The 71314-nt window shown below is 33.8% G+C and overlaps 7 protein-coding genes and 2 long non-coding RNA genes across 9 annotated transcripts in view; 4 read left to right on the top strand and 5 right to left on the bottom strand.

Moving 5' to 3' along the window:
* The window catches only part of LOC146932935 (DNA-directed RNA polymerases IV and V subunit 2-like), a 7974-nt gene extending 3601 nt beyond the window's left edge, over positions 1-4373 (bottom strand). Inside the window, exons 1-4 of the mRNA XM_085704657.1 lie at positions 3829-4373; positions 3107-3319; positions 1701-2581; positions 752-1043 (exon numbers count right to left, since the gene is read on the bottom strand). Of these exons, the coding sequence (XP_085560783.1) occupies positions 752-1043; positions 1701-2581; positions 3107-3319; positions 3829-4287 (1845 nt within the window). The 5' untranslated portion in view covers positions 4288-4373. The remainder of the gene's footprint in view (positions 1-751; positions 1044-1700; positions 2582-3106; positions 3320-3828) is intronic.
* Positions 4374-12566: 8193 nt separating this feature from the next.
* Positions 12567-15675, bottom strand: LOC146932934 (uncharacterized). The gene is made up of 3 exons (XR_015007291.1): positions 15607-15675; positions 14482-15484; positions 12567-13183 (listed from the first exon to the last, which is right to left on the bottom strand). It is a non-coding gene; the product is annotated as an uncharacterized LOC146932934 (long non-coding RNA).
* Positions 15676-16925: 1250 nt separating this feature from the next.
* LOC146932933 (uncharacterized) lies at positions 16926-21016 on the top strand. Its single transcript, XM_085704650.1, has 7 exons — positions 16926-18001; positions 18289-18527; positions 18697-19302; positions 19495-19948; positions 20047-20191; positions 20317-20404; positions 20497-21016. The coding sequence occupies exons 1-7, from the start codon at positions 17078-17080 to the stop codon at positions 20639-20641; spliced, it is 2601 nt and encodes an 866-aa protein (XP_085560776.1). The 5' UTR covers positions 16926-17077; the 3' UTR covers positions 20642-21016.
* A 1334-nt stretch (positions 21017-22350) lies between these two features.
* On the top strand, positions 22351-25363 carry LOC146932932 (excitatory amino acid transporter). Its single transcript, XM_085704649.1, has 3 exons — positions 22351-22465; positions 22563-22700; positions 25109-25363. The coding sequence occupies exons 1-3, from the start codon at positions 22375-22377 to the stop codon at positions 25123-25125; spliced, it is 246 nt and encodes an 81-aa protein (XP_085560775.1). The 5' UTR covers positions 22351-22374; the 3' UTR covers positions 25126-25363.
* Positions 25364-25717: 354 nt separating this feature from the next.
* GSO1 (Leucine-rich repeat transmembrane protein kinase) lies at positions 25718-30136 on the bottom strand. Its single transcript, XM_085704648.1, has 2 exons — positions 26369-30136; positions 25718-26271 (listed from the first exon to the last, which is right to left on the bottom strand). The coding sequence occupies exons 1-2, from the start codon at positions 29802-29804 to the stop codon at positions 25901-25903; spliced, it is 3807 nt and encodes a 1268-aa protein (XP_085560774.1). The 5' UTR covers positions 29805-30136; the 3' UTR covers positions 25718-25900.
* Positions 30137-38095: 7959 nt separating this feature from the next.
* On the bottom strand, positions 38096-40583 carry FKBP13 (FK506-binding protein 13). The gene is made up of 5 exons (XM_085704639.1): positions 40226-40583; positions 39921-40013; positions 39477-39537; positions 39318-39386; positions 38096-38384 (listed from the first exon to the last, which is right to left on the bottom strand). The coding sequence occupies exons 1-5, from the start codon at positions 40556-40558 to the stop codon at positions 38320-38322; spliced, it is 621 nt and encodes a 206-aa protein (XP_085560765.1). The 5' UTR covers positions 40559-40583; the 3' UTR covers positions 38096-38319.
* A 931-nt stretch (positions 40584-41514) lies between these two features.
* On the top strand, positions 41515-44560 carry LOC146932929 (uncharacterized). Its single transcript, XM_085704647.1, has 4 exons — positions 41515-41638; positions 41730-41956; positions 43100-43266; positions 44324-44560. Exons 2-3 carry the CDS (start codon positions 41755-41757, stop codon positions 43243-43245), a joined length of 348 nt encoding a protein of 115 aa, XP_085560773.1. The 5' UTR covers positions 41515-41638; positions 41730-41754; the 3' UTR covers positions 43246-43266; positions 44324-44560.
* A 7058-nt stretch (positions 44561-51618) lies between these two features.
* On the top strand, positions 51619-53964 carry LOC146932928 (isoflavone 2'-hydroxylase-like). Its single transcript, XM_085704645.1, has 2 exons — positions 51619-52524; positions 53122-53964. Exons 1-2 carry the CDS (start codon positions 51631-51633, stop codon positions 53725-53727), a joined length of 1500 nt encoding a protein of 499 aa, XP_085560771.1. The 5' UTR covers positions 51619-51630; the 3' UTR covers positions 53728-53964.
* A 640-nt stretch (positions 53965-54604) lies between these two features.
* Positions 54605-56630, bottom strand: LOC146932927 (uncharacterized). The gene is made up of 4 exons (XR_015007286.1): positions 56491-56630; positions 56229-56401; positions 55349-55936; positions 54605-55044 (listed from the first exon to the last, which is right to left on the bottom strand). It is a non-coding gene; the product is annotated as an uncharacterized LOC146932927 (long non-coding RNA).
* Positions 56631-71314: the final 14684 nt, after the last annotated feature.

Genomic DNA, 71314 nt, shown 5'->3' with positions numbered 1-71314 from the left:
TTGCTACGGCATATTTTTTATATACTGAACCAGGAAAAAAAATAGGGAAACAATAATACAACCGAAAGCTTACAAAGTCAACATAATTGAAAACATAACGTAGGAGGAAGAAATGTGAAAAAAGCAGTATTGGAAGCTTCTCACAAGGGGAAAGTGGGGGATGTGCATGCTCAGCATTGAGATTCTTTAATTTAGTATTTTGAGCAATTGTTTCACTTTAAGTTGTTCTCTATTTCTATAAAAGGTGCTATCAGCCTATCACAATCTTATCAAAACAATAAAGTTTCAAAACTGAAATAATGGCAAGCTATTGACAAATGAGTAAATTGAAAGATAACTGAGAACATAATATATATAAATCAATCTTTGACAGAGGAGAGGGACACATAAATGACAGTGTTTTGCAGAGGTAGTGTATATAGAGACATGGTCTCGCTCACACAGAAAGCAAATTTCAAACAAATAATATTATCATGCTACCATTTAATCATATGTTGGACATAAACTAAGCTGCAAAGTTATTATATTCAATAAAGGCCAAGTTTCCAGATACTTAATACATAACTATGTTATTTGTTAATTAATGTATCATCTGCTATGCAAGTTGAAATGCTTTAGGTGAAGCTATTTAATATCAAATTAACAGCAATACAACAACCTTTTTCCACCATATGGGTTCTCTCCATGACTCATATGTAAAGTAAGTGCTTTAAAATATATAAAATATGACAAAGGTAGATTAAAAGCGAACCTGATGAGGCAACTCATTTCTCCGTCTTCTATTTCGTAGCTCTGCTACAAATGATGTGGAATCTGAACAAACTCCAACCCAGTCCCCATTTAGGAAGACTTTGTCTTTTTTCCCCAGAACGGTCATAGTATCATCAATAAGTTCTTCCATCCCACAATCAAACAGCTGAGGAAGTACGGATTCAGTTACATTGGTACTTACTACTCCTGTGACAGCCAAATTTTTTACCAGTCCACAATTTTCACCATCTGGGGTAGAAAGGAAACAAACCTTACCCCAGTGAGAAGGATGCCTGCAACCATAAGCTTCCATTAAAATAAATGAAAGCATTTAAATTTTTATCATAAAGCAATAGTTCAAACATACAAGACAGCAGCTTTGAACTTTAAACTTAAAAGACAAATCAAGTAATCATTGCACTACACACATCTGAAGCTACTAAGACAATGCCAGAGACTAGATCAATCCATGTAAAGGTTGGGAAGTTGATACTTATAAAGTTATACTCATGCTAGCGATGACTAAAGAAGAGATTAATTTACAGGTTTCAACATGATTTATTACCCAACCATTTCATTTAGAACGTACTGTTTTACATTTACGTCCCCTCAATGAAAGCACATTACAGAAGCTGATACTGAACTTGAAATGGAAGAAACAGAGATAGCCACCATAAAAACTCAGCATCTAGTCTACACAGGCAGCACTATAAAGAATTGAATGGATGAACTGTGAGTTTTAATGACCAGGTAATTTTATTTAGTTTTAGTTTTCCTGTTGATTGGTAGCAATATTACAAGGGGCCTTCACATGTTTAAGTAGTTTAGGATTATTAGTGATAAGATTTAGTATGATGTTCATATTTAACTTCCATTCGGTCAGCTAGGATAAAACAATTCTATTGACACAAACTACAGAAAGAATAAAATAGAAGTTAAAAGTAACTTACGGGTATCTAGCATCCCCGACCTTTCCTGTGTACTGAACTTGTTGCCTTGTTCTTCTTAATTCAGCCATGGTTTGTAATGGATTGGTTCGCCCAAGAGTTGCAACTACACCAGATATCCTTTCCATCCTTTTGAAAGGATGTGTCCATGCTCCAGTAGAAAACGCTCTTTGGAGACCATTTGTAATAATGGAAGCGTCAAGATAGTGCTCAATTTGACGAACATCTCGATCTCCATAAAGGTCTCTCTGCAGAGCCTTTCCCATTCGCTTCCGAGCATGCGCAAAGTGCACTTTAATCTCGCGCTCCAGCAGCTCACCAGCCAACTCAAGCCTCTTATTTCGAAAATCATCCCTGTTATCAGTTTTTCGGCGGCCAGTATACGCTAGTAGAAGAACCTTCACCATGTAAGCTAGGTACCTAGCCTTTCTTTTTAATCCTTTAATGTTCGGAAAGACATACATGTTAAAGCACTCGTCCATAGATTCTGCGGGTGGAAACTGCACGCCTTTTACACGTTCCTCTAAGAAAAGAAGAGCGTTCTTTCCCCTACGAAATGCTTCGCATTTATCGTCTGCCTCACGGATGGATGCAAAGAGAATGTTTTCAATTCTTCCATCTGCCTCTCCATAATCGATGAGATCCACAATCTCTTTATCAGAAGTGACACCAAGAGCAAAAAACAGTATCCATACAGGTATCTCGACAGACAAAAAATATACTGTGAGCAGCTTCTCTCCGTTTGTAATTCCCTCCGTGGAACCTTCCACCAATTTAACAACCATCCTATTTCTCTTCATCTGTGACTTGAAAGCAACAGCCCAATACGGAATATTTGAAACCCAGAGCCTCTTCAGAAATACCTGCTCTTGTGCAATAAATATCTGCAACAAAAGCAATTTACAATCAGCGGCAAAGAGATGATTGCAAAGATATAATATAGACATACAAAACTAAGACACAATAATATAAGTACAACATAAATGCACTGCATTAAAATGTAGGCTAAATGTGTTCTTAATCCCAATCAAAATGCAATTTTTTTTAGTTTAGTCTCTAGATAAATTTTAGTCCCTGTTTTGAAAACATTTTACAAAAGCAGTATTGTCTATGGCATACTGTGGCGGAGACCCAAATATCTGCAATATCGACCGCCATTCACCACATCGGCGAGGTCAAAATCCACCACCAATAAGCGCCATAACTTCCATTGGATAACATTGTACAAAAACAAGTGATTTTAGCCCCTAAAGCAAAGTAGGGGCTAAAATTTAACAAAGTTCATGCAGGGACTAACCATAAACAATTGTGAATTTTATAGGACTAAAAACATATGTAACCCTAAAACGTACAAAATCAGTAACAAACAAGACAGAAACACGAGTAAATAAATCATAATTATAGCTAACCTTCTCAGCACCCTTGATCAGGAAGTAGCCTCCATGGTCAAATTCACAGTCACCTTTTTCAGCTTCACTCATCCAGCAAAGATCAGACTTGACCATAACAGGCAATCTACCAATAGTTATTTCCCTTGTTACATCCAACTTTATCTCTCTATCAATATACTCTTCTTTCCCAGTCTTAAACTTATCACTCCGAACCTTCTTCGGAACATATACCTGAAATTAACACACACAGAACGTCAAAATCCAAACACTCACGTGTTTATTTCTATCTCTCTTACTTTTCATCTTGTACAACTCACCCACATTTCAAAAATACACACAAAAACCAAAGGACACCGTGGTGATTTTAATGTCAAAAATCATTTCTTGTTAACATATAAGCATTAAACAGAACCACAAATTTCAAATCATACTAACCCACTTTTCAAAATGAACATCAAAATACACCAGTGATTAACACACATACACTTGTGTTATTTGAACATCAAAATACAAACACAACCTATGTGTTTATTTCCAGCTCTACTACTATCTACACAACAACAACAACTACCACCAAACCTTTTCCCACTATTTACACACAAAAACCAAAAGACACCCAAGTAATTTTCAAGTAAAAAAAAAATCATTTCTCATAACACAAAAACATGAAATAATAACAAAAAATTCCAAATGAAGATAACCCACATTTCAAAATGAAAACTTTAAAAAAAATGACTAACCTGAAGTTGAACATCAACTTTCATTTTGGAAGCATAAGTCATCCTCTGCAACCTAGCGTGTCTAGGAAGCATCTTCATCTCTTGAGCATTCCCTTCACCACACCAAAACATAGGTCGATCAAGCGTCACATTCCCAAACTTAACCGTGGCATATTGGTAAGGTTCATCAACACCTTTCTTAGAAGGATCAAACCCTGGCGTAACAGTGAGATCACCGAAGGAATCAAAAGCGGATTGAAGACCAGAAGTGATGAATTGATTATAGGAGTTGATTTGGTGACTGATTAAACCGTATTGATCAAAGAACATGACGGAAGCTTTTTTGCAAAAGTATTTGACCATATCTTCGCCGAGTTCGTTGAGGATTTCGGATGGATCTTCTTCTTCATCGTTGAGGTCGATGTCCATTTCTGTGTAGATGCTGTTAGCGTCTTTGCTTGAACCTATGTGATCCTCCATTGTTGTACGGAGATGGAAAATTAGGGTTTATGGAGAAAGGGTTTTGGTACAATTTACTCCATTAGTGTACTGTGGAGTGTGACTGTGAGTTTTTGCGGTACTACTCTTGTTGTTCAATAATCACCATTTTTTTTTGGGCAAAAGCAACTTTCCACGGTTGGGAAATTTTTTGTAAGTACTTTCCCACCTTAAAGAACCACATTACTAATTTAAGCAAAAAAAATAGTAATTTATGCTCAAATAAAGGTTTAAATTTTAATCTCTTTATTTTTGCAAAATTGAAATCTCTTTATAGTATAATAACAAGTCTCAGTTTTGTTAAAGGTAGTGCTAACATGCAGTAATTGTTCAATTTTTTAAAAATAAATTGACATAAATTTTAATATATAATTCTATATTTAATATTTTTAACATATGTCCTTAGACATGTGTTAGAATTTTTCTTGTTAAAAAGTGGAGCTCTATTTAATTTAAGGTCATGTTAATTAGCGTTTTTGGGACACTAGTTGAAAAGGTTAAAAATTAGAAAACTTCTATTAGATCCAATATTAAGAATGACACCTCAAATTAAGCGTAAATGGTATTAAGTGGAAAAAAAAAACTATGAGATGTCAATAAAATAGTTTAAGGGTCTTGTTTACTTAATAAAGTAAAATATTAATGAGTGTTCGGTGACATTTTTAAGAACTTTAAATGATACTTCCTCCGTTTCAAAATACATGTCGCTCTCAATCACTTCACACACCGTTAATATCTTTAATTATCTAAAGCAAAAAACTATAAAAAATTAATATTTTAAAAAAATTTGTCGAGACAAATCAAAAAACATATTACATGCCAACATTTGTATTTATATATTAATTAGAAAGTAGGGTCAAAGTAAGTCATACGAATAGTGCACGTTGTAAAAATGTGACATGTATTTTGAAACGGAGAAAGTAATTTTTTATGAAAATTTGTGTAATTAGTGCATTGGAAATTATCGAACAATAGTGTCTTATTTTCGAATATTTAAAGAGTGTTACTTGGGCACTCGTTAGCAAGTAAATATAGATTGCATCACTAGGAAACAAATGTTAATTAGAAAAACATGATATTATTGAACAATATCATCAATTAAATGAAGTGTCATGCTAATAAGTGTCATGAAGGCATTGCTTAAAGAATACTTAAAAGAAAATTTTATCCTAAAAATATAAGTCAAACACAAGTCAAAATTATAATTACATCTTTTTTTTATGCAAAAGTTGCTTTTTTTAGATCCTTAAACAATGCCCTTAAGACATTTGTAAGCATTTTCTTTAAATGAAATTCTCATTCATAGAAGTAAGTTAGTCAAGGGTATAGTAAATTATTAAAGGGTATATGCATGGTCAAATGAAGTCATTTGTTAAATTTTTGTTGCTTAAATATACGTCATTCGAGTTTTCGTCTCTTAACTTACCAATCCTTCCAAATAGCCACCGTAAACATTAATTATTTCCCTTCTAGTCTTGATCTTGTTTGATTACTGATTTGGCATGGATTACTAACATGGCAATGACATGACACTATCTAACCGTGAAATCACTCCGATGACTCAGTAAAGAGAAATGCGAAAAGCCAAAATTACCCCTACTTCCTTCTTCACCAAGTCTAAATTTTGGTGAGTCATATAAGACAAATGTGAAATGCATCATCTTACTATTGACGCCTCTTGAAATTTGAAAGACAACTAGAATCAATCACTCACTTTGTACAACTAGTTTGTGTAACTAAGCATTTTTAAATTTAAATCCAAAAAAAGAAACCGAAATTAACTGTTTTTACATTTTTCCAAGAAAGACTATATGATTCATCAGAGAACTTTGAAAAATACCAAGCTGAAAAGAAGTGTACAAAGACCAAGCATGATAAAGTGATACATTTTCATATTAATGAATCTTTAAAATACTTTTCAAAGGTTTACTGCAAAGATTCCACAATCAGGAAATACCAAAATCGGACAGTTTGAAGTTTAAACAAAAAAATTACTACAACATCTGCATTAACAAAAGACCTGAAAAGTTTATCATAAGTGCATTTTCACTTCCCATTCTTTTTCCTTCCCTGTTTTTTCTTGGATTTGTTTTTCTTCGTCTTGTTACTTTCCTTGGCCTTCCCATGTCTAGAATTAACTGCACCTTGAGAATTATTGGACATGTTTTCTTTTGATTCCTTCAAAACATTTTGCCCGTAGTCATCATTGCCAACTGCTGTGTTGGCTTGTGATGGATCAGACTGAACATTGGTATTCCTCTTGCAAGACAAATTCAGCTGATTCAAGATGTGTGCTACTTTTGATGGCATTGAAGAAATTTTCTTTGAGAGTTCATTTGCAGTGCACTTCTCAATCACCGAATCATTGGATAAGAGGCTGAGAATAAAATAAATAGTTTTTGTCAAGTTTTGGCTAAAAATAAAGATCTTGATAGCGAAAAAAAAAACCCTAATGAATTTTAAATTATTTCTTTTGCCAAATTATTGATTAGAAGATTTAGCTTGTATAAACCACTATTAGTTTGATACCCATAATGGAAGCCTTTTAGGTATATTAAGGATACATATGTATCCTCAATTGAAAATTTAATCGATAATCTACATTTATCATAATATCTCTTTTTAACATATATGATATCGGATATGTGAACATATATATAAATTAAAATTTAACAGCAAAGCAAAACGAAACATATTGCAAAGTCTTAAAGTTCTGAACCAAAAAAGTTGAATAAGATTATTTGTGGCAAGTTACATATATAACTTACCTCAATGAGACTTTAAGTTGCTTCATTTCATCAAGCAAACTCACCAACTCTCCCATTTCATCTTTGTTTTCCAGATTAACAGGATTTTGTACCAACGAAGTCAAAAGTTGAATGCAAGGATCAAAAAAATCCTGAAGAGATAATGAAAAAAGGTGAAAAAACAATATACTTGTCATAAAAGAATATAAATATTTCGATAGAGGCTTACATTTGCATTTTATTTAAACAAAGGGAAAAAAATGGGCTCACCTGTATTATTGTAAGACATGAAACATCGGTTGCGGACTGAAATTTTTCCAACAAATCCCAGAAGCAGTCAACATTCATAGACATGTCAATTCCATCTTGAATTTGTCCATCCGATGCCTGATCTAAAACAGAAATAGAGGGTTCTGTTATTACTGCTGCAGTTTCCACGGCCATACTGTCGACTCTGCTGGGAAATAATGTTTGTAATACGAGTTCTCGTGTTTGGCACGTCCCTAAATCCACAAACACAGCATCTGAACACACGATTTCGGAAGAACTGTTCTGAAACCTGACAATGACCAACGGGTTTCCAATTACTTTAAATGCCTCTGCAATGACTTCCAAACCCATGTGTTTATTTCCTTTCCAAAGAACATTGCAAAATGCCAAAGGCAATTGAGCGGTTACATCGCTTTTCTTCAACAAATCGTGAAGTAAACATACACACCCCCCAAAGCTGAGATGAAGCAAACACACTGAAGCAACCAATCTAATGAGAAGCGATGTAAAAGCATTCTTCACATCCAAGTTTGATTTTTTAATCCAGGTTTTGGTACCATTTTGATCACGAAGTAACTCATGCAGGATATTTGCAATGAAATCAAGGACAGGTATTATGTCTGACTGTTCAACAGGCGCAAAGCTCAACTTTGAAAGAGAATTTTCATCCTGGCAAATTAGCCATTCAGTGAAAGATGACTTTGTTGCGTAAATGAAACCATTCTGGTAGCCGTTCAAATGTGATACATACAGCAGTAGCCGCTCAATAAGATACATAAAGTAGCCGGGAGACATATAGTCAACTTCCTTCATCCAATTCACATTACAAGTATAATCCAATGCTTTGAAAAGCCTATTTGTGCGATCAACCTCAAAAGTCACTTCATTTGTAGAATTTGACTGTAGGCTTTCAATGAATTCTTTCCAGGGTGTATTGTTATCTTCAAATCTCTTCAGAATTTGCAACAACAGTTCATCTTTTACATTAGCTGTACCAAGAACCATAACTACCACCCTTCCAATTTGACCATAGGTCAATCTTCCTTTCTGTTTAGTGTTTTCATAGATCACCTCTTTCATAATATTCTGACAAGTTTCAGTTTCCCTTAGATAAAACATTTCTTATGTCAGTGTTTTCTTGCAGTCAAGGGGGACTAGAAGGTGGAATAAACACTCGATTGGCATTCTGTAAAATGTTTCCAATGTTTTCAAGTTACCGTGTCCATGGCTAAAACATTTGGACTTGAGAAGAAATTTTGAGAACTCATAGATATGCAATAAGGACTGTACCTGACAGAATTCAGAAAAAGCCTTATTAACTGAAAACTTGTAGAGTGCGTCGAGGTTGCGCAAAACATCCATGCCGACTCTGAACTCCAATAATTTTCAACAGCTGAAACTAAAGGTTGAACATCAACAGAGACTAGCCTACCATTCTTCTTTAGCAACCTATCTCCCAATTTCTTCACCCAGTTTGCGTCAGGGATGAGCAAAAGGTAAATGTCATTGAGATTATAAATCTGCTTCTGAACACCCAAATAATTGAATGCAAACTTTACATAACTGCAATGCTGATGAGGCTCTTGAGGTTTGAAATTTGAAAGGGATTCTAGCATATGAACAATGTTATCCTTCAAACATGTCCAACAATAAAACAATGTCTCCACAGAAAATTGATTTTTCAAAATCATGCCTTCGACAGAAACATCTAACATATTGTCTTGGCATACATACTTAGAGGTGTTCATACGAAAATGAGAATCCAGCAGTTTCCTCAAACATAATATTTCCCCTCGGATACTCCTATGGATGCGAAAAGATTTCAACTGATTCATTATTTCAAAAATGTTATCATGCTCATTTGATAGTATTTCAGCTTCTGTAGATGCAAGCTCATAAAAGCTGTTTGACACTTCCTTTGCAAATGCCAACGCTCTTCCCAAAAGCTTGGCCTTCTGCGTAAACTGCTTCATGGGCCATGCTATGCTTCTCTTATACCAAAGAGAATTTGCAAGTACATAGAAAAGCACAAGTTCATATGCTTCCAAGAATTCACCAACTTTTCCTAGTAGATCAGCCTCACGAAGAATATCACCCACATCATCTTAGCAATGTTTACAGCCTCCATAAAGTTGCCTGATTCCTCTTCTAATTCAAGAAGCTCATCAAGTAAGCTTAATGATTGTGAGAACTCACGCTTCAAATCCATCGAATGAAAAGCTTTAACAAACTTCACCATAGATTTGATATCTTTGTTGCCAAAATATTTTCGGGCACATTTTTCCAGAAATTTCTGTTCAATTGCGTACAGATTATGACTATTAGCCCTACCAGGATCCACACTTTCATTTTGTTTCCAGTTCTGAATGTAATGTAAGCCAATGTCAACCAATCCACCTTTTGCATAAACATTCAAACAATCTAAGAAGAAACTTCCTCTAGCATACACTTGAGCTGCCATTTTGTGACAACCAGCTAAATAAAATAAGGTGGATGATAGAAAATACTGGGACTAGCATGTAATATAGACGCTCTAGCAAGACTATGAGCGACTCTATTAACTTGTCTCCTAATAAAAGCTAAAGTATAACTAGCATTAGATGATAGTAGAGTCCTACAACTAGACAGTAAACTTCCAAGTTCATTCACATATAAATTGTTGTTGAGGACAACATTCGCAACTACCTGACAATCGGTTTCGAAAGCAACTCGATCAAGGCCTTTGTCAAGAGCAATTTGAATGGCTTGTTGTAGAGCGGTAGCTTCACATTCGGCTGTTGTTGCAACATATGGAAAAGTCATGGAGTGAGCTTGGAGAAGGCGTCCAAGGTTATCACGGAAACAAATACACCAAATTGACCTTCAACTTCAAAAAGAGCACAATCCACGTTGCATTTGATCCATTCTGTCGGCAGTTTAGCCCAAGTTCGATCAACAGTTTGCGCATTAGCATTAAGACGGTTGCACCACATATAGTCTCGAACTGTATCTAAAGCTAAAACACAAGATGCTTTAGCATTAACATATTTTTGTTCCCATAAGCATGCATTACGGCACGCCAAATACTCCACAGAATAGCCATAAATCGTGAACGGTCTTCCACATCAAGAGTTGCAAGAATGGTAAACATAATAGATGCAAAACTACCACTTGATGTCATGAGTTGCATCTCATCTTCCAAATCATTATTACAGGCAACACAAGTTGACGGACATTGAACTCCACGACTTTGCAAGTTGATCTGTGTAGGTAGACAATAGCGCAACGTCCTCCAACAAAAGTGCTTGATTTTAGGTGGTAAACACAACAACCATATCAACTTCCAGTCACCAGTAACATGGTAGTGTATTAGGATCATGAGACTCGGTGGAGAGGTATGTGTAAGTTAATTTGATTGAAAAATCAGTATTACCGGTCCACGACCAACTAGGGACATCGTCAACACTTGCAGGTGGAGGTTTAATGTTGTCAAACGAAGCACAAACATCCGAATGTAGGAGGGAATCAAGTTTGTTCCAATTATAATCACCTCCAATGACATGAGAAACAACATAGAAGTTAGATTCCCCCAATATATATGAGGTAACTCTATCCTTAAAGAGGTCATGGTCGAGCACCCACAAGTCAAGCCAAAATCTAGTAGTTTTGACCATTATTGACAATCCAAGAAATATTGACCTCATGTTTTTTTGTCAAATAGTGGCTAAAAATTAACACCCTCCGATCACTATTACAAGTAGAAATTTACATTTTAGATTCATTCAATTAACTTACATCGTCTTTATTATATACCACATACATAAATTAATGAATAAATCTAAAATGTTGACTTTTGCTTATCATAGTGACCCGATGATATATTCTTAAGGTGAATATAAGTGGAATCCCGACCACTTCTATTTTCTTAATCTATCTTTATTATACCATTAATGAATAACATTTTTGAAAGTGACTCACAATTTTTCTTCTTCATACAACATTAATCACATTTATTATGTGAAATTATTAAAGTGACATATAATTTGAAATGGAGGAATAGTTAATCACAAAGATTAAGAAAAAGCAGTAGACCCCAAGAGCATAAGCTGTAAACTTGATGTGAGTTGCAAAAATAGTCCACTAGAATATACTCCAAGCTATTATTTAATTTTGTATAAAAACTTGTTTCGTTGAAAGACATTTTAATGATGATGATGACAATAGAGTGACGTCGGTTAGATTTTGTTAATGTTTTTTCCTCTAAATATAAATTGTTTTAAAAACAAAACAAAAAAGTAAGTTTTTCTATATGCTTATATAAGTAAGTTTTTCTATATGCTTATATTTGAGTTCAGAATAATACTACCTTAACTTGCTGACTCGACAAGTTTCCAAATCTTATCCAACACAAGCGTTAACTCTCCTAATAGGAATGGGTAAGACTCAACCCAACAAACCAACACTAAATGTCATGTGGTCTCTACTATTAAACCAACAAAAGATCATCTGTTCACATCTAGTCAGGTGCAAATCTTGTCCAACACAAGCGTTAACTCTCCTAAAATGACACATTAAGAATTTAGGATTTTGTTAGGAACAAGTATAACTAATCCCTAACCCATCCTTGAGCTGACAAGCCTTATTTCTCTAGCCTGTTGGCAACTTCAAAATCGTTCCGCACATTGTCTGCTGCTGATAACCGATGAACAATACGTAACATGTGAATATTTCTCTTCCCCTAACCAATGATTGGTTTATTACTTACTAGAATTAAGCATTCATAACAGCTTTAATAGAAAAACTTCCATACAGAATATCATTAATAATTAGATACTAAGTTACACAACCTTGATTTAACTAAAGTATTGTGATCTTAAACCACAAAATAATTAAGGATGAACAAACTAGTGCATTTTACATAAAAACAATGACCAAATGATCCCACAGCCAAAACTTAGCAACCAAATCTCTGACCGACATACATCCAAAAGTTGATGACAAACGCAGATCAACAAAACTATCGACTGTGACAACAGTATCTGGCTCTTACGAGGCATGGATACATGTTTATGCAACTGAGCCTTAATGGCTGACTTTGCATAACAATGATTATTACAGAAGCTGCCTTCATGTCAGTTAATGTGATGATATTCTTTGTACAAAATGCATACTAATTAAGATAAGTCTCACAGAAATTCTAGTCCGCTGCAGAATATATCATTAAAAAATTGAGATAAAAGACAATCGCATGTAACAAGAAGAAAATAGGAAAACACAATTAATTGATCATGAAGAAGAGTGTCAATAATTAATATTTATTGAGTTTCACTAAGGCTTGGAAAAAGATAGGATAGTCGGTCAATGTGGAGTGGAAGAATATTTTGTCTCGTTTCTATATGAAGAATGATCACAAACAGTAAGGTACCAGATAACATCTAGGGACTTCAGGCATCATGTAAGAACCATTTGTTAGAGCTTCCACTAAAAGAGAGTTGTCCCAGAATGACAACTTGAATAGGGATTCTAGAAAGCTGGCATGTACTAGATTCTCCAAACAAACACAATAGTGTCTCTCGTAGGGTATATCCAATTAAAACTCACAATGTTACAGACCTAATCCATAAACAGCAATCCAGCCTTTTTTCCCTTGGAAGCTGAAAGCAATTTCAAAGGACTTCAGTAGTGGTCAGGCTTGACTGTCTAAATTCCATTCTGTATGCAATGATCTGAACATAGTTTACAAGTTGAAAGCTTCGAACAATGACTCGAAACCATGAATGATCAACGGAACACTGAGAAAGAATAAATGCCACTAACTAATATTGGTTACATGATTCCAGAGCGGTGTAAAGGTGACAATTCAGCAAAAATCTTGCTTGCTTCTGAAAATGAAAAAAGTGAAGGATTCCTGTTAGATTACACGTCAGTATATAATAATATAATGTTAATTAAAAAATGAATAAATTTAGGCATCATTACACTGCAAACTAAGTTCTAGTTGATAGCAAATGAACTGCTAATACAAAACCTATTCATAACATTAAAAAGATTACAAGCCAATACAGAGCAAACCACCAATTGAAAACCCAGATGTTATGCCTCATAGAAGGATAATGGAGACCATTTTAATATTTCCAATCCTAGAAACAAGTTTTGAAGAAAAAAATCATACTAAAATACCTTACTTTCTTTCAATTATTATAATAAGGCTTGCAATGGCAGAAATACAGTCAGAAATATAGCCAACACATCAAACTTAAGATTCACTGGCAAGATGAACCATCTAGTATCAAACCTTTTAGATTTACCAAAAGAAACTATATCTTCCGTGTTTTAATTATAGACAACAAAGGTTTCACGTGATTGTTCCAATCTTGCGAAGGAAAGACTAAGAATGAAAGAAACTCAACTACAAAAGAATTACTTATTTCTGTCTAAAAAGTAGTACTTAATGTACATTGTAACTCCATCCAGAGTCCCATTCGTTCATTAAGAGCACTAATCAAAGCATTTTGCACTCTACAATTGCAAGCGCAAACTCGAACCTTTATAGTCTATATATCAAGTACGAGTACATTATCCGGACACACTATATTAAATGGATTTTTTGAGCTAATAGCAACCAAATCATAGCTAGTTGTAATCCCAGGATAATCAATCTCAAGATCATCTCCAAACAACATTTGTCAAGTCAAGGACAGTAACCTGGGACTTTTAACACAAAAACCTGGAAAATGAAAAAAAAATCACTACATTGACATTTACTAACGCTGGCAAATATACCAGCTATAATTGAAGGGGTACTAGGCAGATACTTGATCTGGCAAAAGATTAATGGTTCATTTGTATATCAAGTTTACTGACATGCTACATCCGTCAAAACACATCAAATTGTGTGCATACAGTTCCCGGATCAAATTTGACCCGCGATGCTAAAAAATGTCTTGAACGATGATACCATAGGCAAAAAAATTCTTTAACTCTATTTAACCATAGTCAATTTTGTCACTCTTGTTGGACATGTGATTCACCAACTCAAAGGTTATATAACTTGATTACCCCTCGTTGTTAGATTCATTCATTGTAAGATTTGTTTTAACGTCAAAACCATCAAAAGAATTATACTGGAAAAATGAAATGCAAAAGTAATAGGAGAAACGAACAGAAGGCAAGAAGTTACCAAATTCCACCACCTCTGCTTCTTCAACGACAATTGATAGAAGATTTTCTGTCAAAGCTCTAATTGGATGCAATTTTCAAGACATACAATAATCTGATGAAGCTGATATAATAACCATGTCTCTCACAATGTGCTAATTAGCACTTGGCTAAGAGCTAGAATTTGTTCCTCGGCATGCACTTAACTCTAGAAACTGACATTTCAAAAATCATATGCCAAATCTAGAATAACAAAGACTTTTGTTGTTTCAATGTTTTGCTTGGATGAGCTTGGTTGGCTTTGAAGGTTCATACCCGCGCTTTATAGTTGGTTTGTACAATCATGGTTTGCACAATATCAATTGTTTTTACGAAACAAATCGTAGAGTCCTTATCATCCATTGAAATTTCCTTACAAGATAACTCTAGATAAAATTGCAAATATTTTAGTTCGACTACTATGCAGACTCTAAAAAAAATTAGATACCATATGATAATGACTATACAAGCATTACGAGAATAGGTGAGATTTTAATATTGGTGAAAATGTGAAATCCAATGTGAATATGGAAAATTTCACAATGTAACAATTAGTACATTGAGCATCAAAGAGACATTTTCTAAAAATTAATTAAAGAATGCAAGTAAAAGATGTATATGAAAATTTCATGATTTTTGTATAATCATTACCATGTGATGTAGTTTTATTTGAGTGTTACCGTGTAAGTAAATTTCAATAGAGGATAAGAACTCCGTAGTCTATCTCGTAAAAACACATCATGCAAGTTGATGTACTGTAAAAGGGCAAGAACATTCAAAGCCAACCAAGCTAATACAAGCAAAAGATTGAAACAAAAAAACTCTTTGTTATGCTTTTTGATTTGTATACTTTTAGTGAAATGTTAACTTCCAAGGTTAAGTCCATGTCGAAGAAAATACTATTCATGATTAATAACCTCAGTGGATTAATCAACTATACTCAATCAAAAGTTATTACTTTATCACGGTAGATGCTCCTCTCCAAGCTTCACATTAACAAAAGCAAGGTGATCAAGGGAGAAAGAATACGAGAAGGAAAAAAAATAAAAAAATAAACTGCAAATATCAATGTATGAACTCAATAACGAAGAGGTTTTCAACAACTCACCTTAACAAACGAAAGAGTATTAGATTTTTGGTTGCCATACATAGCTATCTATTTGCATTAGGGTTTCTTCCACGGTTAAGGCGGTGCTTCTTCTTTTAAATGACTTCTTTTCGCTTCGGGTTTCCGCAACCGGACCGGTGTTCAGGGCCCACTGAGAATTAGACCGGGCTTTTTTTCTTTCCAGAAGCCCATAAAAATTACACAAGCCGCTTTTTATGGAGATGCTATCAATAGCCCCTAATATTCTACCCACATCCCCCTTTTCCCCTAAAATTACACAAAAAGTATAAAGTTAACACCAAACTATAGTGATTTGATTTAAATAAAATAAAATATTGGTAACGTGAGTATATGGTTGCCACATCCATAAGTATTGGTCACATGAGTTAATTACGACTTTTAATTTTTTTTTTTTTTTATAGAATTTACAGGGTGTAAATAAAACTATTGCAAGGATAAAAATTAAAATGATTCTTATTTGCAGGGATCAAAATCATATTTTAGGCTAAATTAAATTTTGTAACCATTTTTTTAAATTTTTTTATAATGTGTTAAAAATGTGAATTTTGTTATTTCCAAAAAAAGTTAATTTTGTTTACTTTTTTTACACAGTTAACACATGCAAAATTAAACTCTATTACAAAAAAAAAATAGCCTTAACATCTAATCTTAGTTTATTTCTTTGGCTAACACCATATAATTATTCCTCCAATTTTAGCTATAGTGCGCAAATGAGATAAGTTTTGCAGTTTTTTTTTTTTGGTGGTGTCCGGGTTAGCTATAGTGCGCAAATGAGATAAGTTTTGCAGTTTTTTTTTTTTTTTTGGTGGTGTCCGGGGTTCGAACCCCGGACCTTGCATATATTATGCATTGTCCTTACCAGCTTAGCTAAGCTCACGGGACATAAGTTTTGCAGTTTATTTTTATCACTAAATCAATAAATCTTATTATTAAAGTGAACATGAGATATGATGAAATTTATCTAATGGTAGAAACTATATGGTGCAAAATTATTTTAGTTGTGCCTTGAAAATGTTTCAATCTTCCTTATTCTTTCTCTCTCTTAAGAGCTCTAACTTTAGGCAATGAAAACAAGAATTATGACTTAAATACATTTTGTTAACGATAAATCAGCCTTAAAGAACTCTTTTGTTTGTCTGTAATATAACTAACCTCTCATTCTATGCCACCTTTTGCTCTTCTGTTTTCATTGCGTTTTTTTCTGAGTCATTCTTTGTGGTCTACAAATTTTTGAGAAAAAAACAAGTTTAACCTCTAGGGAAAGAAATTTCAACGTCGTTGGAATTTTTATTCTAGCCACCCTTTATTTTGAAATGGGTAATTACTCTTCCTTTTTTGTTTCCATTTTTTTGTTCATAAAAATCATATAATCATCATCATAGCCATTAATACTTGGTTTTGAGTATTATATGTACATGGAATAATAAAGAATCTAAAGATAAAAATTGAAATGGCATCATCACAGGTTGAAATAGCTTCCTTTGATTCAACACCAACATGGGTTTCAAGAGTTGCTAAAAAAAACAAACCTGGTAGCCTAAATTTCAACAATAAATTTCCTAATGTATTTGGAGACAAAAATGATTCTTCTTTGTCTGCATTGGTGAGTCCAAGGCACTCAAAGATCATTGATCGATGGGCTGCAAGACAAGCTCAAGAAGTGGCGAAAAATCTTGAAAAAAATAGCGAGAATGTTGTTGTTAAGAGGTTTGATAATTTTCCTTCAAGGTCATCAAGTTTCAATTCTAGGAGAGAAAGAGAAGGTTCCGTTTCGCCTCCTCGTTCTGACGGATCATCTGAAAGCGAAAAAACATTCAACATTGGTGCTTCTTCTCTTGTTCAAATGTGGGAAAAAAGGCTTAACAACCGATCCAATTGCACAAAACAAAATGCACCATCATATGTAAGAACTAATTCTGATGCAAGTAGCAACGAGATTAATGCTAGTTCCGTGGAAGAACATAGTAGGGCATCAGAAAAAGGTGAATCCTCTGATGAAGCATTTTCATATGGGGAATATGACAAACCAAGACTAAGTATTGAGGAAACTTGTTCACCAAAAGTGCATTGTAATTTAGATGCTTTTAAAAGCGAGAAAATCAAGGTTGCTGATATTATAAAGAAACTTTCGGTTACAAGTGATGAGAATGATCATGAACAAAGTAATAGTGCGACGGGTTCTCCATGTATTTCCACACCAAAACAATTAGCAGAACATAGAGGTTTTGCTCAGGTCACAAGCCACCCGCGTATTAGAGGGCGCCAAGCATTTAATGATTTGATTATGCAGTTTGAGTGTGATCGACATGGAGAGCTCAACAATCTTGCAGAGCGAGGTGCGGTTTCTAAGTTCACACAAAGAGGCCGCATTCAGGTAAATTTTGCTTATCGCTTTCCATCAAAATTTGTTATGTAGCTATGTGAATTAATATGACAGAGTTGCTAGAAACATGCGCTCTATCGCATTCTTCCCAACACACATTATTCTATTAGTTGAAATTCAAACGAATCATGTAGGCCTCACATAAATTTAGTGGGGCTCGTATGAATTTTGACCAATAAAATAGCCTGTTAAGAAGGGTGTGTTGCTAGCATAATTCTAGAGCGTGTTTATACTTTTACATTGCGATTTATTTTCTTTGAATTAAATTGTGTATGCAGTCATTGCTTCGACTTCGATTATTGCAACGTGGAGTAGCAGCTTTTGATCCATCCCACTTGAAATTAACAACACTGGAAGGGAACAAAAAACATTCAACAACACCAGAAGGGAACACAAAACAATCAACAACACCGGAGGGGTACAAAAAACAATCAACAACACCGGAAGGGAACAAAAAACAATCAACAACACCGGAGGGGAACAAAAAACAACAAGGATCAGTAATTATGCAACTAAGGTGTGATAATTTCTCATAGAAAAACACTAGCATCTTGTTGTTTTTGTACAAACTTGAATGTAATGATGCAATAATATTTAGATGAGCTAAACAAAAAGAAAAAACATTGCACTTGCCACTAGTGTTTGAACTTTGAAATTTTTGACCAATTTTTTTTAATTGAATGCAGGGAAAGATTTAACACAAAAGATGAACAGAGAACTTCATCCCTGGTAGAAGTGTCCGGGCCGAGAAGTATAGACAGGGAGACAGTAAACAATACCACACAATTGAATAAATTTCACACTACTTATCAACTTAACAAAGAAAATGTTTGCAGCAAGATAGTCACTAACATCCACACTAAGAAAAATAAACTGAATGTAGTTTCTCAAACTAGGGCAGATATCCAAGAAGAAGTAGTTTCTCAAACTAGGACAGATATCCAAAAAGAAGAAACTCATATAAGTTATGGTTTTGAGCCTCAAAATCATGGCCCAACAGAAATTCCTGTGGAATCATCATCCAAGGTTGACTCAAACGCAAATGATATAACTGATAAGGTAGAGGCAAGAGACCAACAATTATACGATACTATTGAAACCAATTATTACAACGAGATGTTAGAAGAGAAAGAGTTCAGTGACTATAATTATGATGAAATTAGCGCAAGTTATGACTGGGCCAGTCCTATTTCTCGGCCTAGAAGCTACTGGGAAGAGCTCAGACAAGAATGGTATAAGGAAATGCTTGACTTTGCTTCAGACAATGATGAGAGACGTAAGCTCCTTGAAAGGTAATATTTCACATTTTCCTCGTATTCTCTAACAATTGTTCAGTCCAAGGCACCTCAATTGTAGAAATGACAAACGAACTATTGAATAAGAAACATTATGACATTGTTGCATAGTGAATTGAGCATAATGCAATGAAGTTTTCTATGTAATTTCACTGAATTAATTGAGCATAAACTAAACTATGTTTGCAGAAAAACAGTTTCAACTGTCCTTTCTAGCGACTTTCGAGAAAAGATGGATAAATTGATGACGTCTCATGTGGGAACACAAACACACTTGGTCAATAATCAATGCGACGAGGAAGATGAAGAAGGAAGTGCAAAACAATTGATGGCATTTTATCACGATCGCCTGCGTGACACAAGGGAAAAAGAGGCAAGGAGTAATGAGGAAGAAATGGATGAAGAGAAGGTAGAGGAGCAGGAACATGAAAGCATCAATAGTGGCTCAGATCATGAACTTGGTGATTGTCAATCCTCATCATCAGTAGACACACCATCTTCAGCAACATGGAGTTATAGAGACACTGATATTGGAGATGATTCTGATAGAGTTGCATTTGTATCCTCACCATTGCCTTCTCAATCTCAATCTTGCTATGAAGATAGTAGAGAAAACTCTCCATCCGCAAATCAACGTTCAATTGTGAGTTTCATTATACTCTTACACCTAGATTAATTTAACTATGGACATGTTTATATCTCTCTTCATATAGAATGACACTATACTTCAATGGCTTATAGGAAATGGAAATTATATACGGTTTGCGAGGGCAAATGGAACAACTTTTTCAAGAGATGTCTGAGCTAAGGAAAACAATAAAAAACTGTACAGACACACAAATGCAGATGCAATTACAACAATCCCAAAACCAAGAGGTTCACAAATGTATGTGATTATTTCTGCTTAACAGTAGAGTTTGTTGTATACGATAAATTTCATCTCGCTTTTTTTCCTTTGCTCTTTTCAACAAAAACATTATGTACCTCTCATATTGTCTATGATGATTGCAGTTAAAGCAAAGAAATCCAGTAACAAGACATCAAAGAAAGGCATGTGCTGCATTTGCAATGAAAATAAAGTAAACTCGGTTTTATACAGGTATTTAATTTATTTGCTACTGATTATTTTGCTAAATATATTTATTTCATGATAGCACAACAATACTCATAATGTCTCTACATTTTTTACAGATGTGGACACATGTGTGCATGCCTCAACTGTGCCAATGAGTTGCAATGGAAAAGCGGAAAATGTCCAATATGTCAAGTTGCAATAATAGATGTTGTCAAAGTACATATACCAACCCATAATCTTTGCATGATGAACAAAGACTAGCTATAGAGGGTTAAGTCCACAAATTCGATAAATTGTAAAGAAAACAATTTACCACTTTCTATTGAACATTTAAAACTATAGTCCTTCTAATTGAGAGAGTATGTTAATTTCTTGTTCTACCATCTCTCCTACTCGTCATTTTTTTTTTTTTTTAGTTTCAAACATCTTTTGTATTCCCTAACCAATACTCGTTTAGGCTCTAAATGGATTTGGAGAAAGTTGTGTTGTGTGGAATATTACTAGAATTGTAAAATTGTGACTCCTCCTATAACATGTATCATATGATTCATATGTAAATAATTCACCCAAAAAAAAAAAATGTATCATATGTAATTGGTGTTTTTCCCAAGGTGAAAGATATGAGAATTTTGTCCACTTGTTTCTCTTCATTTTCATAATTGTCAATTTTGGCTCCGTACATTAGACTGTATCTCCTAATTATATGATGATATGTGGAATTGAACAATGATGTTCCCATATTCTAACTCAGCTGACAAATGCTTAAAGATGTTATACTCATACAACATGGCAATTAAGGTTTAAAACTAGATCGAGAGGCACCCACGTTTAGTTTCCTACGCACTTCAAATAAGATTTTTTTTTTTAAGAGTTCAAATAAGATTATTGTAAATGCTACTTTTTGACACTCTATTTTCACATTTGTTGTAAATTTGGTCCAACCCATATTTTTTGTTTTAAAAAAAATGATTTTTAGCAAAAATGGATAATTTATAGTCTCAATATTGAACCCGAAGACAAAATATCACGTTTAACATTGAAATTCACCATTTCTTTTGCACAAAAGGTCACCATTTTAGGGTAAAAAGACATGAGTTGAGACCAAAATTATAATAAATTTGTAAATAGACGACAAAAAAGTTTGATTTTATAAAAGCAGACTATTTTCATAATTTTAATAAAATAGAAGATAAAAAATAAATTAAGTCAAAATATTTTTTAGTAAAACAGTCTATAACGTCAAGTTCACTGAACAGAACGGTACAAGACTCAGCCATTTTTTTTCCGCTAAGAACTATGAGGGTGGCCAAATTTTCAAAGAAAAAATTAACTTAAATACACCAGTGTTATAAACATTTTCTTTTAATTGATAAATGTTTGGTATTTTAGTTGTTGCGTGTCAGTATCTCCTATTCGAACTTAAAAGATATAAAACTTATTTACACATACATTCAATCAAACTATATTATCATGCTTAGTTTTAAAGTTAGTTCTACAAATAGTTTAATTAATATACACTAACAATGTAAAAATATTTCAAAGATTTATTGTCACATCACATCAATTGATAAACACAACAATTTATATGTTCTCATTTTTTTAACATGTTTTCATATACATCTATACAACATATCATTGGACGTATGTATAAAATAGTTATACATCGACCATAAATACTAATTGAATTCTTTCAAAAAAATAATCTTTACAAATATATATAAAATGATTTTACAATGATATTTATTGAGTTCTTTCAAAAAAAAAAAGATATTTATTGAGTTTTTTTTTTTTGTGATGGTCGGTGTTTGAACCCCGATTACGTATATTATGTATGTAAAAAAACGAATTAAAAAGGTATTTAATGTTTTAATTTTTGAAGAATATAATTATTTAACTATTATTAGGGGAAAAAATAGTTTTTTTTTGAGAGATTGAGAACAACATAGTTTAGAACGGAGTGTGAGTCTGAGAAAGAGAGAGAGAGAGGAAGAAAAATGGTGCTAAGCGCGACGGCGATCGGAGCCTTATTAGGTTTGGGGACTCAGATGTACTCCAACGCTCTCAGGAAACTTCCTTACATGCGTCGTAATTCATCATCATCATCTTCTCTTCATTTCTCGTTAATTTCATTTTCAATTTCTCTTTCATTTTTTTTGATTGTTGCGAATTGCAATTGTGTTAGATCCGTGGGAGCACGTTTTGGGAATGGGATTGGGCGTTGTGGCCGTCAATCAGCTTCTTAAATGGGAGGCTCAAGTTGAACAAGATCTTGATAAGATGCTTGACAAAGCTAAGGCCGCTAATGAAAGACGTTACATTGGTTCGTTTCTCTTTTTGTTCTGCTTTTAGATTCTTAATTTGTTCATTTGTTATGCTATTTGATGTTAAAGTTTTGATTTTGAGTAACTTCGGTGTAATTATGATGATGATTTAGGATGATTTGTTCTGAGGAAACTGGAATTGGGTTTGGTTGATTGTGCATTAGGGCCTGTTTGGATAAACGACTTATTTGTAGCTTATGGCATGATAAGCGTTTATGTATAAGCTTGCATAAGCTGTATTGGAGAACTTATGAAAATAAGTTGAAAAAAACTTATGAAACCTGTCATAAGCTGTTTTCATATGTTCTCCCAAACAGTCTCACGATACTTATGCCTGAAGATAAGCTCAGATTAGTCAATCCAAACTTATAAGATAAACTTATGGAAGAGAATCTATTTGTGGAATCAAGCAATGGTATATTGCTATCTGGCATTAGAAATTTAGGTGTTGAAAGAAGATGAAAAAATGTATTGGGTAGGTTTAACAATTAGAATATTAGAACGTTATGCGAACACAAATACCGTATTGACTATGTATATTGTATACTCTTCATGTACCCAATACTTGGGAGGGGCAGTGTACGAAGCTTTAGTACCACATATTGAAGAGAATTGTGTATCTTGTTAACTTGCTATGCAGAAGAGTATGGTGTTTTAAGTTAGTGGCGCGTGGGTAACGTGGTAATAAAGATTTTGTTTGTTTCTGATGGATTATCGATTAGAACTCTCAGCATTCTAGTGAAGCTAGTGCACTATACACTTTTGAGCTTGAGGTCGATACTAGGCAAAATTGTATTTGTGGTCCTTTAATTTAGTCGTCTGTATCAAATGATTTCTTTAACTCTTGTTACTAGGAGTTACCATTTTTCAGAATTCACGTTAAAAAAATACGCACGTGGCCGTTATGGGTCTAATGTGGATTAAACGACTCTGATGTGGCCTGATATTGATAATATGCTTATGTGAACAAAGAGTAGACACTATTTTATTTATTTATTTTAATTAAAAACCAAAAAATCTGTCTTCTTTCTTTTGCTATACACCCTAATTTTTTCCCCACTTCTATCCTTGAACCAAAATTGTTTTCTCCAGCCAAAACAAAACAGGCTTCTTATTAACCAATTTTCCCTTTTTCCCACCAAGTTAAGAAAGACTATTAGAAGAATTGGGTTGAAAATTCAATATTGTACCCCTATTTTCATATTTGTGGCATCATTGGCTCTATTCCCCCATTTTGCCTTCCTTAGTTTAGTTTGTTCCCAAAACCTAGATCTTGTTTGTTTTAATTATTGTTTTAGTTTAGTTTTCTGTTGGATAGTTTTGTTTATCTGCACCATAATAGGTTTTTGATTGGAGTTTTTGCTTAGTCTTGAATTTGCTGAGAAACATCAGCTTTCATGGTAGATGTTTTTTTGGATTTGGTAGAAGTGGTTACATCCTTGGTGTAATTAGTCACCTGTTAAATATGCCCTTTGTAACTAGTTGCTAATGGGATTGGTCATCGGAGTTAGCAATTACATTAATTTGTGTTTATTTTAAATGCAAATAGTACATTATAAATACAGTGCGTAGTCTGTTTAGACACACATAAATGGCATGATTTATTCAGTTTTTCGGTGTGAGTGATGGTTAATCATAAATGTTGTGTTGTGCGAGTGGAAGATGAAGAGGAGTGTTATTGGAGAAGGGTTGAATATCATTTTTCTGAGTTTTCTGATTGCTTAATGAAAAAATTTGTTACTATATTGAGGATGATAAACATCAACAGCCACGTAGGTTATTAGTTTTAATGGAAACTCTAAAAGGTCAAAGGTGCAAACATTTAAAACTTAAAAAGACCTAGGTGGGACAAAAAACCTTATTGGACCTATCTGGTACAATCAAACATCTTAATGGGCTGCAGATAGAATTTTTCCCAAATACTGTGATTTTGATTTTAATGCATTGACATGACTTTGGATTTGTTGTAATTCACGGGGAAACCTAGGTGATTAGTTCCACTTATTAATGTGATTTATCTGAAGCTCATAGAACTGACTACTCTAACACGAAATTCTATTACCTTCATTCGTTCTTAATGTGTGTTATTGAATCTTCTTTTAGCTGTAATAATGTCTTTGGTGGTCTTTTGTACCAAAAAAAAAAAAAAATGTCTTTGGTGGTCATATTGTCTGCTTATTTGTTAATAATTCTCTTCTAGCTTTCCAAGTCAATTTTTTTTCCCTGTCATTTTAGTATTTTATGGTAATTTCTGGAGCATGTTCACTGTCAGCAAGCTAAGTGTCTTTGCACGAAATGTTTTTGGATTTTCATTTGCTTCTGTAGCTGGATGCTTTGGATGTGGTGTTTTTTGGATTATTAGTTTATTTTCATCACCGTGCTTATTTATTATATTGTTTTATTGCAGATGGAGATGACGATTAGTGCATGTCTTCAAGGATTGCGTTGCAGCAGTTGGTGAAAATAATAATGTAATGCGTTGTACGTGTTACCTTTGTTTTATGATTTCTTGTTGTTATGTTTGTAAAGCTGTTGTGCTTCATCCTGCTAATCAACCTATTTTATCAACAAGCTTCAGGAAGAGTGTAACTGTTAGATGATGTTATGAACTTATGGCTTCATTAAAATTATGAATGAATCCGATAAATTTTTTGGTTTATAATCACGATAACTGTGACATCAATACCTCTTATCTAATGTGTTCAATGCATGCCATGAGTTTGGTAATTTTGGTGAATGAAACAGCCGACCAAACATTTGTAAAATATTAATTAGAACCTAAAATTAGTTTCATAAGGATGCAATGTGGTATGTGGGGTGTTTCTTGATATGTAAATATTTTAGCCAAATTTTTGTATAAATGACTTCATAACTGTTAAATAGAAAAATCAATCCCATCACCATGATCTATCTTAAATTCACTCACGAGTCTTGGTAAATTGTGATAGAATTGCTTGAAAATTTTCTAGTTGAATACTGTTTGAAAGACATAGAGCAAGTATTATAGAATCCAAGATGAAAGTTAACGTGAACTGCTGTCAATTTTGGCTATTGTAACATTTACATCACAACAGCAATTAAGTCACCGTTTCTTTACACCAAATCTACATGTGACAAAAGAACAATAAATGAGCAAAAAAAGTATCACGGACACGAGTCTGCTAGTATTAGGATTTGTTTAAACCCTTCGTATATTAATTTACTTGTTACAATCCAACTTCATCTTCTCAAAGTTCTTCCTTCTGTTATTGAATACATGGAGGAGAAGATCACATATTTTCCTTGAAGATGGCCTCTCCTGTGGTGTAGCTTTCGTGCATTGCAAGGCTATCTCAAGCACTTGGAATGCAACAAACTCTTCACTGGGTAAAAGAGGTTTCAGTTCAGGATCTATCAGTTTCTCACGGGTAGAGCCATGCATATTAATATGCATCTCCATCCATCTCACCATGTCCATATCAGCTCCAAAAAAGTCACTTGTTGGCATTTTACCACTAACAAGTTCCATAAGAACTATTCCCATGCTGAAAACATCACTTTTCTCTGTTGACCGCAGGGAGAACGCATGCTCTGCAAGAAAAATCCAATTTTAAACAAGTTTACTCGTTAGTTAAACTAAAAGTAATTTTAAATCAAGATCAATTCAAGTCAGCATTTTGATCAATACCTGGAGCCATGTAACCATAAGACCCAGCAAAACAAGAATTTGACTCAGTATTTGAGTCATAACTTTCAATGAGTGCTTTTGCCAGTCCAAAATCTCCCAAGTGTGCCTCCATTTTGGAATCTAGCAATATGTTGCTGGATTTGATGTCTCTGTGAATGATCTTTGGTGCACAATCGTGATGTAGGTACTCCACTCCTTGAGCTAATCCCACGGCAATTTTGAATCTTGTCTCCCAATCAAGGTTCTTCTTTACTTTGCTCGCGATGTTTGGTTTCCTGTGAAGCCAGTCCCATAAACTTCCGTTCTCCATGTACTCATAGATCAATAAATTTGAACTTGCTCCTTTGTTTCTATTGCTACAGAATCCTATTAGCTTCACCAAATGTCTATGCTTTATTCTCCCCAGTGTATTAACTTCTCTTAAGAAACTTTTGTTTAACAGAAAGTCATCTTTTGATGAAATCTTCTTGACAGCAACTGTCTCTCCACTGGCCAATTCAGCTTTGTAGACTTTCCCTGAACCTCCCGAACCAATCATGAAGTCATCATTTAGATTGTTCGTTGCATCCATGATATCTTCCCAATTGAAATCCCTTTTTCCAGCAGCTCTTAGCTGGAACAACGGTCGTCTCTGTGCTTGTGATGAAGAGGAAGAGTAGACATAAGAAGTCACTTTGCTGTCTTCCCTTGAGAATTCTTGCTTGTTTTTGCAGAAGATTCTTACTGAAAGTATCAATAGTGCAATTGCAGCTGAAGTTGAAATGACGGATATTATCACCACTGATGACTCACTTAGGCGTGACTGCTTACCGCCAGAAGTATCATCACTTTCGCAGCGATCAAGAGGGCTTCCACAAAGATTTAGGTTTCCTTCAAATGCCTCATCTGGCCACCGGGAGAACTTCTTGTCCAATTTCCCTTGAAGATTGTTGTAAGAGAGATCAAGCTTTTCCAAACTGCTCATATCACCCACTTGTGGAGGGATTTCTCCAGTAAGTTGATTGTGGGAAAGATCAAGTGTTTCTAATTTTGACATAGTCCCTAGAGAATCTGGTATGCCACCCGAGAGATTATTGTAACTGAGGTCTACAATAATTTGTAGATTTTGAAGTTTTCCAATCTCACTTGGGATCTCACCATTAAAGCTATTCCTGGAGAGCTGCAGCTCATAAAGCTTTCTCAACTTACCTATCTCAGGAGGTATTGGTCCAGAGAACTTATTACGGTCAAGTCGGAGGACATTAAGATATGTAAGATCACCAATATCAGCTGGGAGGCTTCCATTGAGTGAGTTTTCATTTAGAGAGAGAACTAGTAAATTGGAACATTTGAATAGGTCTAATGGAAGAGGTCCGGAAAAATTGTTGGAGGAGAGCTTAAGCTCTCCTAACTGAGGTAATTTTCCCAGCCGTGATGGTATTTGTCCATAAAGAAGATTACTGTTTAAATCAATGTAAGCAAGTTTATTGCACAAAGAAAGCTCGGCTGGTATTGGTCCGGTGAGTGAATTTCCTGATAGAACTAACACCGACAGGTCATGGATTTTTCCCAATGTCCTCGGAATTTCACCAGAAAATTTGTTGTTGCCTAATTTTATCCTATAAAGGGAGGGCGAGTTTCCTAGTTGAGGCGGAATTTCACCGTCAAACTCATTATCGGTAACATCGAAAGTAAGAAACGATTTAGAGCTACACAAAGCAGCTATACTGCCATTCAATCTATTCTTTGAAAGATTCACCCTGGTCAAGTTTGCTACATTTATCAATTGGTGAGGAAGGTTACCTTCAAGAGAGTTGTTGTAGAGCATGAGCTGCTGCAATGACTCAAGGAATCCAAATGTTGCAGGAATTGCACCAGAGAGCTGGTTATCAGCCAAATCCAAGATATTCAGTTTATGACAGTTCCCCAAGGTTGCAGGAATCTCACCCACAAGCTCATTCTGCCTGAGGTGAAGGAAATTCAACTCTTTTAGCCTTCCAACAGTGATGGGAATTTCCCCCTTGAAACTGTTTCCAAAGAAATCAATCATTTGCAAGCTTGAACAGTTACCAATCTCCATAGGTATAACCCCTGATAATTGATTATCATAAAGATACAAAATTTCCAACTTCCCAAGCATACCAATCTCTCTGGGAAGATCACCCTGCAATTTGTTGTGATACAAAGCAAGTGTCTCCAAATTGCTGAGATTCCCTATAAAAGGAGAGATGGAACCAACCAAGCTATTGTTGTTTAGCAAGAGATCAGTTAACTCCACCAACCCATAAAGCTCAAGAGGTATGGATCCATTGAGCGAGTTGTTAGACAAATCAAGCTGTTTCAGTGACTGACACTGACTCAGTTCAGCTGGAATCTCACCAAAAAGACCGCTTTCTGATAGCATCAAATGTTCCAAATTTGTTGCATTGGAACATATTGTTCTTGGTATGACACTATTAAGGTTGTTACCAGAAAGAACCATGAAACCAAGCTGACCCATGTTGCCAAACTCCTCTGGAATTCCTCCACTTAGCTTGTTCATAGACAAGTCAAGATTTTGAAGATTACCTAGTTGAGCTAGAGACGGTGGAATTGCACCTTCAAGCTGGTTCCCCATGAAATTGAGGTACACGAGTTCACTCATACCACCAAGTTGACTCGGAATCTCTCCTGTTAGACTATTGTTACCAAGGTTGAGAAGTTGTAGATTCTTGAGTTGAGATAGTTCACTTGGAATTGAGCCATTGAGCTTGTTGTTAGAAGCGGTGAAGACAGTGAGGCTTGAGCAGTTCCCTAACTCGGATGGAATTGGACCGATCAACTCGTTGTCTTGCAGAACAAGATTCTCCAAGAGACCGAGTTGACCGAGTTCAGGTGGAATGGGCCCAGTGAGTTCACATGAAGCTAAACCAAGACTGACCAAGTTAACCAAATTCCCAAGAGATGCAGGAATCATACCAGTTAATGCATTGTCTCCGAGCCGCATAACTCGGAGACTCGTGAGCGAGCCAAACTCAATAGGAACAGAACCACTGAGTTGGTTAGAAAACAGAAGTAAAGTTTCTAATGAGACAAGGTTAGAGAGATTTGTTGGAATGGGACCCGTGAGACTATTGGAGGAGAGATCAAGGTGGAGCAAGTTTTTCAAATGACCGAGTGAAGGTGAAATTGACCCGGCAAGTGACGAGTCAGACAAGTTGAGTCCAACCACATGCTCAGAGTCATCCACCAAAGAGTTCAAACCACATGAAACACCTTTCCAACTACAATAATCTGTGTTGTTTTCTGACCAATCACTCAAAACATGTTGTGGGTCTTGGAGAAAAGATTTCTTCACTTCCAAAAGCACTCTCAAAGTTGTATCTTGGTCCAAGTTTTCTTGGCCAATGACTAGTAGTGGCATTGAAATAAAACACAGAAGGAGCAAAACTACTAGAAGAAGTGTTGAAATCTTCATTATAACCTAAGACTCAAATTTACAAGTTTCAAACACTCACAGTTCACAAACTTGACCAAGTAAAGGATTCATTTGCTTCAAGTTGACGAGAAAATTGTTTTTAATGATGAAAATGGATTTTTAGGCAGAGCAGATAGATGGATGCACGAGGAGTGAGTGACATACATTGGAGATAAGTTGTTTTCTGATGCATGAGAAGGTCAACAAGGGAAGGAGAATAGCATGAGAAATATAAGGAAAATAATAGAGACGGGTGTGTTAATGAAACAGTAGTCAAAGTTTGAGACTCAAGAAGAAAAAGTAAAAATGAAATGAAATGGAATTGAAAATATGTTATGTTATGAATGACAAAGATTATTATAGTATAATGTTTGAGGAATAGTTGTAGCAGTGATTTGGTTTATTCAGTGTCGTAGCTGAAACTGAATGAGAAAGAGAGCAGTTCAATATCCATTTTTAAAACAAGTTCATTTGGTGTTGTATGGTACAAAGTCAATGTAGCATCATCATATATATTCCCACGCAAGCCTGTTAAATTAAATTTGTTAAATTAAATTCCAACTAATCCTCGTCCTGTTTCTGCTAATATGGAACTTTGTTTGTGTGTTACTAGGACAAACAAAAAATCAATTGAATAGTATCTTTTTTGACGTTGTTTTTGGTTTTGAGTAACCAAACCTTATGTCCTTTTGCTGCGTATAATATTACTATATGGTTGCAAGACACCCTTTTGCCTACTCCATAAGCCTTACCTTTTTCTGGTTTGAGTCTTTTTGACTACTTAATAATGGTACTTATGTCCTAATAAATGTTTAAAAATGCTAATTAATCTTATCTTATTATTGGGGGTTGTTTATGTCCAGAGTTCCAAACCAATCCAAAGTTAAGCAGAAATTATTTGGATGGATAAGTCAAAATTATTTTTGAACCTATAATCTGCTTATACAAGTATAGCTCTAGAGCAAGGGTTTAAAATTTGAGCTATACTTGAGATTAAGCCTTTACAGGTATTATTATTATTATGATCTTTTGGTTACAGTTAACATAGTACCACTACATATCCAATTCTAACCAAAACAGCGATAAAGGAAAATAAATACATTAAAATAGACATGAACACAATATAGTGTTGATCATGGTATACTATATTATTACTTAAAAAAAAAAAAACTAGTATACTATATTATTAAAAGAAGTCAATTGGGATGAAAAATCCAGTAATATTACTAGCCCATTTGTCTTCAAAACTTATTCTATAGTTCACGGGTGTATAGCTAACAGAGTAAATTATTTGAACTTAATTATACACCTTGATCTTTTCTTTTTAGGAGGTAAAATATACACCTTGTCCTTGAGCTTTCATATTTGTATTTTTTTGTTTCGTAGCATGTATGGCTTTTTGTTCATATTTATTTTCTAATACCTAGGTATATAGTATAACAAAGCCTAGCTTCTCTGAACAAGCTGCAAATTGCATGTGAACCTTTTTTTTCTTTTTAAAAATTTATTCTAGTTAGTTCATCCCTTCTAAAAGAGAAATGATATTTGTATAACTATTTAGTGACAACCTTTTGACAATTTTCTCTCTCATACTCACATTATCATCTTATTCTCTCTCTTCCTCTCTCTCTCTCTCTCTCTCTCTCTCTCTCTCTATTGTTTTTAACCAATAAGAAGAGAGAAAAAGAAAGTTGTCATGTAATTTGTCACAAATGGTTGTACAAATATCACTACTCCTTCTAAAATCATTTGTTTTAGCATCGTAAGTACAAAGCTTTGACTTTTTTTTAAGAAGTCAAAAAAAATATATTAAAAACCAAACCAAGTAAGGATAAGATGTGCTTAACGAGAAACTGTACACAACGTCATAGTAACAAATACGGCAAAGACAGAACCACAATTACAAACTGGTGTATACAAAGGCGGCCTAGACCATCAATAATGAAAATCAAAAGAGAAACCAGGCTTATGCGTATTTAGTCACCATCAAGAATGAAACTTAATACTATTGAGAAGTTGATCCTTAGAAGACATGTTGCTGAAAATTCTCGAGTTTTGCTCCTTCCATATGACCCAAAGACAGGCCACCACACCACTTCTAAACAAGAACGAATGTCCTTCCAGAAAGCATGAAAGTTGTTGCACGTAACAACCAATATCTGATGGAATAACAATAGTTAACTAGATGTCAAATGCTACCAAAGAAGTCACACTCTAGAAATAAAAGATTGATTGTTTCCTCTTTCCCGCACCCGTTCGAGCACAAAACCAAATCAGATGAAATTACTCCTCTTCGAATTAAGTTGTCCTTCGTAGGAATTCAAGTTTTGACTCTTGATTAGTGACTAATTTTTGACAAACATATGAAACACATAAGACTAAATTTTATCTACAGGTAAAAGTTATACACCCTCCGATCACTAATATAAGCAAAAATCCACTTTTTAGATACATTCAATTAATGATGTATGTATTCTTTATTATATGTCACATACATCATTAATGAATGTATCTAAAAAGTGGATTTTTGCTTATATTAGTGACCGGAGGGTGTAGATCAAACTTATGGTAATGTAGTTCGCCAAAATCAAATATATTAGTCATTTTCAAGTATGGTTCGCCAATCAAATTCCCTGATGTCATTGTAGCATTTTTTCAAGAATAGGACGTGGATGGGTTTGGCATGGCTTGGTTTCATTTTAAGAAGTAAGAATATCTGATTTATCATATCAGTGTACCACACTCAAGATCTTCGATAATAGACAATAACATAATGGAAAATCTTTTGGTGTCCAGAGGTTTTGTTAGATACTAGTATCTTGGGTGAACTTAAATTAAAATTAACATGACTAAATGATTGGATGACGGATAAATAAAACTTTAAAGTATTTGAAATGTTAACCTAAAAGGACTCACAAAAATTATATTCTCTATGTTGTCATAAAAAAAACCTCCCCTACATAATTGTAGAGACTAATACATCAACCACTATATAGTCACACAAATGACTTTTTTTTTCTTTTCTAAAGTTTTACCACTCCTGTATTCCTAGACTAAGAATCCAACTTGAAATCATTAGTTAAGTGGAAAAAAGAATCCTAATCATTTAATTCAAACGCTTGGTGCACATAATTATATTATCTAATTATTTTAGAATATGAATATCCATTTACTTATTTATTTATTCCAAAATTATGGTTTTTATGACTTTTTCCATAGATTCCCTCTAGCTAAGGTAAGAATGTAAATAGGTATCATAAGCATAGATAATATAATATCTCTGTCCTCAGAGGCGGAGCCCTTTAGACCATGTACAATGGTTGTAAAATTTCAACAACCTTCAACACCCACTTTTTCAATTTCCAACACTCCACATCATTTTCTCTCTTAATTCAACACCCATTCACATCATTTTCTCTCTTAATTCAACACCCATTCAATTTTATCCACTCCAATGGTTTTTTCATTCAACACCCTACCCCACCACCTTTTATTTATTATTCTTATTTAATTTTATATTTTTGTTTTTATAATTACACAAAAATACAATTATCGATTATAATTAAATTAAAAAACGCTTAATTTTTTTATTTTTATTTTTGTAAAAACAAAATGTATTTATTTTTTTTTTATTTTCCATTTCACTAAAAAAAGGAGTAAAACTTCAAAAGAAGAGCTAATAATAAGATCAAGAGAGTGAAAAACTTGATTTTTTTTTCTGTGTTCAAATCAAATGATCCAAGTCTCTATTTGTAGAGAAAAAAAAAATACGAATTTTGGTAAAAAAAATAAAAATAAAAAATTATTTGCAATGAAGTTAATTGAGTCCAAAACATAAAGATAATAAAAATGCAAGCAGCCAATAGCATAAGGCCACGTGTCTTCCTTTTAACCATTTTTGTTTCTCTCTCCACGTCCTCTGACGTGTCACGCGCGTTGTCGGCGCGTGTACTGCACGCGCCTCGTTTTGTTCAATTAAAAGCCGCCGCGTGGCATCCCGGTACAGACATTAAACATGTTGAAGGAATTCATCACCTCACTCCTCCAACTCAGATTTTCATCTCTTTCAACACCCCCACTCCAATGGTCTAAACATGTTGAATGCATATTCAATAACCCCATTGCACTTGGTCTTATGGGCTGGGTGGGCCACGGCCCACCCGGAAAAATTTAAAAATTAACGATTATAGATTTATTTTTCGAGATATTAAACAATTTTGTGATGTTTTTTGTTTTCGGCACATCAAAATCTCTGTAAAGTGGTGTAGTGGCTCACCCAAAATAAAAAAAATAAAAAATCATAGGTTTTTTTTGAAAGATTTTAAACAATTTTTCAACGGTTAGCGGAGGATTTTAAACAATTCCATAAGTGACATACACCCTCCGGTCACTAATATAAGCAAAAATCCAATTTCTAGGTTCATTCAATTAATGATGTAAGTAGTCTTTATTATAGACTACATACATCATTTATTGAATGAACCTAGAAAGTGAATTTTTGCTTATATTAGTAACCAGAGGGTGTACATGATTTTTGTCATGCCTATGCTTGACCGGTTAGCGGAGGATTACATACCTTCGAATTTGTGGGGGGTTTCAAACCTCCTTTATATTGTATGTCAACTAAAAATTGTTCCAATTAACATTTGTGTTGTCAAAAAAAGTTTCATAATTTAGTGACCCACCCAAGCCATTTTTTCTGACTCCGCCACTGCTTGTCCTTTATGTTGGATAAAGGTGATCCTCATGTCTAACTCATATTTGTGTTGATATCTGCCAAACAGGTAATCAATGAATTTTGAGGTACCTGCGATTATTTATGGATATACATGTATTATATTTTTTTAAATGAATTTTTGTAAAAAAAAAATCATTTTTTTTGTAATTACATTCGTTTCCTTTTTTTTTGTTGTTATTTTTACCAAAAAAATAATAATATCCATATATCGCATACATTTTATCTCTAACCAAAAACAAAGTTTATCACATTCAAAATATGTTACAATGAAGAAGTGATCAGAGGTGATAAGTCTGAAGGAAAAGAAGAGTGTAAATATTGCCTAAGGGTATATTTTTTCCTGAATTTGAAAGACAACTTTTAAGTTTAACTAATGATTTCTTAAAAAAAAAAGAGTTTAACTAACGATATTTAAATAATTTACATGATTTATTAAAGAGAATGGATATACGCAGACACAATTTCATTAAACACGTGAGTTTTTATTAAGGTATCTGCTCTGTTTTTATGAGAGATTTTATCCGCGGGCATCTGTAGGTATGTGTATTTGCTATCCTTAAGTGGAGGTAATTCTATTTGAGACGTGTCAGACGTTAAATATATATATTTCTTTCGGTCAAAATTTAAACATTTCTATTTGAGACGTGTCAGACGTTAAATATATATATTTCTTTCGGTCAAAATTTAAACATTGATGCGTCATGTTGTGAGAGTCTAGCCTCTTCCGATACATCCAAGATTCATCGGTAGGATTTTAAGATTATTAAAAAATGTACTATGATTTAATCGTGATTTTGCTTGATTAATCTAAATTTATTATTATGTACTAGGTCTAAGTTTTTAGTTTTGAAATTGGACTTTTATGATAAGAAGACTTGACAATGTAATTAAAAATCATTTTATCAATATGCTTAAGTATTGTAAGTATTGGAAATGGAAGCTTGTTTGAATGTTTTAAGTTCTTTATTTTGCAAGAAAACAACCTAGTTAATTTCAATAATGATATTAGCAAAATGCAAGAAAATAAAATGTCAAAATCGATGAGTAAAACACAACTTTCGTTAACAGACATGCATTTTTTTTCTTCTTGTTTTGGAAACGTACACGTTATTTGTGTGTCTTATAGCAAACTTAACTAGAATGTTTGGATAACAAGATAACAAAGAATGACATTGATGAATAATAGAACCAAATTTAGAAGATAACTAATGTTTTTAAGTTGATTTCATGACATAATATAACTTTTTAAGTGAACAGTGAATAACTTCTTATTGGTATTTTCTAAACTAAATAGTCTATCTTTTATCAAGTAGCGCTAGTGGACCACATTTCAGAATTGTAGGATCAAGCAATTTCAATAGACTCTATTTCTATGATAGTATGATTCAATTTCCATTTATGAAAAATTATTTTCTCTACATGATCTTTAACCTTGATCACGGTCTTCAACTATATGACTACCTCTAAAAAGAAATTAATGCCAGCATCAATGTCAAAGGATACTATCAAGTGGAATTCTTCCCCCAAGCTCCCGCCCGCCCTTAAAATTTTTATTTTTATTTTTGCCAAATTTATGCCATTTGAGTATAAAATTCAAATTTTTTTTTTAATTTTAAAATCCGAAGAAATTTAATGTTGGAAATGAGTTAAAGAGTCGAACAACTCAACTCAATAATAATTAGTCCAACTTGAATTCAATTCAATTTAATGCTCTAACCACATAATTCAAAAGTATAAAAATTAAATTTTTAACCCATCAATTTAGTTTTTTTGGCCCATAGTCATTTAAATAAAATGGAATCTATGCCAATTTTTAATTAGAAAATGGATGAGAAAATTATGCATAATAATAATTAATACTAGTTGTAGAGTTAAGATCTCTTCCTTTCTTCGGAGCAATGATAAACTCTATTACTATAGTTGTGTGCATAAATCACATCACATGTGCTTAATAAAAATAAAAATATTACATATTTAAAAATATGTACTATTACACACAACTATAATGATAAATTTTTCATTACCCTGAGAAGATCCTTCTCCAGATATATTCTCAATTCAATTTTGGCTTCCTTCGTTACATGTTGCTTCTTTTATAGATAATCTCCTTGTCCATTTTTCGTAGATACTCCGGTGTGGGACTTTTTGTTTTTGAAATCTTAAACTAGAGCACTGTGGATAGTACATAAGGTGTGGTCACTTGTTGTGCTGCCTAAGAGTTTCCCCACATTGCATATTCACTGAAGACACTATTGAATTTCAATCATATTTCATCATATAAGTATCCGAAGAGATATTTTAAGAGTTAATATGATAAAGTGGTAAGATATGATTAAATGCATACAATTAAACTCCAAAACCTTTTTCCATTATGTTTCACATATATCTCACTCACCTTCTCGAAGATAATTATATGTACTCTTCTTGAATGATTTTTACAATTTGCATGGCTGCTGATACATCATCTCCTCTCTTCTCTACTTGTACTACCCTCTTATTGATCTATTTACTCCTATTTTCTCACCTCACTATGACCATTCTAGAACAACATAATAGCTGCTTCATTAAGAGAAGACAATGCAGTAAGAGAAACTGGGAAAGACATTGTTATTTCTCATCAACTAAAGGGTCCTAACAGAAGACACTCTCGATTTCAACAGCGAAACAGGATTATTTTCAATGCTAGTGCACATGAAGTTCCCAGTGGTCCAAACCCCATTTCAAACAGGTAACTAAATTTATCAGTAGAGATAAAAAATGTGGATCCACACATAATTATTTGTATGGTTTTCAGGATATCTCATTCAGTCATTCTTTTTGGTCCATTTGCAAACAATTAACTTGGATCTGAAAGGATTCAATTCAAACGGTTTATCAGTTACTGAAGCCTATGTTGTGTGTTCACATTTTGATTGTTGTTTTGAAATTGAACGTGCATGCATTATCATGTACCAATGATTTAATCTTGACCAAGATGATATGTGTATATGATAGTATTCTACATTGTCTTCATTATTATATTATTGTTATGCTATTATTAATTAATAATATTGGATGAAAAGCGATGAGGGAAAGGTCATGAGTCAAGATGTATCAAATTTACAATTACAATGGTTTTGTGTGCTTTTGTTTAAGTCGAGAAGGTTACCACCTGCATACAATAGTGAAAGGAGTCACAACAGCTACCCTTGTTTTGCGTGAAAAGTTCATTAGGATTTAGCATCCAATGTCTCTTTCTAAGGTCTATTTTTATTTGTTGCTATTTATTAATCAGAATTAAAGATATTGAGGCACATTATAATATTAGTCCACAGAAATGGTTAATTCCACCTCCTTAACATGGAGGATACATTACATGATGAGTTTAATAGTGAAATATGTTAAGATATTTTAAAAATTAATACATCAAAGCAGCACAATAGTTAAATATAATTAGACTACGGTGTTAAACCTTTTTAAACTGGTAGTGTATCTATTAAACTTGTAATTGATTTAACAACAATGATTTAGCACATTTCTTTAATTTATGCACAAATAACCATGTCATCCAATGTGGAAGTTGATGATGATGCTAGTTTTATTTCTCAACATTATAATTTCTCAGCTTTTTGTTCCTTTATCAATGTGATCTAGAGCAAAAATGTAATAAATTCACAGCTGGATTGTAATTTCACAGCCATCAAACATGTAAATTAAAAGGGGAAAAATAATAGTAATCTCGGTTCCGATCTCCAAGGAAATTCAAGGAAGGTAATTTGACTGCCATGGAGTTGTAAATCATGCTTTGCTGACAAACTCTACGTCGAATAAGAGTACCGCATCGGGAGGAATGACACATGAACCTGCATCAAAACCAGGTATAAATTCACCTTGGCTAAGAAAAATTGATGCAGAAATAAGACAATGTAATGTATAACTCTTCAGATTACTACTATTTCGATCCTATAAATTATTGACACAACACACGACACTGATATGGATCTGTCAAAACCGGCAATTATTTGAAAAAATTGCATAATTGAATGTAATCATGTGTGTAAGTGTCATGTCGGACAATGTCACGACTTTAATGTGAAGCGTCAATGCTACTGATCAACTGCTAAGCTTGTGTTGATACAGTACTATGCTAGATCCATTAACACACTTTGCTTGCTTCAAGCTTTCGCTGTTGTTTTATCAACATGTTTCTACAGTCTCACATGTTCTTTATGATTAAAGGATGTGCAGTGTAGGACATGGCATGATGCTTACACATATTTCCTTTCTTTAAGAACTTAATCCAAGGATTACAATTTCTCTATTATAATCAAGAAATATCTTCTGTAAGTTTAATACTTAACAAGTACATCCAGGTTTAAAGAGATAGGTCATGTCAAGTAGCTACTAGCTGGTTATACTAAGTTATCATTAGAATCAATAGTTCAAGTGTCTTTCTCCCTAAAAATTATTCATTTTCCTCATAATGAACTTCCAATTTTCTTTCTTATTCTGCCACTTCCTTCTCTTCATCCTTATGCCACAACAAATTTAATCAGTTTTGCAAGCATCCCAATCAAGTTTTGTATATTGAAGAATAAGCAAATCATAGACCAAGTAACCATTACTTCATCCTAGAGTGACCTATTAGCACCAACCGAAGACAAAAGGCCAACATAATCCTTATAAGAACCACTTCAACAAAGTGCAAAATAACCAAAGTTATCAAATTTGATCTTTATATGGACAATGATGGCAAATTAAAAGGTATTGTTTAGAAGAAGAAAAAGAGTACTTGCCTCCTTTACAACCAGCTCCTCTTGAGCCATATCCAAATTCTGGAGGAAGCTTCAATGTACGTTTACCTCCTAACGTAAGAAAAGAATAAAAAATGTCACTTCAACATGTCATGATCCATAAAACAAAATAGAATTTACAGTGACTGAAAAAACAAGTACCTGTAAGCATAGGAGGAATTCCATCATCTCCTAAAATGCCTACATCCCATCCTTTGATAACCTATATGATTCATGAATAATTTGTTAACATTGAGCATGGCATATATATCAGTGGTGAACTCTGTAACAAGTAACAACTTATAGGTAGAAATTAACAATTTTCTGATTTCACCAATCAATATCTCATAAGAGCTTTACATTTTGGCTTATTAACAAAATAATCTATTAACAACAGTGCTTATGATGCTATTGATAGAATCATGGTTTTAAATTGCGGTAACAAATGGCTAATGCCTAATGCATCCGCAATATAAAGAATTTTGAGCTCTGTGCAAGACCAGAACCGTGTCACAAGCGCAATGTTGACTACATTGGCCACATTTTCTCGCTGGTCTATATTATTACCGTAACATCAATTTAAAACTATGGATATAATCATAATACCTCTCCAACACCAACACGAAACGTAAGTGGCTTGCCACGGTTGTAGCTGCTGTCGAAAACTTTTCCATTCTCCAATCTCCCCACATAATGTGCCTAACAATATTAGATATAAATGTTAGTTACAAAGTTAGTTACGCTAGTTAGTTGTTTTTTCATTGGTTATATGTATCCTTGATGAAATAACATTAAAACATTATCTTATTATCAATATAATTTCCATTTTACTTTTCTCTACTTTTATCATATATATGCCTTCTATAAAAAATAGTAATAAATGGTGACAACAAATGACAAAAAATGGTTACCTTAATAAGCTGTCCCTTAACAGCCTGAGGACCAGTGCCTACAATTTTATCACAATAGGAAAGGCCTGAAGGAGCCACTGTTAATTCACATGGAACTGCTTCAGCTGCTGTTGCAGTGGGTATTATTGGTTGCAATAAAGAATGTAGAAGGCCAAAACTCAAGGAGAGGCCTATTGCTTCTCTTCTTTTCAATTGATTCTCCTTTTGTACAAGAACTGGTGGTTGCTGTTGGACTTGAACAGAACATGTTGTTACGGAAATCGAATGGTTAAGTTTTTGGGGCTGCAAGGAGGTGAGGCAAGTCCCAACTGAATATGGTGCCAGTGAACTCATTTCCACTGAATTCAGGATATGGCCAAGCATCCCTTTTTTTAGTAAGTTAGTAGTAATATGGATATTGTGGTTCATATTGTTCCATGACATCTTGTTGCCACATTTCCCAAAGGGACCCAAGCATTACCTCTGAAGAAAACTAAATTAAATTATCCAAACAATTTTTATTTTATTTTTTAGTTTATCTTTTGTAGCTTTTTTAAAGTACTTTTTAATTTTTATTTCTTTTTTGATAGAAAAAGTAGTTTTTAATTTTATTTTTAAAGTATAGAAGTATACTGTCCCAACTCAAATTTAAAATAATTCATCTTCTCTCCTCCTCTTCCCTCTCATTGCCTCCATTTCCCTAAATACACACAAGCGTTACAACTTTTCAAGAAAAAAGTTTTGTTTCCACGAGATTAATTGCATGTGACGTTCCTCCTTTCAAAAAAATTGATCCGACAAAATGTAGTTCGATTGGATCAATTCATTTTTTTTAGAGGTAATTCATTAGGTTTTTATTGATTCAAAATTATATATTTATATTATGTGAAATAACATGTTACAAACTAAATAACATCAATACATCCCCTAAAAAAAACATCAATACGTATAACATATACTTAAAAATTAACATTAAAAAGTAAAAAAAAAATTATTCGAAACGTATCAAATAGAGTAAAAAATAGTTCTCAACCTTATAACAATCACGAGTATAAACATCCTCTTGATGTTGAATACTTTACTCTACAAAACTTTAAGGTAGTTGAAGTTTTCACCCTCATAGTACACTTTATATTTTTTCATTTGGTGTCATTGGAGTTTGAACGAAAGAAAAGTAAAATATGATCAATACGTAAGAGTAAATAGAAAGAGGGGTGTGGGAGGAAAAACTGGGAGTGAGTGTATTAATCTCAAGAAGAAAATATCCCGGACCATTTTGACATATCTACTAAATTAAGCCCAACAAAATTCATTCGTCTCAAAAGACAATTACACCCTTAGGTTACGACTAGTACAAACCCTTCTGCCTCTGCCTCTGCCTCTGCCTCTGCCTCTTTCTTTCTCGCATTCACTTTGACGCTAAACCCTAACCAGGTAATCTAACAACCCTTTCTTCTATTTATTTCATTCCTCTTTAACTTATACAATTTTCGTATTAAAGATTTGTTTGTTGAAATTGAAGCAGGAAGTGGAAATTGAAAGAGTAAAAAATGGCGAAGTCAATGAGATCGAAGAGGGAGAAGAGGCTTAGGGCTATTAGAAGAGAGATTGTTGAACCTTTCTATGACAAGAAAGAAGCTGCTAAACTTGCTGCTCAAGAAGCTGCTCTTGCTGCTCCTAAGCTTCAAGTTTCTCAGCCATCAAATACTACCATGGAAGTTTCCACTTCAACTATCAACAACAACGCCATGGGTACCACTTTTTTCTTTTTTATTATTATTATTTCATTTTGTGATGTTATCTCTTTAGTTTAGCGGAATTTTAACAAACTGCTATTGTTCTGCATTCTGCAATTATTTACTTAGTACAAATGTAGGGTAGCAAAAATCAACATTTACAATGGACCCGTTTCGATTGACTTATTTTTGAGCTTATGAAAAATAGCTTATACAAAATAAATAAGCTTTTATGTTAATTCATAAGTTCTCACTAACTAAAATTGTATCTTCATAAGCTGTTTGTTCATAAACTACCTTGACAAGCTTATGAATAACACATAAAAGCTTATTTATTTGCATAAGCTAAAAAATAAGCCAATCCAAACGGGTCCAATATTTTAAATAGGATAAATTATTTTTTATTTCTGCAACCCTTATAGAAAATGAGTGATGGAATATAAGTGAGTTTTTGTTTTTTCCTTTGTTCTCCACTTTTAGTGTTTTAGTAGTTTTGCCGAGCCGAAAGAGTAGGGCAGTGATTAGAAAGAGAGAGGACTCGAGTGGGAATACCCAATTCCATAGATAGATATATTATTACTTTTTTCACCCTTCCAAAACAAACAACACAAACAAGAAGCTTGGAACTTGAAGGTGCTGCCAACACCTTTTCATCAAAGGGGTTTGGCTTTGGTATCTCAGATTCTATCTTCGTCTTCCTTCTTTTTCTCTTTCTCTTTCTCTTATAGTCCTTTCAAATTGAATTGGGTTTTTTTTCCACTGTGACAGATCTTTCAAAATTTACACTTGATATGAGCCCTAAAAACCCATTTTTGTTTTCTTCTAAGCCTTTTGAAGCTATTATGATTATCGAGTACTTTTATTTTCTACGTTTTCAAGTTTTTTTCTTTAATTTCATAGTTGGAGTTTTCTTGGCACTGATTTTGTTTTTGCCGGGGAAAACACCTTTGTTGTTTTTCCTTTTGAAGATTCAGCGCGGACAGAAAATCAGTTTTTTCTGTCCGTGATTGACTACTCCAACGAAGACAGCGTGTTTTATGATAAAACTGTCTTGCTAAAGAAAAATTCCAATTTTATATTATTTTAATTATGAATTGGCATTTGGTTGCTTGGAGAGAAAATATAATAGCATGTGTTTGTTTGTTTTTGAATTTTCAAGATGTGGAGATGGCTGATGGAAATCAGACTAAGACTTCCTTGAAGCCTGTCGGTAGAATAGGGAAGAAATTGAAAAAGAAGTTTAAAATGGCTAAAGGCAACCGCCGGAATGGTAATTCAAAGCCAAGTAGAAAGCGACACATATGATTCCAATAGTGAGCGCTAATGGTATGTTAATTATCTCCTATTTTCTGCCACATTTTTATTTTTTATCGTGCCATTGCATATTTCATGCCTTAGTTTTCTTTACTCATGTACCATCACCTTTATGTATGAGAATCTCTACTTGTTCATATTGTAAATTTTTAACGTGACCATGTGATTTAAGAAAGAAAAATATTGCACTAACATCTTTATCCTGTCAGTAGTGGAATAAGTAAGTTATGGTGGTTGCAATTTCCAATACATATGCTGCTCCCAAAATTTATATAGCTTGGACATTACATGTTTAGATTTTTAATTGCTTTCTCATAACCCCTAAATGCCCTGTAACTTAACCTCCACACCATTGTGCCAAGCCTTGAACTAGTTAAATATCTATTGCATCATTTTATTGTCGGTTAAACTTCGGAACTGCTTAGCAGAAGAATGTTATAGACATTGTTCTTTACAACATTCAGTCTCCCTTTCACTTAGCATTAGTACTCATTGACAGTGCTTATCATGTAATTCTGTAGCTTAAATGGATATATTTTTCTGGAACTAGCAGTCTTTCCTTAGTTCCTAAATACTGCCAGCACATTTGACTCGGTTGTCTGTTGTTGCACCTCAACAATGAAAGTAACTTTTGTGAAATTATTTAAGTGGGGTATTGCTAAATATTATATTTTCCAAAAACTAGAGGTATTAAAGGAAAAGCCGAGGGCTCTGAATACGTTGGCTATCCACAAATCAGTTACAATTTATTTGTTTGTAGGTATTTGGAGGATTGTTTATCTGATTCATTAGGTTTGAGATTTCTGTTTATGATGCTCTAGATATTAATAGCTGTGTATCAAATCTGGATTTTTTTTTTTTTTTTTGAATATGAAGTACTCTAGTCTTTATTAATTCCTTTACTCTTTTTAACTTATCCTCGTCCTTTTTACCATACTTTGGTTTGACAATTACTGACGGGTGTTACTGTCGTGAACCTCATTAAAACTGCACAACATCTCTGTCTCAGCATCTATGTGATTTGTGTATTGACTGTTTGACTTATTGCTTTGATACCTTTCTATTGTAGGTGGGTCTCGGCTAGTTAAGAGTTCATGTGCTCTCTTCATTGTGTACTGGGACCGTTCAATTCATGACCACTGTTCAATTTTTGATTAAAAAACACAAAGATCGTTCAACCATCTTCATTATGTATTGCGACTTCTATTAACACGGGATATATAATATAACTTCTGTACTAATCCATGTTCTTGAATGTGGAATTTGATATCACTAGTTTATAGTTCGCATGGTTTTAGCTTTCTCAGCGTTTTGTTCCTTTATCAATGTGATCTTGAAGAATCTGTCAGCAGTATGTTTAACTTTTGTTGAATATATATGGAGTATATAGAAGATCGAAATATAATTTTATTGGTACCTGCAACAAAATATAACTTTTAACGGTTTCAACATCCTCAGTTCCCCACACAACCTGAATTATTTTTGATTTTCGAACTTGCATAATTTGTCACTCTAGTCATTTTCATTGAGATTTTGCTTTACTTGTGATGTTCTATACATGGTGAACCTGATTGTATAAACGATCATGTTCTTTTTAGATGTCTGATGCACCCAACAAGTTGACCCTGTTTTCACATGGTGCTTGATAAGTATAACATTTTTATTGTTGTATTCCCCAACTTCACCTTTCTCCTTGCAGCTGGATTGGACGATTAAAATAAATCAATTTTTTTCTCTTACTATATATTGGAATAAATTTCCTTTTTAATAGTTGCTTTCTAGGTCCTAAGGTGAAACCCCAATTTTTTAATTTTTTATTCTTAAAATTTGGTATCTAGTATAGTTGCTTTCTAGGTCCTAAGGTGAAACCCCAATTTTTTAATTTTTTATTCTTAAAATTTGGTATCTAGTATAAGTATCGACTAATTTTAGGTGTCAATTTCACAGTCAACTAGTTGGGACTCATTTAAACTAGAACATAACTGTATATTGACTACCTTACAAAAATTGGCACCATGAAGATTTGAAACGGGAACCTTGAGAGGTCATAACCTAAAGGTTCCAAATCTACACCAACTGGTCAACTCATGTGAAGTGTTAAGACCTAATAAGTCAGCACATTAAAAATACGGTTAAATTTAATTTATGGTTTAGATTTATTAGCAAACAAAAATAGGAGTATTACACATTCCTAGACAGCAGTTCAAACCAGAAATTTATTTTTATTCATAATCTTCAACGTCCAACATAGGAACATAGATGCAAAATCTCAGCAAGCAGAATCATGCAAGAGCAAAGAGGACGAGGGGTGACTAGAAAGGTTGGCCCAAGGTGGCGGTGGTGAAGAATTTGCACCGGAACCAGTATAGCCGTGGTCCCTCGAGCAGAGGGGCATTCGGAACTTTAATGGCGGTGTCTGATGTCAATCCATAACTGCCACGGTAGGACCAATAATCCATTTACCTAGGGTCTCAGTGAGTCTTATTAATGACACAACTGCCGCGGTGATGGCATCATAAAGAAAGGGTGCAGCTCACAAACGCAGCCAATGCGACCAGCATTGTTGTGATTGTGGCATTATTCTAATCTTGATCATACTTTGCATTAGGCTTTTGTGAACCAAAATAAGAAGAACAACAAATTAACAACGAGAAAGGAAAAATATGAAGGTGTCTTTAATTTTATTTTATTTTTGGAAAATCTCCACACAAAAAGAATGATTACAGTTCTCAAAAGTTCGGATTTTTCACAATAAAATAAGTTTGTACTTGTACCAAAAAAAAAAAAAATAAGTTTGTACTTGCTGCGTTTTTGCAGCACTGGTCATAAGTTTTTAATGTTGAAGATAATGAATAATTTTTTTTTTTTTTTTGGGTTTCTACTCGTGGCGGAGAAGATTGTATTGAAATGTGTAAATATTTAACAAATCTAAATCACATATTAAATTTAAAGGTATTTTTTTATTGGATCTCATCGACGAGAGATTTTTTTTTTTGAACTCTCGGCTCACGTACTTTCTAGCCTAGTCCAAAATAATAATTAAAAAAAACAGTCACTTTCTAACTTGCTCTCTTAGTAAATAGAAAATTTCATCTACTTTCAAAAACATGATTTTAGGTTTTGAAATTGTAAATGTCTACCAATTTGAGGTCTCAAATTTACTAAATATCAAATTGCTCTTTGAGATTGTCTGTGTTAGTTAAAATAATTCCTAGAGAGGATCAACACCATCTCCATTAAAAGTTTCATTTCCATATAATGGATTGGAAGGTCAGCGGATCGTCAACAACGGTTCATGTATTTTATTCTAACTTCTTATAGGAGGTGGTGTTGATCATCTAAAGAGAGTACTTTGACTGATGTTAGGTAATTTAGGAGAACAATTTAATATTTTGTAAATTTGGAGTCTTTAGGTGCCATACACTTTCAATTTTATGACCTAAAATAGTGGTTTTGTTGAAGAAAATCACAATACTAAAAAATTTATAATTTTTTTTTGACAAAAAAATATTATAATTTTTGAATAGTTTAATTATATTTAGTTACATCCACAACCCAAAACCAATGCTTAATGTGAGTATATTATATTATTCAGTCGATGAAATGATCATAGAAGGCAAATGAAAAAGTACAACGTAGATTATTACTCCCTCCGTCCCATATTACTTGACCTAGTTGACTCTGTCACGTATGCCAATGCACAATTTTAAACTTAAATTTCTTTAATAATCTAGTAGAAAAAATTACGAAAATTTGATATTTTGAAAATATTAACCGAGACGAATCTAACAACATCTTATATGCTATATTTTGTTTTTATATATTAGTAGAAAAATAGAGTCAAAGCATGTTACATGAATAGTGCAAATATTCTAAATAGGTCAAGTAATATGGGACGGAGGGAGTATAGTGTTGCCGGCAATGGAATCAAATCTTTTGTTTAACTTTATCAGTGATTCGATGATGAAAACAGACAATTTGCTCAGTCTCGTAATCAAAGTTTACGTGTCCAAAAGATGACATTAATCACTAAACTATAGTGAAAATGATATAAATAGAGTATATAAACGTTTGAAGGTTTCTACTCTGCAGATTTATTTTTTATAAGAGCTAATTTCTCTGAAGATGATTTATGTGTACAAATCAATAAATAATTGGACAGGGGCTTTGTTGAATGTATACAAATAAATTAGATATTTTTTTTTAAGGAACAAGTAAATTAGACTTGTATAATGCACAAATTTATTTTTTTATAATTAGATCACTAAGACATATCATATCATATCATATTTAATTCAAATAAAACTTATTGTTTAATGGTGAAAACAAATCTATATATGTATTACAAGACTTGTCTCATTGTGCATATGGCCTTTTCAGTATTTGGATTTAGAACTCAAACTCTGACGAATGGTTTGTATAAAATTTTCAAATGGCTTTTGTTATCATGTGATAATGTGACGGCATCACCTCCATTGAGTTCAAAACATGTAAGTGGGATTACATTCAGTTTGAATTCAAGACTCAAAATGTGATTTTTCAAAACTTAAAATTCAAATCCCTGACTCATAATGCAGGGAGATCAACATCAATGCACCCGATTTTGACAAATGCACCCAAGCAACTTATTATCAATGATATAAATAATACTTCTTCTTTCTTACAATCAGTGTCATGTTTGTAAAAAAAACAAAGTCACATTAAATTTTTAATATGATATTAATTATTATTATTATTTCCAACCTTGCCCTTTAATTAATATTACATGTATTACTTTTGGTATAATATTTTTTACTTTATATTTATGATAATTATGAATACATAAATACTTTATATGATTAATTTGGTAAAAATAGTCATTTTTTACACTACCTTCTACCAAACTCTGAATTATTAGAGTCTGATTTTGCCTTTGAACTGGAGGGTTAGCACAAAAAGAACTTATTCAACAAGAAAAATATAATAAATAACAAAACAATCAAAACAAAAAGTCTAAGTATATAAAGATTCAACCTATAAGGAATCTATAACTTATATGTAGAGGTAATCTAAAAAAATTATCCTAAGACAATGATAAACAGTTGTTGTGTGTGACTCAAAACCGTGTTGGAAGCATTCCTAGGAAAATGCAAGCCATTTTCATTCTAAAGCCACTACTTGTTTCTCAATAAAGCTGAAATGTGAGGCGGTTTCATTGCTTGACAAATCTTACGAACCACATGACTATTTCTTGAAGCACAAGGCAAACATGGTTTTTTTTTTCCACTTGTTTTGTTTTCTTGCTCGACAAGTTTGATGGACCGCAAAACTGTTTTTGAAGCTCAAGGCAAACTCAGTGATGCCTATATATACAAAACACTTGTTTTCAATTCTAACTTGAGGTAGGAGTGAAGCAAACTAGGCTTCACCAAAATAAATAATTCTTAGCTAGTCAAAAGTTAAGAATTGAGTGTTTTGTGGTAGACTTTTGGATTTTGAATCATTCTAAACACCTTGGAGAATGAAATCATTGAGTTTCCTATTCAAGAGAAGAGATTGAGAACACGGTAGAAATTAGGGTTTATGGTTGAAGGCTTATTTCTTGTAACCCTTGTATCGCTTTGTAAGATACTCATTGATAATGAATTGAAGAGATGCTCTCCCCCAAGACATAAGAAAATTTGGTCAGAAATGGATATACAAATATGCGGTGTTCGTTTGTTCGTTCTTCTTCTTTATCTTATTTCTTATTGTCATAGTTTTTTTGGTTATTGATTTCTACTAATTTTTCTTCACACATCATAGCATTGGTGTGAGTTTAATCAAATTCACAACAATTGACATCCACTGTTGGGAAATAAGAACAAAACATTAAGTAAGCACCATGTATACCAAGCGGGATATTGAAAATTTACCAGAGACAACAATTTTGGGTTATGGTAAATAAACAAGCAATCTTAATTAAACAAAAGTGTGCAGAAGCCTTGACGGGTGACACTGTATTTTTTGCTATCTTGTTGCAAGAAAGCAAAACCGAAATGGTGGATAAGTTCAAGAATGTCATTGTCTTGTGCTTCAGAGCTGAAATGGTAGACAAGGTCAGGAGTGTCATTGCCTTGTGCTTCAGAGATAAAGTTTTGAGAGAAGTCGCAAAGGAGCCAATCAGACATCAAAGTGGACTAAGTTAGAGTCATTGTATATGGCCAAATCATTAGCTCATAAACAATCTTGGAAACAACAACTCTACTCGTATAAAATGATGGAGTCAAAAACCATCACCGAACAATTGATAGAATTTAACAAGAATGTTGATGATTTGCGAATATTGAAGTAAGGATTGATGATATGAGGACAAAACTCTACTCTTGTTATCTTCATTCCCTAGATCCTTTGAGCACTTCAAAGATTATGGTAAAGAGGACATTGTCACCTTAGTGGAGGTCCAAGCGGCACAAAGAACGAATGAGTTAATTGAGCTTAACAACTTGAATGTTGATGATAGTGGCGAAGGCTTGAATGTCCCAATAGGAAGAGGTGAGAGTAGAGAAAATTTGCAAAATAAAAAGGTGGTGTCAAGTCGAAGTACACAAGTGTTTCAAGTGTCACCAAACCGACCACTTCAGTAAGGATTGTCCTAAGTGAGGGCAGTGATGACTTCGATCAAGTTGCATATGCCTTAAAGTATTTTGAGGATGTAGGTGTCCTAATAGTGTCATGTTGGGAGCTGGGGAAGAGATGAAGTATATCCCCTTGAAAATGACGACACATGCAAGTTGAGCTTCATGTAGAAGTGTGGTCGTCTAGAGCAATGTTAAACACTCAACATCAACTTAGAGAGTCGATGCTAAGAATAATCCAGAGCAATCTCAAGAGGCGATGATAAGAATACTCAACCAGCCTTTAAAGAGGACATTCCATTGAGTTTTGCAAGTTTCAAAGTGAAAGATATAATGAATATACACATTTAGAGGTTGAGGTAGAAACTTTAGGTGTGACTCCTATTATTATTATTATTATTATTATTATTATTATTATTATTATTATTATTATTTTTGGAGGGAGAAACTTAGTCCTAGTGTAAGAGACAAGTAAAAGAGGAATAGTCCTAGTGTAAGAGATAAGTAAAAGAGGAATATTGTTGCACCAAAACAATTAGATAAGAATACGGAGATCTTGTGTATTATTGTACTTTGATACATAGCTTTTTTTTTAGAGGACTTCCATACATAGCTTATCAATTGTCTATCACCACAAAAAACAAAAATTGTCTATGTCTATGAACACGTGTCTTGATTCTTTTTTTGTAACATCATGTGTTTTGATTCATAGCTCAAATAAAACTTCTTGTCATACGTAATCCTAAGGACTGCACTTAATTACGCAAATAAATATATATATTTTTCGTGTGAATTGAGTATTTTGCATAGAATTGTAGTGACTTTCGAGTCGGATACAATTATAATAGATGATAAAATTGTTTTTTAAAAAATTTAACATTGTTGCATTTTTAAAGTTAAATTGCAACGTAAAACCTTAAATTAAGTTGGAAGAAGTCCCTCACAACCTCTTCCAAATGCTCTTACGTGAACAAAGGTTTAATTTAGGATTACGAGGCAAATTAATCCCTATATTATAGAATTACAAGGTAAATTAATCCCTATGTTATAATGAATCGAAATTAATAAATAATCTAACTTATTCCATGCTTTGTGGCAATAATTGAATTGGGTCGCGAGTAAATCATTAGAGACTAAATTGAATATTTACTCTAATTATGATGTGCATATATGTAAGGTAATATCATTTATATTAATTTATTTTAATATACTTTCGATATAATATTATCTTATTATACTTTCTATATAGTATTATATTACGAAAAAAATATTAACTTAAATTTAATTATATTAAAAGTCTCATGAGAGCATTTATAAATTGGTGGATAATAGGAATCATCTTTGACATAACAGTATACACAATCAAATTCTACTTTTCATTACTTTTAATTATAAAATGAAAAATGAAGATATTAGCCTTGTTGCCTTGAATATTTTTATTTTCTTAAATTCAAGCTCAACTTTAAACATTTTGATTATTATTTTATAATACTTAAACTTATTTTTAAAATCATTATATAAAGATGATACAATGAAATTGACAACAAATAATTTTATATAAAGAAAAACAAGCTAATAGGTTAAAAAGTCTTTGTGTACGTAAATATACAATTAAATTAATTTCCCCTAATTTGTATGAACCAAAGTCATTGGTATGTCATGCACAATATCATCACCAAAAGAAAAATTGCATGGGTCGCACCATGCAGGGTGACTAGTCATATGAACAAACTATTATATAAGCATTTGAGAATCACAAGCTAAAACCACATCAAGAGCCATGGACATATTTTCCATCCTTTCCTACTCTCTCTTCTACCTTGCACTATTTTTCATCTTCAACCTTCTCTTCAAATCAAGAAAATTCAACAATCTCCCACCTGGCCCATTTTCCCTTCCCATAATTGGCAATCTCCACCACCTCAAACGTCCCCTCCACCACACCTTCAAAGGGTTATCTAAAAAATATGGTGATGTCATTTCACTTTGGTTTGGTTCACGTCTTGTAGTTGTTGTCTCTTCACCATCTTTAGTCCAAGAATGTTTTACAAAAAACGACGTTGTCCTAGCTAATAGACCCCGTTTTCTCTCCGGAAAATACATCTTCTACAACTATACCACCTTAGGATCAACAACCTACGGTGAACATTGGCGCAACCTTCGTCGCATTACCGCAATTGATGTCCTTTCAAACCACCGTATCAATAGTTCCTCCGGAATCCGAAGGGATGAGACTCAAAGGCTTGTAAAAAAGCTAGCTGAAGAATCGTCGTCTAAAGAGTTTGTCGAAGTAGAACTAAGATCTAGGTTCTTTGATATGACTTTCAATAACATAATGAGAATGATCTCGGGTAAGAGATACTATGGAGATGATTGTGACATGACGGATGCGGAAGAAGCTAAAGAATTTAGAGCAATGGTGACTGATTTGCTGAAATTGTCTGGGGCTAATAATAAGAATGATTTCTTGCCAATACTTAGGTTGATTGACTTTGAAAATTTGGAGAAGAGACTAAAGAAAATTAGTAGCAAAACTGATACATTCTTGAGAGGACTCATTCAAGAACAACGCAACAAAAACCAGCATACAAATACTATGATAGATCATCTTCTAAGTTTACAAGAATCACAACCTGAGTATTATACTGATCAAATCATCAAAGGCCTTGCTCTGGTAATAATAATTTTCTATGCTAGTCTTATTTTCTTTATTACTAATAATATATTTGGGTTAAACATATTCTTGATTCTTGTAAATCACGACTGTTTAACTTTAGTACCTATAATATGTTATTTTTTTAGTAGCGTAAATTACAAAAACTATGTGCTTTTAATAGTTACGTTGAGGACTAAAAACACAATTTTTTTGTTAAGTAATAGTGGGGTTGAGTAGCGTTTGAGTTAAGATAATTATAATCAAACAAATGCGTAAATATTAATCAAACAACTACTTTCGTCGGCGTTTTTCGTTAATAAGATTTAGTTATTATAATTATAGGTGATAGAAAATAATTTTTTCTTCAAAAAATAACTCATTTAACCGTTAATTTAAAGATTTTGTGTACTAATACACTCAAAATTTTGGGCATACCATAGAATTTGCCCTAACATTAACCATTACAAAAAAAAGACAAATAAATAATACTTTAAAATAAATTTAAATAATTTTGATTTATTAAAAATATATTTGTTTGCATATAGGAAAGCATCACTATATATCATTAATCATTTTTTTTTACTTGGATTTGGATTTGGATTGTTTTGCTTGTAGGGTATGCTTCTTGCTGGAACAGATTCATCAGCTGTAACTTTAGAGTGGGCATTATCTTGTGTATTGACTCATCCAGAGGTACTAGAGACGGCAAGGTATGAAATAGAAACCAATGTAGGTCAAGACCGTTTGTTGGATGAATCTGACCTACCAAAACTCCCTTACCTTAAAAATATCATCTACGAGACACTTAGGTTGTACACTCCTGCTCCATTGTCATTGCCACACTCTTCTTCAGATGATTGTATTATTGGAGGATACAAAGTTCCACGAGACACTATATTGCTTGTTAATGCTTGGTCCATTCATAGAGACCCTAAGAGTTGGAGTGAAGCCACAAGTTTCAAGCCTGAGAGGTTTGAGAAAGAAGGAGAGTTAGACAAGTTAATTGCATTTGGGTTAGGAAGAAGGGCTTGTCCAGGAGAAGTGTTGGCTATGCGTGCAATAAGCTTGACTTTGGGTTTATTGATTCAATGCTTTGATTGGAAAAGAATGGATGAAAAGGAGATTGATATGAGAGAAGAAAGTGGTTTCACCTTGTCAAGATTAGTCCCATTAAAGGCTATGTATAAAGCCCGTCCAGTCATCAAAAAATTTGTGGAGTAATCATATGCTAATGACTTGTCTAGAATAAAATGAAATATGTAATTATCAAATAAGTTTACATGAGTCATTCATATGTAGGCAAATATATGCATTAGCATCATCCATACTAGAGAGCAAAATGGATTCACCTTATCAAGATGAGAGTAACCCAATCCAACTTGTGGAGTAATTTGTTACGAGTTAATGTGGATCATAGTTATATACAATAAAATGATGGATGTAATTTCCTTTTGTTTTTGTATAATTAATCTTCCTTTTGAATTTTGATATGACACTAAGGCATGGATTATTTTGTTATAATAAAATAATAATGGCCCAAAAATGGAATCGAGCTAAATAGGCTAAGTTTTTTTTTGGTTTATGACAAAAATAATTGACTCAAAATTTCACAAAGTATGTACGGGGATCCTTGATCCCACAATACTAACCACATTTTATATGTCATGACAAGTTTAACCTTAGCATCACTTGTTGTGAAAGTAGATCCACATTTAAATGTTGTTTTTACTGCTTGTATCACTCTTTGTGGACCGTTACCAATCCGTCAAACCAACCCCACCAACTGTAAGTAGTCGCTATGCTTATTCTTTTAGCCAAATTGATTTAAGATCTTTAGTATATATAGGAAGTTGAATCTCCTTTAATATAAGAAAAAAACATGTTGTGGAAAACCCACTTATGCCCTAATCTCTTTTTAATGCAATCATCTCAAATTTTGGGGTAAAACTGATATTTTCTTCTTAAATATGTGAAATTTCCCATTATGTCCTATGCTTATGAACTACCACGTACAGGAATAAAGGGCAAATGAAGTCTTAATATGTTTTTAAAGTTACTTTGTTGAATATAATATGTTTTTAAACTTGCTTGCACATGCTGAACAATAAAAAAATCATCATGCCCATACCAATGTGAAACAATAATTACAAATATAGTGATTGTGAAGCACCAACCGCATTACATGGGAGAGCTTCTCAGCTGTCTTTTCTCCCAATAAAAAAATCACATATCATGCCCATACCAATGAGATAAGTTGTATAACTAATAAACTAATATGCCTATATCAAATTATTTTGGCTCTCAAATATCAATTTCAAATTTCAAATTCTCATACATAAGTTTTCAACATCTTTCATTCTTTCCTCAAACAATACCTCTTTCGCAATTTATTTCTCTCTCTCTACTAACCTTTCATTTCAAATTTCATTTACTTCCTCATGTATCTTCTTCTATCATTTTGTTCTTCATTTTCATCATGTCTTTGTAATCTTAAACTCCAATCTGTTTTTGCAGAAAAGTTGAAAAAAACATTCTTCTCTGCACAAACAAAAAAAACACCGGTAAGTACAATAACACCAATTTTGTATCTATACATATTCATTCTTTTTTTATTCTATTCATATCATCTTTAACAAACAATCATGTTTGTTCTTCCTTAGGTTCATAACCACACAAATTCTACAAATAGGTAAATAAGTTTCTATTTTTCTTCAACTTCTTCCTTTTCAATATTGATGCAACACAAAATTCTAATAACTGAACATTAATTAAAATACACGTCACACTTTCTTCTTTCTTCTGTAAATATAAAACAAAAGATGACAAATTATTGTTACAATACCTTTTTACGAATCAAATGAAGTTTTTATCTCTCCAACAAATGTTCTTTTTGCAGGTAACTCAATTGATGTTGTTGTTGTCCATCCAGGTAACTCATTGTGATATTTTTTTTGAACAAGAAACATGTCCATTAAGAAATCCGGAAATAGGAAAAAAGATAAGCACCAAATTTAAGTCCATTTAAGTTTAATTAATGAGTATTTTGTTCCAGTAGCAGGCTAACAGCAACACCATTTTTTCTCTACCAAATTATGTCTTTTTGTTAACAAATCATAACTATTAACAAAGAAAGTAGAGAAAAATAACGAGATAACAACATAAATCTAGATGTTTATTGTTTTTTACAGAACTCTAAAATTATTTACTGTGAGGGAAAATTCATAACATGTTATTACTTATTACTATATGATGAAGAAACATAGATCCAAAAAAAATTTCAAGAATAAAATCTTACACTTCTCTCATTAAGAGCTTTTGTTCACTTTATCCTCTTATACATTTTACTAAACTTCATATTCTGTTCTTCCACTTAATGTTGCAGGAGATGTACAAGTTGCTCATTCTCCAGTCAACAGTAGAGCCCGATGTTCTGTAAAATAAGCCGATGTTAATTTAATTGATTTAATCATAGATCTGAATTTAAACAAAAAAATACATATAGAACAGTTGAAAACAACAAATTTATTTAAACATGAGATCATTTAAACATAAAATCCAAAAAGAAATTATTTATTTCTGTTTTTAGTGTAGATGTAAATATTTTATTTTTATTGATTTAATCATAGATCTGATTTTAAACAAAAAAATATATATAAAACAGTTGAAAACAACAAATTTTTTTAAACATGAGATCATTTATACATATGAATATGAAAGCTGACCTTAAGGGCATATCAGCGGCGAACACGGTTTTTGCCATGGCGGTTTCTGGTACGGTGGTTGCCGGCGTACTTGCTTTGTTTAAAAAAAATTCTTCATGGGTTTTGTAGAGGAAATATAATAGAGTATTTCTATGGTGAAAGTTTTGTGAAAAAAGATTTGTGTTGTTCAAGATCTGCGTTAGAAGTTGGTGATTGAAAAATTAGAAATATCTCAGATATGAAAATAAATTTGATAGATAGATAGAGGATGGAGATATGATACAGATGACGCTGTTATGGTAGCCATCGGTGACCGGAATATGGTGGAGAACGTCCAATTTTCACATGGTGGCTGATGGTGGTGGCTGTTATCACTAAAGAGAAAGGAGAAAAAGTATCTAATATGAGAGATATATAAACTAAAATGTCACTGACTAAATTAATACTAATACACGAGACATGTTATCGTTGATACATAGTTTATAATAATTATAATGCACGGCCATGTGTAAAACTTGAAGACTATTACATTACAACACGTGCCATGTGGTTATTAATATAAATTTTTGAATAATTTAAGAGTAAAATCAATTGTAGAAAACAAAAACTATAAATTGTAGCTTCAAGTTGAATAATTTGTACAATCAAAATCAATTATACTTTAAATCATCCCAACATCATAAAATCAATTATACAACATGTGATAAGTTGTCTCTAATATAAATTTTCAAATAACTATTATACATGAGAAGAGTTGTCGTTAATAAATATCCATCAATAATTATGTTACACGGATAAATTATCGATAATAAAAATTAGAAACAAATATTATACACGGGATAAGTTGTTCATAATAAAAATATAACAACTTCTTACTCTTTCATAATGGGAGAAGTTGTTCAAAATAAATATTATACACGGGAGAAGTTTCCTCTGATATGCCTTTTGTACATGCTATTAATGCATTATTATCTAAATTTTCCATGAAATAATTTAAATATTAAACTCTTACTGAACCCGTGCGTTAGTAAATACAATACAATACAATATTTATATACAAATATCATATATTTTAGATAAGGACATAATTGTAATTGTATTGTATAGACGGGACAAATTGTCGTTAGTAAATACAATACAATACAATATTTATATACAAATATCATATATTTTAGTTTTAAGTGTATAAACAATCAATATCTAAACTATCATTATAAAATAAATTATAAATAAATACCATACATTCAAGTTTTTAAACAATCAATATTTTTATAAATAAATACCATATATATATGTTACATATATCAAACAAATTTTTATAAACTATCAATATCTAAACTATCATTATCCAAAAAAATTATAAAAAATAACATATATTCAAGTTTTTAATGTAAAAATCGTCCACCCCGACAGGTACCCGTGCGTCAGCACGGGTATTCTTACTAGTTATTGGTAAAAAGATTGTTACATTGGTTCACTTAATTGGTCCCTTTCATTGACTTATTCCCTCTCATTGGTTTGTTTTAGAATCTATAAGGGTGTGGCAAAAAGAGATGTTACTTTAAGAAATGAGCTCTTTCATTTCTTGAATAATAACATCATAAATGTGATAAGTCATGGGAGGACTCAAAATGAGATTGATGCACGCAAGAGAGTCTGAATAACAAACCAACTGATTGATACCTTTATCCTTGGCTAAGGTCAGACAAATAATGTCGGTTGATCCTGGAATGTAACTGAAAATACCAGATAAGAAGAAACCGACACCATTTCGAAGGACTCCCCCAAACACGGATCTGGTAGGTGGGTGACCCATGGCAGCTGCCATCGTCATTAAGGATGGTACACTCATAATTATTATTATTCCATTTGACACAGCGGTCAGCTGAAGCAACAATATCATTGGAGTAGCACTTGGATTTGATAGTCTCAACCATACTGTGGATGTTGAAAGAGAGTGTTGTAAAGACCAGGTTTCACTGTTCAAGCACATCAAATTTTGGTGCCTCCATGTCCATCAAATATCTGCTGAGAAAATGGGAGCCTTCAATCCCAAAGTCCCCTCTCTAAGTCAATCACGAACAGACATGATAGAAAAAAATATCTTAGTTAATGAACCCGAGATGACGCCAAATGAGTTTAGAGTAGTAGTTGCAATCTCTAACACAATGGAGAAAGGTTTTTATTAGTTTAAGAACTAATTACATGCATAATCCTTCAAAAAAAACTAATTAGATGCATAAAAAAATTATAATTTAAACTATGATTATGGAAGGGTTAAAAGAACCAAAAAAAATTACAAGTAAATGTTAATTGTCAAGTCGTTAAAATTCGAACTCTGAACCTCCTTCTCAAGTTTATTGGAGTGTTTTAGTTCGACCACTTGAGTTACACATTGAAAGAAGTTACATACATTTTTTTTAGCAAACATACATATATTTATTGCTTGGAAATTCTAGAATGAAAACTGCATGATTATTTTGTATAAAATAATTACATATTTTATTTAACAAATTTATAATTGGATAGGGCTTTGTCGAACGTATTCAAATAAATTAGTCTTGCATCATGTACAAATTTATTATTTATAATTAGATCAATAAAACATATCATATCGTATTTAATCCAAATTAAACTTATTGATTCGATGGTGAAAACAAATTTATATATAATATAAGAGTTGTCTCACTTATGGTATCATTGAATTGGGTATTGAAGTATCATTTGACCCTTTTCAGCATTTAGACTTAGACCTCAAACTCTGACTAATCGTTCGTATAAAATTTTCAAATGGCTTTAGCTATCATGTGATAATGTGACGGCATCACCTCCTTTGAGTTCAAAACATGTAAGTGGGATTACGTTCAGTTTGAATTCAAGACTCAAAATGTGATTTTTCAAAACTTAAAATTCAAATCCCTGACTCGTAATGTAGGGAGATCTTTCCTTGTAAGTTGAAGTGAGTTCTTTTCTGCCTATTGCAATCAATGGATGTCTAGGGACAAATGATTGTATTAGTGCTGACATTTTTTAAGGCAATTTTATGAATTTATTTTATTAGACATCTAAGATAAGTTTGATGAATTGGTTTGTCAATATTCTCAAAGTATCATTGTTTTTACGGTCTTCTTACAATATACTCCCTCTGGTCACATTTATAAGCAAAAAAACACTTTTTAGATTCATTCAATACTTAATGTATTTGGTCAATAATATAGACCAAATACATTATGTATTCAGTGAACCTAAAAAGTGCTTTTTTACTTATAAATGTGACCGGAGGGAGTAGCACTTTATAATCTAATTATACTTTTAAAGTGTAAACCTAGGTACCGCAAATGTGATAGATTGTGTAAAGAGTCACTAGAAAATCTATACTGATGATATAGTTTTTAAGGGGAGGAACTTATGGGATTTTATTTTTTAAATTTTTAGCTTTCCAATTAGATTCATAGAGTAAAGAGAAACTAAAATATTAGTTCACATGGATTGATCGTACCTTCAATAAGTCACACCTGAATTATTTGTGTATTGACTTACTTCAACTGTTATAAAAAAATATGCTATATTTCCGAATTAGAGGATGCATCAAGTATGACAGATGGATTATGATAGAAGAAAAAGTATGTGCAAAGTTGCTACAAAGCTATAAAATTATATGTATAAATTAATTAGTGGATCTAATTATTATATAGCTTGTAGTAGTAGACTTTGTTACTTTAAACATGCTTGTTATATTGTTAATGTCACTTTTTAGGGCATGATCTTGTAGATATAACTTCATTATTTTGTAGCTTTAGACTAATTTCGATTATCCGAACGATCGCTACTGTGAAAATGTTTGTTATGTTAATGCATTATGATATTTGTGGTTGGTTTGATGTGTGATTTTAGTCTTAGGTGCAACACAAGGTAGTATGTGTAGGCCCGAAAGAGGAAAAAATAAAAGTTGCAGATTAGCGTTGGATGATCCGACTCTATAAGATTTAGTTGACTTTTGAATATTGACTTTAGTATCGGTAGGCCGACTCTATACGATTTGGACACTTGAGTGTGTTGGAACAAAATGTGTTTAACAATAAACCTTAAAGAGTTTTGATGATAACAAGGTATTAAAAATTGTAAATTGGATTAGCTAATATTTGTTCAAGTGTACAGGACCATAAGTATAAAGTTACATCATCATTGGTTCTGAATGAGCAAATAAAGAGCTATGGAAACAACAAAAATTTGAAGCTTGGACGCTCCTGAAGGCAACTTGCTCCTGAAGAAAAAGCGCTCCTGAAGTCAAGCTGCTCCTGAAGAAATAGCGCTCCTGAAGTAAGCTGCTCCTGAAGAATAGTGCTCCTGAAGACAAGAGGTCCAGAAGTCACATCATCAGAAGCTGCATCATCAGAAGCTGCAGAAGTCATCTCATCAGAAGCTGCATCATCAGAAGCTGCATCATCAGAAGCTGCCTCATCAGAAGTCATTTCACCAGAAGCTGAATATCAACTGGATTTGCAAAGAATCAAGAATTGAAGAATCATCAATGCAAAAGCTGTCTATTGGATTCGAAAACACAAACAAAGGATTAGTGGAGCTTGCAACGGTCATTTCAAAGGTGTTTGAAGGTATGTGTTTGCAATTTGGACGAAAGCGTTGACATTGTACTTTGTACGAATTGTACAACCACGTTCTCCACTACTCTGTTTTGTGTCTGCACTTCAAGACAAGAAAACAGCTCCAGAATACGGTTTCGCCTGCATAGATGTTCCTTTGGATAAGGAATGGATTTCAAATTTGTTCTTCATAGGACAACAACCAAATCAGGCAAAAGATCATTGGTGAAAGATCAAGCTTCAACAACGACTATTTGGTGTGCTGGCAATTTCACAACGTCTCTTTCACACCTCTATATAAAGGAGTGAAGACCTAGAGATTTGGTAATGCAAGAACGCTGAACGAAAGACTCACAAGATTTTCACAAGTACCAAACCTCTGCTGAAATTGTTCTGCATTCACTTAGAATTTCTGTGTCTCAAAGTCATATCTTAGAAATTCTTAAGTCCATTGAGTCTGTATCTGATTTGTATTGCGAGCACCTCTGATTGTATATCAAGTGTTCAACCTTAAACAATTTTCTGTGTAATTTTGTTTAGTTAGGAAGTCTCTTGCAGTTGTGCTTGAGCAGGAAGTCTCTTGATTGTGTTCTTGAGCAAAGGAAGTCTCTTGCTTGTGTGCTTGAGCATTGGAAGTCTCTTGCTTGTGTGCTTGAGCATTTGTAATCAGATATTACTCATAGTGAAATCTCCTTGGAAGTGCAAGGGGGACTGGACTACTTCCGGATTGTGGAAGGAACCAGTATAATTGCTTTGTGTCGTTCTTCTTCTCTCTCTCTGTTTTATTCCGCTGCATTTAGATTCTGATCATCACTTCAGAAGCTGTCTCACTTAGCTTCTGATCAGTGTATTCAGTTGTTTAGAGAAACGAAGAATTTTTCAAAACACAATTCAACCCCCCTTCTTGTGTTTTTTTCTCACCTTCAATTGGTATCTAGAGCCTTGGTCTGTTGTGTATCACTTAACCGTGCAACAGTCAAAGATCTGAGAAAAACATGACTACTCCTCCTCCTGATGGTGATACTAGCTATAAAAATGTCTCACATGATTATAGTGATAGTAAGAAAACCAGTGTTGGAAAAGTTCCAAAGTTCAATGGAGATGCTGAAGAGTTCTCTTGGTGGAAGACCAATTTTTACAGTTACATCATGAGCCTAGATGAAGAATTGTGGGATATTCTGGAAGACGGCGTTGGTGGTTTAGTCCTTGATGAAGAAGGAGCTGCTGTGGATAGAAAGAAACATACTCCAGAACTGAGGAAACTTTACAAGAAGCATCATATTATCAGAGGAGCTCTTGTCACTGCCATACCCAAAGCAGAATACATGAAGATGAGTGACAAATCCACTGCTAAAGCTATGTTTGCTTCTCTCTGTTCAAATTATGAAGGGAGCAAGAAGGTCAAAGAAGCAAAGGCTCTCCTGCTTGTACATCAGTATGAGTTATTCAAAATGAAGGATGATGAAACTATTGAGGAGATGTACTCAAGGTTTCAAACCTTAGTTTCTGGTCTACAGATTCTAAAGAAGAGCTATGTTGCTTCTGATCATGTAAGCAAGATTCTCAGAAGCTTACCTGTCAGATGGAGACCGAAGGTGACTGCCATTGAGGAAGCTAAAGATTTAAACACTTTAAGTGTCGAAGATCTTGTTAGTTCTCTCAAAGTTCATGAGTTAAGTCTTAATGAACATGAGTCTACTAAGAAGAGTAAATCAATAGCTCTTCCATCCAAAGGCAAGTCATCAAAAGCTCTCAAAGTGGTTGAATCTGAAGAGGAAGAACAGTCAAGTTCAGATTCTGAACCAGATGCTGCAGAAATGGCCATGCTCTCAAACAGACTTCAATATCTGGCCAAGAAGAACAGAAAGTTTCTCTCCAGAAGGGGTAACTCCAGAAGCTCAAGGAAAGAAGATCAGAAGGGATGCTTCAACTGTAAGAAGCCAGGTCACTTCATTGCTGAATGCCCTGATCTTCAAAGAGAAAAGTCAAAGGACAAGTCAAAGAGGTCTACATTCAAACCAAGCAAATTCAAGAAGCAGATTAAGCAGAGTTTAATGGCAACCTGGGATGATTTGGGTAGTGAATCTGGATCTGATAAAGAGGAAGCTGATGAAGATGCAAAGGTAGCTGTTGGGTTGGTAGCAACAGCAACTTCAGAAGCTGGGTCAAATTCAGACTCAGAAGATGAAAATGAGGTATATTCCAAAATTCCCAGAGATGAACTTGTTGAGTCACTTAAAGAACTTCTTACACATTTTGAAGTAAGAACCAATGAGTTGAAGGATTTAAAAGAAAAATATGCTGATTTGGTACAACAGCAAAAATCAACTTTATTGGATCTGAAAGCTTCTGAACAAGGACTTAGGGGCTTTGACTTCATGTGTAAAACATATGAAGATCAGCTCAGGTTCTTATGTCAGAAGCTACAAGAAAAGTGTAATGAAAAACCTTTAAGTAACCATGAAATTGCTCTTGAAGATTTTATTATATCTGGCATTGACAGAAGCAGAGTGGCTTCTATGATTTATAGCATTTACAAGAACAATGGCAGAGGAATTGGCTTTCCAGAAGTGAAACTGGAGAAAACCAATCTAAAGTCTTGTTGTGAATGCATCAAGGAAGGTCTGAAAACATTCTTTGTACCAGAAGGGGCTGAGTTGGAAACTGTTGTTCAATCAGAACCTGAAGCTTCTAGTTCTAAGGCTAAGATTACTTCAAAGCCAAAGAACTCTAAGTCAAAGGCTATGATCAAATCTGATTCCAAAACTTCAAAGGTTAGGATCCTGAAAAGATCAGAACCTATTCCTCAGAGTCTGGTGAAACCAAAATCTGGGGTTCTGAAGTCTAAGTTTCAGAAGAAGACAGTTACTACTTCTGAAGTACCAAAACCTAAGGTGATGGTTAATCAAAAGCAATCCAACTCACAGCACAATGTACAAGAAGTGAAGAGTAAAGCCTTATGTACTAACCTTCCAGGACCCATAGAGCAATGGGTACCTAAATCTAAAAATGTCAATGATGCAGGTATGTCTAAGAGCAGTGCCAAAGCAAAGATCATGGTACCTAGACAGTGGTTGCTCAAGACACATGACAGGAGACAAGTCCATGTTCCTCAGCCTAACAATGAAAGAGGGAGGAAATGTGAAATTTGGAGGCAACCAGTCAGGCAAGATCATAGGTACAGGAACTATTGGTAACTCCTCTACCTCGATTAATAATGTATGGTTGGTAGATGGTCTTGAACATAACCTTTTGAGCATTAGTCAATTTTGTGATAATGGTTATGATGTGTTTTTTGAAAAACCCAACTGTACAGTAATCAACAAGGAAGACAAATCCATTGTGTTCAAAGGAAAGAGAGTTGACAATGTCTATAAAATCAATTTTTCTGAACTGGCTGATCAGAAGGTGATTTGCCTACTATCAGTGAATGATAAGAAATGGATGTGGCACAGAAGGTTGGGACATGCTAACTGGAGGTTAATCTCTAAGCTTAGTAAGTTACAACTGGTGAAAGGGCTACCAGACATTGACTATCATTCAGATGCACTCTGTGGTGCATGTCAGAGAGGGAAAATTGTGAAATCATCTTTTAAAACAAAAGATATTGTTTCAACCTCAAGACCTTTAGAATTACTCCATATTGATTTATTTGGACCAGTAAGTACTGCATCCTTATATGGAAGTAGATATGGATTAGTCATTGTTGATGATTACAGCAGATGGACTTGGGTGAAATTCATAAAGAGTAAAGATGTTGCGTGTGATGTATTCAGTAGCTTCTGCACTCAAATTCAATCTGAAAAAGAATCAAAAATTTTGAAAGTCAGAAGTGATCATGGTGGAGAATTTGAAAATGAGCCATTTGAAGCTTTTTGTGAAAAACATGGAATTTTCCATGAATTCTCTTCTCCTAGAACACCACAACAAAATGGAGTTGTAGAGAGAAAGAATAGAACTTTACAAGAAATGGCCAGAACCATGATTCATGAAAACAATTTACCAAAACATTTTTGGGCAGAAGCAGTGAATACAGCATGCTATGTTCAAAACAGGATCTATATTAGACCTATTTTGGAGAAAACAGCATATGAACTCTTTAAAGGAAGAAAACCCAATATCTCTTACTTTCATCAATTTGGATGTACTTGTTACATTCTGAACAACAAGCTCTACCTAAAGAAATTTGATGCCAAGGCCCAAAGAGGAATCTTTTTAGGTTACTCTGAAAGGTCAAAGGCATACAGAGTGTATAATTCAGAAACACTCTGTGTTGAAGAATCTATGCACGTTAAATTTGATGACAAGGAGCTTGAAGATAAAACTTCAAAGCAGGGTGAAAGTTTTGCAGAGATACAGGTTCCTGAAGCTACTCCAGAACCTGATCAGATAGCTGAGTCTGAAGATAGTCCAGAAGCTGAACCCACATCAGAAGCGCAAGATGAAACTGCTTCTGATGAAGCACAAGATGGCTCACATCAAGAAGATCCTCCCAGAAACACATTCAAACACAAGTCTTCACATCCTGAGGAGCTAATCATTGGAAACAAAGATAGTCCAAGAAGAACAAGATCACATTTCAGACAAGAAGAGTCAATGATTGGACTAATCTCAATGATTGAACCTACAACAGTTGATGAAGCACTTTCAGATGATGGATGGATCCTAGCTATGCAAGAAGAGTTGAATCAATTTCAAAGAAATGATGTGTGGGATCTGGTACCCAAACCTCAGCACAAGAACATTATTGGAACAAAATGGGTATTCAGAAACAAGCTGAATGAGCAAGGTGAAGTAACAAGAAACAAAGCCAGACTTGTTGCACAAGGGTATAGTCAACAAGAAGGCATTGATTACACTGAAACGTTTGCTCCAGTTGCAAGATTGGAAGCAATCAGGTTACTTCTTTCCTATGCAGTTAATCATGGCATAATATTATTTCAGATGGATGTCAAGAGTGCATTTCTCAATGGTGTCATAGAAGAAGAAGTGTATGTTAAGCAACCTCCTGGATTTGAGGATATTAAATATCCTGACCATGTTTTTAAATTGAAGAAATCACTATATGGCTTGAAACAAGCTCCCAGAGCTTGGTATGATAGACTAAGTAATTTCTTAATCAAAAATGATTTTAAGAGAGGACAGGTTGACACTACACTCTTCAGAAGGACCCTTGGGAAAGATATTCTTGTTGTGCAAATATATGTTGATGATATAATATTTGGTTCTACTAATGCATCTCTTTGCAAGGAATTTTCTGAGTTAATGCAGGATGAATTTGAAATGAGCATGATGGGAGAGCTGAAGTTCTTCCTTGGCACTCAAATCAATCAATGCAAAGATGGAGTCTATGTTCATCAATCAAAGTACACAAAGGAGCTTCTGAAGAAGTTCAAACTTGAAGATTGTAAAGTGATGAACACTCCAATGCATCCTACGTGCAATCTGAGCAAAGAAGATGAAGGAACTAAAGTAGATCAGAAGCTGTATAGAGGTATGATTGGTTCTTTGTTATACCTCACTGCATCTAGGCCAGATATTTTATTCAGTGTATGCTTGTGTGCAAGATTCCAATCAGATCCTAGAGAATCTCATATGACTGCTGTCAAGAGAATCTTCAGGTATTTGAAAGGAACAACCAATCTTGGACTCCTTTATAGGAAATCCTTAGATTATAAGCTAATTGGATTCTGTGATGCTGATTATGCTGGTGATAGGATTGAAAGAAAGTCAACCAGTGGCAATTGTCAATTTCTGGGCGATAATCTTATATCCTGGGCTAGCAAAAGACAAACAACTATTGCTATGTCTACAGCAGAAGCAGAATACATTTCAGCTGCAAGTTGTTGTACACAACTACTTTGGATGAAACATCAGTTGGAAGATTATCAGATAACTGCTAACAGTATTCCCATTTATTGTGATAATACTGCTGTTATTTGTTTGTCTAAAAATCCAATTTTGCATTCAAGAGCGAAGCACATTGAAATCAAACACCATTTTATCAGAGATTATGTTCAAAAAGGAATTTTAGATATACAATTCATTGATACTGAAAATCAATGGGCTGATATATTTACTAAGCCTTTAACTGTTGAAAGATTTGATTTTATAAAGAAAAATTTGAACATGCACTTTGTATCTGATTAAATGCTTGCTTGCTCCTGAATAGGATTTTAGGTTCTGAAGTTAGTTCAGAAGCAGTAGTCCATCAGAAGCTCTTTATTGAGGTTCTGAGGAAAACTCGCTTCTGATGATGACGTCAGCATCTGAAGTCCAGAAGCTGGATTTATTGCTTCTGAATAGTTGAATTAGTGGAAACGTTGGAAGTTACCTTTTAAAAAAAAAAAAAAAAAAAATAATAATAACTTCTGGCCCACTAACTTGGTAGTTACTCTGTGAACTTCTTACGTGGCCTGTATGTGTTGGTGTATAACTAAAAGGGCAATGATGATTTAAAAAGCTTTGAAAGTACTTTTCACGCGCCCCCAATTTTGTCATTAATGTTATGTTTGTTTGTCTCTTTTGAATTGCAATCGTTTTACTTTTAACACTTTGTCAATTCACACACTACTCACTCACAACAAACACATTTGCTCTCAAATCTCTTGCGAAGTAAGCGCATTCTCTCAACCTTAGAACCCTAAAAATCTTCATCTTCTTCAAATCTTCGTCAATCATCAAATGGCATCATCAAGCTCAAAAGTTTCAGAATCTACATCAAACAAGCAAAGCGTATCAGAATCTGGGTCCATCTACAAAGAAAAGACTATGGATATTCCATGGGAATCCTTGATAGTCCAAATAGAGTCACCAGTGGATTTTACTTCACTCAAGAAGTACGAAGTAAACATGGAAGGTTTAATAGAAACACAGGAGCTGTCTGAGTATTTCAGAATGCTAAATGGGCCAACATATGTGAATTTGGTCAAGGACTTTTGGTTAAAAGCTGAAGTGTACAATGAAAAGCCTGCAAAAGTTGTAAGCAAACAAGCTGGGTCAAAGAAAGGGAAAATGGTCATGGGTATGAATCCTACATCATTTGACAGCTTAGAAATAAGGTCTGAAGTGATGGGCATTCCTATAACCATCACTGAGGAAGTTATAGCTAAAGCTTGTAGAAGGCATGCAGAGGGAAGATTCCAAGAAATAGTCAGGAAGGAAGATGTCCTGCTACAAGGTTACTACAACACTCTTTTGGGTGGGAAGAAGGATGCAAAGCCTTCTGAAATGGAGATTCACAACAGGATGTTGGTGAAGTTCAGTAATGATTGCTTCTTTCAAAGAGCAGGAGGATCTGACCAACCCAACAATCAACAGAAGCTAGCAATCTACTTCATGGCTGTGAAGCCCCGATACTTCAAAATGGATGACGTATCGTATCTCCTGCGTATCCTGCACCGATACCTGCCCGATACTTCCCGATACGTATCCGGAGAGTATCCAAATATTAAATTTTATTTTTTTAAAAAATAATTATCCGATACTTTCCGATACGTCCCGATACTCACGGATACTTGTGTTTTTTTTATATTATTTTGATTTCTTTTCTTTTTTTAAAAAAAAATAAGAATAAAAACATTATATTGTACAAGTTAGTTACATGTTAGTGTTAACTCTTAGTAGTGATGTGTTCTTTTTTTGATATAGTGCTTCTTTTTTGGATCAATAGAGTATATTACTAACAATGTTCCTTTTGAATATAGTGTAGCATTGATGTATAGCACTGATGGTGCTCTTTTTGGTATATATTGCGTATGTAATTGACTAATGACCACTCTCTTAATCGTCAATATTATTTATATTTACGTTAATGTGCTACGAGCCTGGTTTCTTGTGTTTGTTAATATATTTGCATATTAAAAAATGGTTATAATTATATTGTAAATTTAATTATATAATTTTTTTATTAACGTATCTCAGCCGTATCGTATCTTGATTTTTGAAATTTTCCCGTATCGGCGTATCGGTGCAGTATCGTATCCGTATCGTATCTCGTATCCGGGCTTCACAGCTTCATGGCTATTTTGGAAAAGATAAACTTCCCAAGATATGTAATGGATCATCTCTGCTGGGCCATAAACGAAAGCATTACAAGAGAAAGAAAACAAGTACCCTATGGAAGATTGCTGTCTGAAATCTTTCATCAAGGAAGGGTGCTGGAGTTCTTAAAAAGGACAAGGAGTGCTTCTGATAAATGTTTCAAAGTCTCTACTGCTGAAAGGACTATCAGTAGCAGGAGCTTACACTCTATGAAGTTCTTCAAAGAAGCCCCTAAAGATGAGAAGTGGTTAGAGATGACAACTGCTGAGACTGAGATAATCAGGGACTTTCCTCCCATCTTTAAAGAAAGCAACCCTGAAATCTTAGCCAATTTAGTAGCTGAGTACATCTTGGAGGAAGATGCAAGCACTCAGGATGAAGCTGCTCCTGTTAAAGTGAAGAAAGTTAAAAATGCTCCTGGAGCTGCTGCTGATAAGGTCAAGCAACTGAAAGTTGTTAAGAGAAAGAGAGGAAAGACTGAAACTGTCTACCATAAAGAGAAGTTGGATGAAGCTCTGGACGAGTTAGAGAAAGAAGAAGCTGATCCCAAGTTGAAGAAGAAGAAAGCTCCTCTTGAGTTGAAAAACTCTATGTTTGAAGTAACTCCAGTCATGGAAAGGATGGCTAAGGAATACGCTGCTGATAAGTTAGCAGATAGAATGGAGAAGAAGAAAATTAGGGCTGCTTCTATTCCCATAAAAAGAAGCAAGGACAGATCAGAGTCAGTCATCACAGAAGAGCATCTGAATAAAGCTCTTGATGGGATAAAGGCAAATGAGCACAAGAAGAAGGCATCTGAACTAATCTTCACTCCAATGGTTGAAGTAACTTCTGATATGGAGAAAGAAGCTGATGGGCAAGCTGTTCAGATGCTAGCTGAATTAAAAAGGAAAGAAGCTCAATACAATTTGGAGAGGGATCAAAGGCTCAAGGCTTCAGGTCTGGAGAATTGTGATGAATTTTTCAAGAAGAAGTCTGAAGAAGTCAAGGAAGTGGCTGTTAAAGCTTCAGAAGCGGTTCTGAAAGCACCTAGTACTATCACTTCTGAAGCTGGCCCTGCAGATCAGGTAATCCAGATTCCAGTCACCTCTATCCCCACTTCACCCTCTTCACCATCAGCACCTGAACCAATAGAAGACACTTCTGTCTTAGACAATCTTGCTCTCCACTACTCAGGTGAGTTACCCATAGACAAAGCCTCAGAAAAAGCCTCTGAAACAACTCCAGAAGCAGCTGCTTCTGAAAAAGTTGTTTCAGAAAACCCTCATCAACAAACACCTGAACCACAAAAACCCACAACACTCCCACAATCACCAATAGCCATCACTGACCCCCAACTCAACACTCAAACAACAACTTCACCACAACAACCACCATCTGAAACTGAATTTCAACCTTTACCTGAACACTCTCCTGAACCAACTCCCATGGATGTTGACATCTCTCTAGTCAATGTTCAAGCCTCAACCTCCACCACACACATTGATTCTGACCAGCCCTCATCTTCTAACACACAAACACACCTTACCATTCCAGTTCCTAACCCTATTCAAGACTTAGAAATCAGTGATTCTGATCTTGAAATCCTTGAACATCCACCCACAAACATCCTGGAATCTGGATATATCAATTCTGAGCTTCTGACAATCTTGAGTCAGATGCACAATCTGGTGGATCAAAGAAGGACGATTGATCTCACAGGTGCATATGAAGACTCCTGGGTATCTCTTCAGAACCGGGCAGCTGAGGTTATTGAAGAAATCAAGGCTAAATGCATCAGAGTCAAGCAAGCTTCAGTCAGAAGGCTAATGGAAAACCTGAATCAGAGTCTTAGAGTAAGAAGTTCTACACTGCTCTTGGCAAACCAGCCTTTCTTCTTTGAAACGGATTACTTGACCAGAGAAGCAAGGCTGTGTAAGCTTCTGAAGAAACAGATGGCACAGCAGCAGCAAGAAGCTAGAGAAAGGGAACAAGCTCTTCTTCAGAGGCAACAACAACTTGAAGAATTGTTGAAGAAGAAGATTGAAGAAATGGAAGAGATGAAGAAACAACAACAAACCAACCCTTAGTTGCACACCCTTGTGTTTTTTCTTTGTTTGTTGTTTGTTTTATTTTCTTAGTCCTTGCTTCTGAAATCATCTTGTCTTATTTCTTTTGCTTCTGAATGCTTACTGATTCTGACTGTTTAGCTGCTTCTGACAATTGAATATACATGATTTTTGCTCTGACTTATTTAGTTCATTTTCTTTTATACTCTCTCCTGTTTGAGTTTTTTCTCATATCTTTTTGTCTTTTATGCTTAAATTTATTCTAATTTTTTTTGATAATGACAAAAGGGGGAGTATATGTGACAAGTATTTAAAGGCTCTGAGCCCCATTAATGGCATTTGAAATTTTTGAAAAACTTCTATCTTTTTACCTTATTGAACCATTCTTCTTATCTATAAGTAAATTCTTTCAATG

Source organism: Medicago sativa, chromosome 4 (assembly GCF_051527215.1).
Source record: "Medicago sativa cultivar Bolivia chromosome 4, Bolivia_mono, whole genome shotgun sequence".
NCBI classification, from domain to species: Eukaryota; Viridiplantae; Streptophyta; class Magnoliopsida; order Fabales; family Fabaceae; genus Medicago; species Medicago sativa.
Note: the sequence above shows the minus strand (reverse complement) of the source record. Positions and strands in the feature narration are given on the sequence as shown.

What these genes read in the sequence shown, in the direction of transcription:
- LOC146932928 (XM_085704645.1), top strand. Translation starts at nt 51,631, where the DNA reads ATGGACATATTTTCCATCCTTTCCTACTCTCTCTTCTACCTTGCACTA. An exon ending in TCATCAAAGGCCTTGCTCTG is followed by an intron (nt 52,525 to 53,121) that starts GTAATAATAATT and finishes TTTTGCTTGTAG; the next exon opens with GGTATGCTTCTTGCTGGAAC.
- GSO1 (XM_085704648.1), bottom strand. Translation starts at nt 29,804, where the DNA reads ATGAAGATTTCAACACTTCTTCTAGTAGTTTTGCTCCTTCTGTGTTTT. An exon ending in TTATGGTTACATGGCTCCAG is followed by an intron (nt 26,272 to 26,368) that starts GTATTGATCAAA and finishes TTTTTCTTGCAG; the next exon opens with AGCATGCGTTCTCCCTGCGG.
- LOC146932933 (XM_085704650.1), top strand. Translation starts at nt 17,078, where the DNA reads ATGGCATCATCACAGGTTGAAATAGCTTCCTTTGATTCAACACCAACA. An exon ending in TCAGTAATTATGCAACTAAG is followed by an intron (nt 18,528 to 18,696) that starts GTGTGATAATTT and finishes AATTGAATGCAG; the next exon opens with GGAAAGATTTAACACAAAAG. An exon ending in AAACCAAGAGGTTCACAAAT is followed by an intron (nt 20,192 to 20,316) that starts GTATGTGATTAT and finishes TGATGATTGCAG; the next exon opens with TTAAAGCAAAGAAATCCAGT.
- LOC146932932 (XM_085704649.1), top strand. Translation starts at nt 22,375, where the DNA reads ATGGTGCTAAGCGCGACGGCGATCGGAGCCTTATTAGGTTTGGGGACT. An exon ending in GAAACTTCCTTACATGCGTC is followed by an intron (nt 22,466 to 22,562) that starts GTAATTCATCAT and finishes CAATTGTGTTAG; the next exon opens with ATCCGTGGGAGCACGTTTTG.
- FKBP13 (XM_085704639.1), bottom strand. Translation starts at nt 40,558, where the DNA reads ATGAGTTCACTGGCACCATATTCAGTTGGGACTTGCCTCACCTCCTTG. An exon ending in TTCGTGTTGGTGTTGGAGAG is followed by an intron (nt 39,538 to 39,920) that starts GTATTATGATTA and finishes TGAATCATATAG; the next exon opens with GTTATCAAAGGATGGGATGT. An exon ending in AGGAGCTGGTTGTAAAGGAG is followed by an intron (nt 38,385 to 39,317) that starts GCAAGTACTCTT and finishes GTTTTGATGCAG; the next exon opens with GTTCATGTGTCATTCCTCCC.
- LOC146932929 (XM_085704647.1), top strand. Translation starts at nt 41,755, where the DNA reads ATGGCGAAGTCAATGAGATCGAAGAGGGAGAAGAGGCTTAGGGCTATT. An exon ending in TATCAACAACAACGCCATGG is followed by an intron (nt 41,957 to 43,099) that starts GTACCACTTTTT and finishes TGAATTTTCAAG; the next exon opens with ATGTGGAGATGGCTGATGGA.